This window comes from Hylobates moloch, unplaced genomic scaffold (assembly GCF_009828535.3).
Source record: "Hylobates moloch isolate HMO894 unplaced genomic scaffold, HMol_V3 SCAFFOLD_10, whole genome shotgun sequence".
Classification (NCBI taxonomy): domain Eukaryota; kingdom Metazoa; phylum Chordata; class Mammalia; order Primates; family Hylobatidae; genus Hylobates; species Hylobates moloch.
In genome coordinates, this window is record NW_026652285.1 from 19,168,513 (window position 1) to 19,239,016 (window position 70,504).

At 51.9% G+C, this 70,504-nt stretch overlaps 1 protein-coding gene across 2 annotated transcripts; it reads right to left on the minus strand.

The window, feature by feature from the left end:
* Nucleotides 1-1,244: 1,244 nt before the first annotated feature.
* On the minus strand, nt 1,245-35,007 carry ITGA3 (integrin subunit alpha 3). 2 transcript variants are annotated; one of them, XM_032163287.2, is made up of 26 exons: nt 34,346-34,665; nt 26,812-26,939; nt 26,409-26,488; nt 22,689-22,938; nt 20,131-20,217; nt 19,532-19,739; nt 18,866-19,062; nt 17,123-17,211; nt 16,847-16,983; nt 16,593-16,679; nt 15,601-15,668; nt 15,392-15,528; nt 14,653-14,802; nt 14,450-14,547; nt 14,009-14,156; nt 13,683-13,751; nt 13,012-13,091; nt 12,853-12,930; nt 12,205-12,307; nt 11,873-12,055; nt 11,574-11,696; nt 10,758-10,871; nt 9,732-9,830; nt 3,853-3,978; nt 3,356-3,497; nt 2,474-2,617 (listed from the first exon to the last, which is right to left on the minus strand). In XM_032163287.2, exons 1-25 carry the CDS (start codon nt 34,549-34,551, stop codon nt 3,387-3,389), a joined length of 3,156 nt encoding a protein of 1,051 aa, XP_032019178.1. In that variant the 5' UTR covers nt 34,552-34,665; the 3' UTR covers nt 2,474-2,617; nt 3,356-3,386. The 2 variants fall into 2 exon arrangements, with proteins under 2 accessions (XP_032019177.1, XP_032019178.1); XM_032163286.2 differs by lacking the exon at nt 3,356-3,497 and having other exon boundaries at nt 1,245-2,617; nt 34,346-35,007.
* Nucleotides 35,008-70,504: the final 35,497 nt, after the last annotated feature.

The following is a 70,504-nucleotide window of genomic DNA, read 5'->3' on the forward strand; positions in this document are numbered from 1 at the left end:
ATGTAAGCCAGGCGCTCAAACACTCCCAAGGAGCTTCTGAAAGACCAGAGCTCTCAGCTCCTGGAGGCTGGACCTTGTGACAGTTCAGTCTCTGCAGCCTTGGATCAGTGGTTTACCTTCTGATCTCTTATCGGCACCTGGTGGTGGTTGTGGGGAAACCAAGGCAGAAAAGCAGGCTCTTACCTGAATTCAGCCTGACTAAGGGCTCTCCTCTCTCCACCCTTGCACCCAGCCTATCTCCACAGCCTGCCAGGACTGCCTGTTCCTACAGCTGAGTAGCTTTTGCCTCTTCTCGACCCTGCACACCGCCACCTCTGCCTGCTTGTCCCTCCCCAGGGTCAGCGCACTGTCCTCTAAGAAGGCGTTCTGGGTTTCATCCAGGTCCCCCAAGGCTCACCCCTCATCTTCTGTTCTGGATCTCTATGACTGACTCTTAGATGGGAGGATTCCCGAGAGCAGGGGCCAGTGTCACCTCCATCAATCTTATTATTTTTCTTTGAGACAGAGTCTTGCTCTGTCGTTCAGGCTGGAGTGCAATGGCACGATCTCGGCTCACTGCAACCTCTGCCTCCTGGGTTCAAGTGATTTTCCTACACAGTTTTATTTATTTTTTATTTTTTTATTCTTTTGAGACGGAGTCTTGCTCTGTCGCCCAGGCTGGAGTGCAGTGGCGCGATCTCGGCTCACTGCAAGCTCTGCCTCCAGGGTTCACGCCATTCTCCTGCCTCAGCCTCTCTGAGTAGCTGGGACTACAGGCGCCCGCCACCACGCCCGGCTCATTTTTTGTATTTTTAGTAGAGACGGGGTTTTCACTGTGGTCTCGATCTCCTGACCTCGTGATCCACCCGCCTCGGACTCCCAAAGTGCTGGGATTACAAGCGTGAGCCACCGCGCCCGGCCCTCAAGTGATTTTCCTACTTCAGCCTCCCAAGTAGCTGGGATTATAGGCATGTGCCACTGCGCCCAGCTAACTTTTGTATTTTTAGTAGACACAGGGTTTCGCCATGTTGGCCAGGCTGGTTTCGAACTCCTGAGCTCAGGTGATCCGCATGCCTTGGCCTCCCAAAGGGCTGGGATTACAGGTGTGAGCCACTGCACCCGGCCACCTCCCTCCATCTTTACCCTCAAACCCCCAAGTCCCCAGACCTGTCTTCATCTACCTAGGTGTTGGCTGGATGATATCATCATCCATTGACCCGGGGTTGGTAAAGGCTGGGGAGTGGGTGGAAGCAAATGTAGCTGCATACAAACTAGGAGCTGTTTATTGGTCGCCGTGAGAAGCCTATATACAAAGAAGGCACGAGGAGGGGGAGGGCATTCCCCTGCTACAGTACCATGGAAGGGGCTGGGGCTGGGGAGTGGGCCTGCCAACAGGCAGGGGTCGGGAGAGGTTTTCTGGAACTAGCCTCAGCTTCTCAAATGGGCCTTAGGAGACAGCCCATAGGGGAGGGGGCAGAGCCAGGCTGGCTCTGAAAGCCAAGGATAGCTAAGAAATCCACCTCTAGGCCCCTGATACATGGTCAGCGTGGGGTCTGGCTGGATGGGGCCGGGCAGGGCCCCCTGCCTGTTCTACATTCAAGTGTCGCTCCCTCCGTGGTCTTGTAGGGTCTCTCTGGGGCCTTCTGAGGCTGGCTGGTAGTGGTGAGTCAGAAGTGGCATCTCCTCTGTATCCTCCCAACATCTGTCTGTCCAGAATTGGCCCCCTCCTCTCTGTGGAGGATCCCGCCGTGCCCCAGCACAGTGAGCCCAGGCTACCTTGCCGTTTGCCTGTCTTTGTTCCTTCCCGCTGCACTCCCTGTGAGTTCAGTCTGTGGCCAAGGAGAGAGGCTTCACAGAGATGCAGGAAAGAAAGCCGTTCTGGGACCTTCTTTCTAGTTCCTTTGCTGTTGGGTCTGAGCACGCCAGGTCCTCCAAGTGCCCCCATGGACAACCTTAGGCAGGACCCCCAGCTCTCTGGCATGGGTGTCAATGGCGGCCCACCAGCCAGGGGCCCAGGGGGCTGCTCCCTGTCAGTAGTTTTGACAGCAAAGTCAATCCAGTGACTGTGGCTCAAGATGGATCCAGTGTGAAAGGGGGAGGTGTCACCACATTGCGGGGGCCTTTTTCTCCCGGCTCTAGTGGGAGGCTCTTTGGCTTGTTTTGGCGCAGGCAGAGGCTGAGACACGGCGAACCCATGCACCATCCATGATGCGCCAGCACAGTCCATGAGCAGTGGGCCCCACGTGCGTCTAGGGCACAGGACCGCAGTGCGCTCAGCGTTGTAAGGTCCACAGCGCTGGCCCTCCTGTGGGAAGATCCCCAGGGCCAGACAGCATGTGCATGCTCTTGACGAGGTGTATGTGCCTGAGCCTGCTGCTGCCAGCCAAAGGCGGTGGCCCCTGTGGACTGTCAGAGGCATAACTTATGATAAATAGGAAGAAAGGGGACACTGGGGGAGGAGGGGGTGGGATCAGGAAGGACGTCAGTAGTATCGGTCCCGAGTCTGCCAGCTGGTCACCCAGTGCTTCTTGGTGGGCAGGGTGCTCCCTGGAGGTGGGTAGCGCTCCTCCTCCCGGATCCGCACCGCGTGGTACTTCGGCATGATCTGATAATAGCGGGTCCGCTTAAAGAAGTCACACTGGAGTTGGAGGGGGAAGAGAAAGAACATTAGCATCGAGTTTGAGCTGCCAGGAAGGAGTGCCAGGCCTCTCCCTCTCCCACCCAGAACTCCTCAAAGCCAGAACTCTTGACCGAAACCCATCCCATCTCCCTGCACTGAGATACAGAGGATGAGTTTCTCCACCCCAGGCCCCAGAGGAAGAAGGAGTTGAAGAAGGCAGAGAGCAGAGGAAGAGGCAGATGGAGAGTGAGGGCAGCTGCAGAGAGAGTGGATGGAACGGCCAGGAAGCCTGGGCAGTCTACCCTGACCACAATGTTGGGAGGGGGTCCATTTGTTATCCTGGAAGGGTTGCTCAGGAAGAAACAGGCTAGTTCCCAGGAAGAGGGTCTCTACTGCTCCCCTCCTTCCCTAGGGGTGGAAATGGGAGTGTAGAATTATTCTGGACATGCCTGTGGTCTACAGAGATGGGGCCTGGCCTTGCCCTTGACCTTGTTCCAATCCCCAGAAATCAAGGTCATCACAGAGAGGGTTTATGGCTCCCTCATGGGGTCCCAAGTCACCAAGGGGCTCAGGGGGAGGCTGATGAAAGCCAGACCAGGGGGCTGGAGGGACAGTCAGAGTGACCTGATCTTTGAGGTGGTGGTGGGGACAGAATGAGATCAGAGCAGGCCCATAAGGGAAGAGGAGCAGATAGGACAGAGTCAGAGGCCCGGCCAGCTGTGGGGCTCGGGGAAGGGGGCCCGGAGGCCGTGTTACCCAGGTGGGCCGGGGGCGGGGGGCTGCCCCCTCAGTAGTCGTCGGTCAGCCTCTCTGTCTCTGACGGCTGGCTCTTCATCTCCGCCTTCTGCCTCTTAGCTTCATACAGGGCGCGAGTGCGGGCTCGCTTGAAGAAGCCGCACTGCGGAGGGGAGGAGGCGGGGACGGGCCATCAGGGGGACGCTGGGCTATCCTCACCAGCAGCACTCATGGACCAGGGCTTTAGGGCTGGGGAGCCTGGGGGCTGGGGCTCAGTCCCAGCTTGGTGGTGTGGTCAGAAGCCAGAGCTCCTGGGTCCCCCTTTCCAGCTTGCAGCTCCCCGCACTAACCCAGGCCAGGGGTGAACCTGTAAGCTGGTGGGAGAAGGTGGAGAGGACAGGGAGGAAGGGTGGGGGTGAGATGGAAGGCAGGACCGGGATAGGGAGACGTGGGTTGGAGGAAGGGCTGGTGAGTGTGCTGGTGGAGGTCCCAGAGCAGGAGTGGGCTGGGCTACTAACCTTCCACAGCAGGAGGATGATCAGGCCCAGCAGCAGCAGCCCCGCACCCACGGCCACCAGCACCAGCCACAGCTCGATCTCGGCTGGCAGCTCCTCCACCAGCTCCGAGTCAATGTCCACAGAGAACTGGAGCGGGGAGAGGAGGACTCAGCCCTGTGTCAGCCTGCTTAGGGCCATCCTCACCCTTCCTATCCTAGCTGGGCCCAGGCACCTGCTGTTTGTCCTACTGCCAGTAGGGGGCAGGCTGGGACTGGAAAAAGCCTGTGCCTGCCCCACTGACAGCAGGTCCAGTGGTCCTTCCTGCTTCTCCCAGGCACAGACTTGACTCCAGAGGAGCAGCCTCAGATTTGGGAGGTGGCCTGGAGTCTGGGTGTGTGACCCACACATCTGGGCCTGGGTACCAGCTCCTTCCCTGATGAGCTGTGTGACCTTGGACAAGTAATTGCACCCCTCTGAATCTCATGCTTTCTGCTTTCTGATGGGGGGATCATAATGACTACCTCATAGAATAGCAGAATGGCCAAAAGCAGGGGTTCTGGAGCCACATTACCTGGGTTCTAGCCCAGCTTTGCTATTCACGAGCTGTGTAACCTTGGCAAGTTACTTAACCTCTCTGTTGTTCATCTGTAAAATGGGAATATTACCTATCTCATAGGTTGCTGGGGAGAATTAAGTGTGTTTGATATAAGAAAACTGCTTAGAGCAACACCTGCTACACAGCAAGCACTCCTCCATAAATATTCACCAAAAAAACCCCACAAAGAATTCATAGCATATAGTCCCATTCTTTTTATTTTATTTTATTTTTTGGAGACAGAGTCTTGCTCTATTGCCCAGGCTGGAGTGCAATGGTGGAATCTTGGCTCACCACCAGCTCCGCCTCCCAGGTTCAAGCGATTCTCCTGCCTCAGCCTCCCGAGTAGCTGGGATTACAGGCACGCACCATCACGCCTGGCTAATTTTGTATTTTTAGTAGAGATGAGGTTTCACCATATTGGTCAGGCTGGTCTCGAACTCCTGACCTCAGGTGATCCGCCCACCTTGGCCTCCCAAAGTGCTGGGATTACAGGCGTGAGCCACCATGCCCAGCTGATAGTCCCATTCTTTTTCTTCCCCTACAATGGAGATAAGTATGGATGTGTGTGTATATGAGGGTTTTTTTTGTTTTTGTTTTTGTTTTTGAGACGGAGTTTTGCTCTGTTGCTGAGGGTGGAGTGCAGGGGCACAATCTCGGCTCACTGCAACCACTGCCTCCCAGGTTCAAACAATTCTCCTGCCACAGCCTCCCAAGTAGCTGGAATTACAGGCGTGCACCACCGTGCCCAATTAATTTTTGTATTTTTAGTAGAGACAGGGTTTCACTATGTTGGCCAGGCTGGTCTCAAACTCCTGACCTCAGGTGATCCACCTGCCTTGGCCTCCCAAAGTGCTGGGATTACAGGTGTGAGCCACTGCGCCCAGCCGTGTTTGTTCTGACTATACATGATTTTCACTTCTTTTAAAATTATTCTGATGATTTTTTAAAAAATACAGATGATATAAAGAAAACTAAAGGTTCCCAGTTATATATATATAATGTAATATATATATTATAAATATGTAATATATATACATATTATAAATATATAATATATGTATATTTTTTGAGACAAGAGTTCCACTCTGTTGCCCAGGCTGGAGTGCAGGGGCACAGTCTTGGCTCACTGCAACCTCTGCCTCCTGGGCTCAAGCAATTATCCTGTCTCAGCCTCCTGAGTTGCTGAGATTACAGGTGCCCACCACAACGAGCTAATTTTTGTATTTTTACTAGAGACGGGTTTCACCATGTTGGCCAGGCTGGTCTTGAACTCCTGACCTCAAGTGGTCCACCTGCCTCGACCTCCCAAAGTGCTGGGATTACAGGCATGAGCCACCATGCCCAGCTGGTTCCCAGTAATTTTAATATCTAGAAATTACTATCTCAGTAATCTCTGGTGAATCTCTTTCCATAGTTTTAAATATGGAATATTAATATGATCTACATAAATGGGATCATGTCACATACACCCTTCAGCAACCTCCCTTCCTCCCTCCCTTCCTTCCTTCCTTTTCTTTTTTTTTTTTTAAGACAGTCTCACTCTGTTGCCCAGGTTGGAGTGCAGTGGCGCGATCTTGGCTCACTGCAACCTCTGTCTCCTGGGTCCAAGCAATTCTCCTACCTCAGCCTCCTGAGTAGCTGGGATTACAGGCACCCGCCACCACCCCAGCATTTTTAGTAGAGCCGGGGTTTCACCATGTTGGCCAGGCTGGTCTCGAACTCCTGACCTCAGGTGATCTGCCCGCCTTGGCCTCCCAAAGTGCTGGGATTACAGGCATGAGCCACCGCACCCGGTCTTTCTTTTCTTTTTAAGACAGGGTCTCACTGTGTTGCTCAGGTTGGAGTGCAATAACACAAACATGACTCACTGGAGACTCCACCTCCTGGGCTCAAGTGATTCTCCTGCCTCAGCCTCCAATGTAGCTGGGACCACGTGCCACCACATCCAGATAATTTCTCGATTTTTTTTGTAGAGATGGGTCTCACTTTGTTACCCAGGATAGCCTCAAACTCCTAGGCTCAAGCGATCCTCCTACCTTTGCCTCCCAAAGTGTTAGGATTACAGGCATGAGCCACCATGCCCAGCCAGCAACCTGTTTTTTTTTCACTTAATATCATCATCTTTTCATGTCAATTGATAAAGATCAGCCTAATCTCTTCTGAGGACTGCACAGTCATTGAAGGAAATGTACCATAATTTATTGAACCAATCTCCTACTGAAAGACATTTAGATTGTTTCCAGCTTTCTGCCATTATAAATAATTCTCGAAAATATCCCCATATATTTATCTTCGTATACTTGTCCTATTAGCTCCTTACAATATATTCTCATGTACTAGATCTAAGGAAATGGGCACTTTAAATTTTAATAGATACTGAAAACTTCATCTCCTAAAAGAATCTACCAATTTATCATCCAAATCAATAGCATTTCTCTCCACCTCATCAGCATTAGACAGCATTATTCTTTTTTTTTTTTTTTTGAGACAGAGTCTCACTCAGTCGTCCAGGCTGGAGTGCAGTGGAGTGATCTTGGCTCACTACATTTATCTCTTAGGTTCAAGCGATTCTTCTGCCTCAGCCTCCTGGGTAGCTAGAATTATAGGCATGCACCACCACGCCCAGTTAATTTTTGTATTTTTAATAGAGATGGGGTTTCACCATGTTGCCCAGGCTAGTCTCAAACTGAACTCAAATGATCCACCCACCTTGGCCTCCTAACGTGCTGGGATTACAGGTGTGAGCCACAGCACCTGGCCAGCATTATTTTTTTAAATATTTCCCAATCTGATAGGCAAGAAAAATCTTATTACTATGATTTATATTTCTTTATGAGCAAGATGAACATTTGTATTTCACCCTATGTATGCTGCCTATTGATATCCTTTATATATTAAAAAATACATATCAATATTTTGTCATATATGCTGTAAACATTTTTAAAAAGCAGTATATCATTTGCCCATTTAGTTTCTTTTTTTTTTTTTTTTTTAGGCAAGGTGTCACTCTGTCACCCAGGCTGGAGTACAGTGGCATGATCCGGCTCACTGCAGCCTCAACCTGCTGAGCTCAAGCGATTCTCCTGTCTCAGCCTCCCAAGTAGCTGGGATTACAGGTGTGCACCACCACACCCAGCTAATTTTTGTTTTTATTTGTAGAGATAAGGTCTCACCATGTTGCCCAGGGTGGTGTGGAACTCCTGGGCTCAGGCAATCTGCCTGCCTCAGTCTCCAAAGTGCTGGGATTACAAGTGTGAGCCACCGTGCTCAGCCTCTTTTAGTTTCTTTACTATCTCTTTTGCTGTATACAGATTTAAATTTTCATAGAGTCTAATTTATCAAATTTTTCCTGTGACTTCTGGGTTTATAACTCACTCTTCCCATAATTAAAGGTTGCCATTAAAGTGTTCTCTATATTGTATCCTGGCATATTAGGTTTTAATTGCTACATGTAGATATTTAATCTAACTCTATTTTTGTTTATGGTGTGAGGCAGAGGTTTGTCTTTAGTTTCCAAATGTGTTCTCCCAACACTACTTAATAATCTACCTTTCTCCACGGATTAAAAATGCCATCTGTATCATAAAGTTCTATTTTGTTCCACTGATCTTTCTGGCCCTTCTTCTACCTCTTCTATACTACATTAATTGATCTTAGGAAATGTACAGCAATGTACATAACCAACCCTGCTTTCATCTCCCTATAAGTGTCTCCCACGTATCTTCACTTATATCCTTTTCACAACAAATTATTAGCAATTCTATATTTATTCTTCTAGATGCAACTCAGATTCAAGATTGGGAACTTCTTTTTCAAGTTTCCTGAATCCTACTGAGACTGGAATAATTTGGGTGGGAAGATCTGACAACCTGATAATACAATATTGACTTTTTTCTAATCATTACTCAAGTTTTTGTTGCATATTTGTTATATTTATTTCCAGATGCTCTATCACTTTTCCAATGAATTTGAATGGGATCTTTTCAACTATACTTTTCATTGGTTATTGCTAGCATGTAGGAAACCTAGGGGGTTTGGGTATTTTGATCTTGTTTTGACCTCTTGGACTTCCTGAATTATCTCATTGGGTCTAATAGCTTTTTGGGCCGGGTGTGGTAGCTAATACCTGTAATCTCAGTGTTTTGGGAGGCCGAGGTGGGAGGACTACTTGAGACCAGGAGTTCAAGACCAGCCTGGGCAGCACAGTGAGACCTCATCTCTACTAAAAATAAAAAATTAGGCTGGGCACGGTGGCTCATGCCTGTAATCTCAGCACTTTGGTCAGCCGAAGCAGGTGGATCACGAGGTCAGGAGATCGAGACCATCCTGGCTAACAAGGTAAAACCGTCTGTACTAAAAATACAAAAATTAGCCGGGCGTGGTGGCGGGCACCTGTAGTCCCAGCTACTTGGGAGGCCAAGGCAGGAGAATGGCATGAACCAGGGAGGCGGAGCTTGCAGTGATCGCGCCACTGCATTCCAGCCTGGCCACAGAGCGAGGCTCCGTCTCAAAAATAAATAAATAAATAAATAAATAAATAAATAAATAAATAAATATAGCTGGGCATCGTGGTACATGGCTGTAGTCTCAGCTACTCAGGAGGCTGAGGTGGGAGGATTTCTTGATCCCAGGAGTTCAGGACTACACTGCATTCCAGCTGGGGCAACAGAGTGACACTGTCTCTGAAGCAAAATAAAATAAAATACTAGCTTTTCCATTGCTTCTCTTTTCTGCCACGTAGATGATGACATCATCTGTCAATACTGACCAGGTTCTCATGGCTGAACCTCCCTCCGTTCTGCCTTGATATCCTGCCTTTCTCTATATATACACATATTGCCTGTGGCCAGAAGCTCACAGGTCCATAGTGGATGTGACAATGGGTGAGATAATCAGGAGACCCACGTTCCAGCCCCCGACAAACTGTGCCACTTTGGGGAGGCCACTCAAGTCTCTCTAGGCCTCAGCCTCTCAGCCATAAAATAGAGAGGCAATCCCAGCCCTACCCTTCATAGAGATGTTGTGCAGAGCAAAGAAGCTAATGCAGTGGTTCTCAGCCCTGGCTGCACATTAGCATCACTTGGGGGACCTTTAAACACGGCAATCCCGGAATCCACTCCCAGGGACTCGGGGTTAATTGCTCTGGGTGCAGTCCAGACACCAGAACTCCTCCAGATAACTCTTACCGCGCAGCCAAGATTGAGAACCATACGGCTGAAGTGCGTCAATGTGCTCTTAAAAGATGCCCTGTACTCCCAAGCTCTGGCTGGAGACTGCTATCCTAGTGAACACGCGCACTCACCCACGTGGTCTTGTTCTCCATGTTGATGGCGGGGATGCTGGTTCGGAGGAATAGGGTAGCCCAGCCATTTACCCGGACTCGGTCAAAGTCTCCGTAATCCTGGATGGGGAGTGGGGTGGGTCAAGAGGAACACTTGATACTTCTCTGAGCCTCCCTCTGACCCTAAGCATCCCCACCCCATCACCCTGCCACCAGGTAGCATCCTTAAACAGCACCCCAAAGGATCTGTCAGCCAGGCCTCCCCTCCACACACAAATGCACATCATTCATTTATTTGTTCATTCATTTGTGCATCAGGTCCTGTGCTGGATGCTGGGGACAACCGAAACAATGAACGTCACAGTCTAGGTCAGGCCTGTGGGCTAAATCTGGCCTGGCACCTGCTGTTGTAAATGGAGTATTTTTGGCGCACGGCCACACCCATTCATTTGTCTATGGCTGTTTGCGTGGTGTACTGGCAGGACTGAGTAGTTGCAACAGAAACTCTATGGCCCGTTAAGTTGAAAAGATTTCTAATCTAGTCCTGTACAGAAAAAGTTTGGTCTAGATGGCATGAGAAAGTGGGCACGTGAGGCATTGCAACCCAGAGTTGAGCGTGATAAATGGCATGTGCGGCTTCTGAGAAAGTTAGGTGGGTGGCCATTGGAAGAGAGGTCATTTTCAGCTGGAAAAGCCAGAAAAGACCTCATGATGGTGAAGCATCTGACAGGAACCTTGAAAACTAAATAGGGGTTTACACGCAGAGATAAAAGAGGGGAAAAGAGCATTCCAGGGTTAAGGAACACCCTGGGGAAAGGCATGGAGGTGGGAAAGTAATGGACACATAAGAGAATAATGGACACGAGAGAGGTAATTTTGGCTGGGGACAAACACGTACATATCCATGCAGAGACACGCAAATAACACACACACACACACACACACACACACACACGGAGCCCTGCTATGACCCTGGCCTCGCCCTCTCCCTGTGGTTCTCCCCCTCAGGGTGGATGGTAGGAGAGACCTTCAGACCCAGGCACTGACCTCGATGAAGGTGCTGTTCCACACTCGTGCCTTCACAGTCACGTTGGTGACAATGGGGGCATCAGGGATGGGGCACTCCAGCCACACACAGTGGGCGCGCCCAGTGGCACAGGTCTGAGGTGGGCAGGGAACACAAGATGTGACATAGTCTGGGTCTCCAGATTCTTCATGCCTTGCTCCTTACCTCCCGCCCCTTCCAGGCTTTGTCTCACCCCTGGGTGACCCAAAGGGGTCTGACATCCTTTCACTCATGCACACGTCCCCCAACCTCACAGTTATGCATTTCAGACACACTCTTTGGGCCAAGCTCATATAATGCCAGGCACACGAATAACATGGAATCTGGCCCCTGCTCGTGTAAACAGGGCCCAACCGCCTACACCTGCTTCCCAGACAGCTCCCTGCCCCTGGGACACCACCTCCCACTCTCCACCCAGCTAGGCTTCAACCGGCTTGCCAGGCCCGCTGTCTTCTCCTTTCCTGCAGAGGGCACACGCACCACCCACCATGCCCTGCCCGACACTGCCTCCTGCCGGCCAAAGCTCTGAGCAGCTCTGTCACCCCCAACAGGCTGGGGCTCCTTAGAGCAGAGCCAGTGCCTCCTCCTTTGGTCCCTTGTCTTCGATGCTCCCCCATCAGAGTGGGGAACCCTCTGAGGGCAGGAGTTGAGGCTCCCTGCTCTGTCTGGAGGCTCCAAGAGCAGGGGCCTCATCACCTCATCACACTGAGGTCTCCCTTGCTTTGTGTGCCCCTGGTGCCCAGGCACCCTGTGATGGGGTGGGTGCAATCCCCTCCAACCTCGCCCTGGCCACTCACCAGCACAGTCTCAGACTTGGCTTTTTTGGCAGCAGCCAGAGTGACAGGTGGGGGGCCCTGGCCTCCCCCTGGATCCAGCTGTCGCCGCCTGCGCTGTGGGGATGACGGCCTGTCCCCAGAGTCCTGGAGAGGAAATAGGAGATTTGCTGGCAGGGCAGAGGAAGAATTGGGAGCAGGGTTGCAGGAGGGGAAAGGGTAGGAGAGACAGGTTGCCAAAGGGGTATGAGGGGAGGGAGGGGAAGACACTGGCCCTTCTGCCCTGTAGCATGCAAATGAAATATCCCTGATAGTGTCCTTACAGAAAGAGTGAGGTTGAGAGGGTTGATAAGGTCTCCAGGTGGTCGGCAGGGCCAGGACCCATTGCCATGGACGGTGATCTCCGTGGGATACAGCAGCCACTTGCCATTGCTGACTTCGTAGGGCCACTCCAGACCTAGGACCAGGGTCCCCAGGCCCACCAGCCCCTCCCCCATTGGGCCCACCTGTGGGCACAAGATGTGTCATAGTCATTATCTCCTGGAAAACCACCTCCATCTTACCAACCCCCAACCCTCCCACCTTCAGACCCCAGAGAAAATAAAAATAATCCTTCCTAGAAGTCCCCAGCCCAGGACTCCGGCGAGCCCCTTACCTGGAATTCATACTTGAGGGAGCTTCCTACATCCTGCACAGTTTTCATGCCAGACTCGCCCATCACTGTCCCCCCAAAGAAGCTTTGTAGCCGGTGATTTACCCTAAGGGTAAGAAGGATGCTGGAGTCACAGGGGACAGGAGACCAGGGCCCTGGCGGACGGGGGTGGGCACCAAAGCTGGTTAATTATAGCCCCTCCGACATCAGGCACCTCAATAGAAACCTCAGCTCTGCATTTACCAGCTTTATGGACTCAAGCAAGCTATTTATCCTCTCTGAGCCTCAGTCTCCTCATCTGTAAAATGGACTTAATCATAGCTGTCGTGTCACAGGGCTGCTGTGAGAAGTCATTGAGATGATGTATATAAAATCCTTAGCACAATGAGCTCATATAAAATGGCAGGGACAACACCTTAGCCCTGGGGTTGCCGATTCCTCCATTTCTGCCTGCTTTACAGGGGGAATAGTAATGGTAACAATAATGATAGTGATTGCTGTTGTTAAGAAAAGGATGATCCAGGGAAAGTGGAGGCCTGAGGACACTGGGCCAAGAGAGGGGTCAGAGGAGCTTGGGAGATATCCTGGGGATAGGGAACCCCAGCTTAGGCACAGCAGGCTGGGGTGGGGGTGGTAGACAGCGGTACCCACATGCTAAGCGAGGTCTGGAGTGTATAGTCCACCAGCAGAGTGAGGGTCATGGGCCACAGGTTGTCCTGGTGACTCGACCTTGGGAGGAAATGCAGGGGGTAGGAAGGTGATCCAGGATACCTCAGCCCTGACCCAGACTGGCTTTTTGAGGTCACTCACGTGGAGAGCTGCAGCTGCACCTGAAGTTCCCTTGTGTGCAGGGTCACCCCGATGACCTCGAAGGCGATGAGCAACTCCATCTGCCACAAGGGTCAGGGAGGCAGAGAGTGGCATATGGGGCCTGGCGGTGGTGATGTCATGGGGAAGGAGGGGATGCACACTATTCTAGTTGGCTTTCTGGCCTTCTCTTCCTCCTCCTGTTCTGGGTGAGGGGTCTCTACCTCCCCACCCCACCTCTGTCTCCCTTTCCCCCTTTTACTCCATCGGGTCACATCTCTGCTACTTTTGAGCTACATAACCTTGAGCAGGTAACTGAAACTTTCTAAGTGTGTGTTTCCTCTTCTGTAAAAGAGCATCTACCGCCTCAGAAGGCTGTGAGAATTATATCAAAGGAGCACAGTGTTGGGCTCAGGGGCTGGCACACAGTTGGTGCTTGGTCAAACTGGTTTCCTCCCCTCCACCTGCTCTAGCTTTGTGCACAGCTCCCTAGCAGCCCCATTTGTCTTAGTTTCTGGGCCTCTTCTCACCCTCTACTGAGTCTCTCCTCCCGCACTGTGGCTCTCCGCTTCGAGGGAGCCCAGAAAGCAGGCAGGCAGAGACTAGAAGGACAAGGAGCTCATCAGAGGAGCAGACTAACCCAGGAGGACTGGGAGGATGTGGCCAGTGCTCACCCTCTGGTTCTGTTTGAAGGGGTTCCCCAGCTCGCAAAAGATGGTCTCATTAGCTTGGCAGGCCCCAGGCTGAAGAAAGAAGGCGAATAAGGTCAGGGTCGGGTCAAAGTAGGGCTTGTCCTCCCTCCTCTGTGGTGCAAGGTCAGAAGCCCTAGAGCTTGAGAGCCGGATTCTCCAAGCAGCAGAGACGCTAAGGCCCCCAAGGAGGCCCAGACCAGAGGAGGGGGGCACGTGGCAGACGACAACACCTGCACAGGACACGCATATGGGGATGCAAAGACGCGGGGAGCCCTGCTTGGGCTCTGAGCCGGCCGGCGGGCACTCACGGGGCGCACTGAGGAGAGCAGCAGGGCGGGAGGCACCACCAGGGTGAGCAGCGCCTCGTGGGCGTCCTCCCCGGAGCGCTCCGAGGTCCGGGTGTTCGTCACGTTGATGCTCAGGAGCAGTTTCCGGACGTCTCTGCTGTACTGGAGCCTGAGAGCAGGAGCCCAGGACTCAGCCAAGAGCCCCGCCCCCAGGGCCCTCCCGGATCAACTAGGCCCCGCCCCTGGGGCCTCCTAGGTGAGAAAAGCCCATCTTGGCACAGCCAGGCGCCGCCCTCTAGTCGCACCTGGAGGAGAAAGCCCCGTTTCTGACCATCCCACCTGTTCCCGCTAAAGCCCTGTCCCTCGGGCTCGCCTTGCCATGAGGTCCCGCCCCCACCGTGCCAGTTAATGAGGCCCCGTCCCACCCTTGGCCGATTAACGCAGCCGGCGGCCCACAGCCACCTGCTCAGCTTCTGCTGCTGCTCTGACACGAAGGCTGCCCGCATCTGCAAGTTGCTCTCACACTTGTTGTCAGGCCCGCATTCCTTCTGGAACTGGACCTGCGGGGTGGCGGGAGGTGTGAGGGCCGCACCACCCCCAGTGCTCTCTCGCCCCGCCGCCCTCCTGGCCCCTGGTCTTCAAGTCCAGGCGCCAGCCCCACCCACCTCAGTGTGGTTCTCCAGAGCCTGTGCCTGGTTGAGGATCGGGTAGGCGTCCAGGGACCGAAGCCCCAGCCGGGGGCGATCGGGCATCCGCAAAGGTAAAGAGTAGTTCATGGAGATGATGATGGGGCGGAGTTTGTCACGGAGGTTGTCCTGGGGAGAGAGGGTGAGCTGAGCCCGGCCCTGCACTGCTCCCTGCCCCATCTGAATCCTCACACCACCCTGAACCCCAGAGAAGAGCTGGACCCCCCTCCACCTTGAAAACCTGACAGTGAGGCTGAACTCCCTCCAGTCCGGTCGCCAAATTGCGACTTCCTACTATCCTGACCCTCCAAGAGGGAAGACAGGGCTTCTCCTCCTCAAAAGTCTCTTCACCTCCCCATCCACAGGGTCCCCAGGTTGAACCCTCCCCTTCCACCCTGATGTCCCAGAGAGGGACTGAGCTTGCTCCCTACTCAGGGACCCCTTTTCCCAGAGGTGGGCTGAGCCAAGAGCTCCCACACTCCTCACTTTCCTTGGAGGTAATAAGCCCTTTGGCCCCATCCCCACCCCAAGGATCTCCATCTCTCCTCATGTGTGGGTGCCGTACACTGTACTCTTACAGACCAATAGCCTTCCAAACCGATGTCCCCAACCTCTGTCTCTGGGGAGACCCCCGTCCCTCACCCTTGATCTAGGGGGACACTGGCCACCTCCTCCAGGGACCTGGGAGCCCTCATCCTGCCCCTTGCTCCTCCCTCACCATCAGGAGCAGCTCCAGCTTCTGGCAGCGCATCTCGGGCATGGAGAAGAAGCCGTGGAAGACAGCGGACTCACTGCCGGCAAAGCGGAGCCGGGGCGGGCGGCGGTCCCTGTCGGCCTCCAGAGTGTAGGCCAGGGCTACAGGTAGACAGGGTGGTCAGCAAGGGGACAGGGGAGCGTACCCCTTTTATGCTGCACCCCAGCACTCACTGATGTTTCGCCTGTAGTTGGGGTTCCCGGCACTCTGGTTGTAAGCAAAGCACAGCTCCACTTGCACACTGTTGGAGGGATGTACAGGAGGGCGGGTCACAGTGGGACACACACGTCCAGGCCCTAGCTCTCGCCTCTGTACTGGGCAAAAGGAAACCGAGGCCCTTCTGGAGAGAGGCAGGGACAAAACTGGGGAGTCCACAAAGCAGGTCTGTGGTGTCCCTGACCCCTTCCCTTCCATTCCCCTTAGAGCCAAAGAAAACAGGGTTAGAGGTCACTAATGGGGAAACTGAGGCCCAGGGCCCAGAAGGACTTGTCTGAAGTCCTCAGTCAGTTGGTGGCCCAGCCCAGTCTTGAACCTAGGTCGGCCAATCCCCAGTCCAGGTCTCCTTGCACCAACCACCCCATTTCCCTGCTCTGTCTGCCTTTGTCTTCTGATCCAAAATCCTCATTCACTTAAAGACCTCGGGGTCATCGCCATCATTACTGTCACTTTCTTAGCAACTAACATTTTTTGAGCACTTAGGGTATACACAGTGCTGTGCTAAGGACTTTTTGTATATTATCTCATTTAATTATCACAACAACCCTGTGAATCAGTTATTATCAATTCTGTTCTACAAGCAAGAAATCTGAGCCTAAGAGGGATTAATAATTCACCTGAGGAGACTCTCCTCCATATCCATCCACTTAAATGCATCCCCTTTCCCAGAGCCCATCCCCGCCACTGCACTGGCATAGCTGGGATTTGAACCAGGCCGTCCAGAGCTCCCACCTTGAACCACTATACTCTACTGCCCCCGACTTCATCCATTACCTCTTACAAGGAATTTTGCTTTTTAATGAGGTTGGGTAGAGAGGGCAAACGCTGGCCCCAAGAATCAAATTTCTAAAGGTGGGATGTCAGGAGGCCAGGGGAGGGGTTTGGGAGCTGCAGCCCCTCCTGGCCTGCCTATAAATAAATGAGGAGTAGGTGGGCAGAGCAATCTCACCAAGAGGTGGCCGTGCAAAGTGCAGGGTCCAGCACAGCTGGCCTGGCCACCAAGGTCTTGTGGACGATGTTAATGACGGGCCGGGCCCTGCAGAGACAACAGAGCCAGACAGATATCAGTGCCTCCTGCCTGCCCCCGGCCAGAGTTGGGGTCCAGGCTTCCAATGAGCTAGTGCAAACATGGACACAGATGGGAATCTGTGCAGACAAAGATGAAGAAGAGAAAGACCCTTATTCACTGGCCTCCTGGCTCACCGCAGCAGCACAATGTGGTCTGACAGGCTTCCCACTAGAAGGTCTGGGTAGAAGTTGTCATCCACATCCATCTGCCCACTGAGGGAATAGCCGAAGGTGGCCAAGCCAGGCAGTCCCAGCTTCTCTCCGTGGATTACCTGGGGGCAGAGGAAAGTGGTGGGGGCAGGCTCTGGGGAGCAAGGCCCAGGGGGCTACAGGGAAGGGGTGGGTGAAGGAAAGCAAGGAAGGCCCATCTCGGCTGGTGGGGGCAGCTGACCCATGCCCGTCTCTCTGTACCTGCTGGGGCTGTCTGAGGAGCCCCTTAGAGCTACTGTGATAGATGTACACTTTGCCCAAGCCTTCAAACGGAGCTCCCACGGCAATATCTGCAGAAGAAAAGGCAAGACAGGGTCACCCAGGTACTCTGGGCCCCACGTCTCCCCAACTCTTTGCTCCAGGCCATAGAGCCCAGCACAGAATTGATCTTGGCCTGACTGATGGGCAGTGCTCAGAGCATCAGGGACAGAGCAGAGCTCTGCAGCTCAGGATGAACACTCAGACCATCTGGAGCCCAGCTTCCTCCTATCATGGGTGGGAAAGTAGGTTCGGGAGATGAGAGGTGACTCTGCCAGATAGTTGTCAAGCATTCAGTGTGTGTGTGTTTAAAGACAGTGTCTCACTCTGTGACCCAGGCTGGAGTGCAGTGGTGCAGTCATAGCTCACTGCAGCCTCAACCTCCTGGAATCAAGTGATCCTCCCACCTCAGCCTCCCGAGTAGCTGGGACAGGCACACACCACCACACCCAGCTATTCATTTAATTTTCACGAGAATGCTGTGGGGTGGGTACTACTGTCCCCCCACTTTATAGATGAGGAGACACTCCAAAAACCCAGAGTTGCACAACTAATGAGTGTAGAGAAGAGAAAATCTGAGCCCAGGGCTGTCTCACAGCAGGGGCTGGGATTTTAACCACACTACAGTGAACTTCACTGAAAGTGTCAAGGCTTTTAACGTGCTAATCATTATCTCCACAAATAACCCCCAAGTATTAGGTTATCTTCTTAAACTGAACTCTTTCCAGTTTGCAGCTTTGGATCAGATAAGGCCTAGGGAATCAGCAAGCCAAGCTTGTTAGTAAGCCCTGTAAAGGGAGCGGAAGCAGGTCCCAGGCCGAAACCAAATTACTTCCACAGTGCACACTTGGCCTCTGGTGACTGAACTTTCTGGTACCTATTTTGGGTCTTCAGAGGCTCCTTTGCCTGCCTCTTGGTTCTCAGCTATGTCCTGGGAAACTGAGGTTATCAGAGAAGTGACTTTCAGATAAGCCAGGTGCCCCTATGGCACTGACTCCAGCCCTGGGTCTGCCCCTGTCCCTGATACCCCAGCTCCGATTGGTCCCCAAGTCCTACAGAACATTTATGAGGACCCCTATATCCAGGGCTCCCACCTTGTCCCATTCCTTATCATCTCCCACCTGAGATATTACATTCTTGATCTTAACTCCCCTGGCCTTTCTCCACCCCTGCACTCACTCATTCCATACCCCTTCCAGAATCATCCTTCAGGGTACGAAGTTATTATATCACATCCCTGCTCTAAAGCTTTCTCTGGATGCCCCACCACCCCACCATCACCATTACCCAAATATAAATCCCTAACATACTCTGCCTGGCTTTCAAAGCATCCACCCTCACCCCACCCCACCCCACTCCCCCTCCAGCCTCCTCTCTGATGTGAACACTCCACACCCGCTAGATTTGGGCACACCAGGCCAGTTTCCACACCCGTGTTGTGCCCCATCAGTTCTCTACTGTGCACTCAGCCCAGCCTTGGCTGCACAGCAGCATGCAAGCTCCTCCAGGAGGCCCACTGAGCTTGCCTCTGTTGCTTCCTCTGCACATCTGTGCATCCTCTCTCTAGTACTGCTGCGAGCTCCCCAGGTCCGGCCCCATCCTGTCTCATCTGTGGACCCTGTCAAGCCTGGTGTGCAGCTGGCGCTCAGTCAGTAGAGGTGCTGGGGGAGGGGTGCTGGCTCATACCCTGAAATCCATCCTGGTTGATGTCACCAATGCTGGCCACAGATAAGCCAAAGGCGGAGCCACTGGGGCCATGAAGAAGGAGCGAGGGGTGAGCAGGGAAGGAGGTTCCCGCCTGGTTCATGAAGACATAGACGGCACCCCCTACTTCCTCTTTCCTCTCAAAGTAGTAGGGGGCACCCACCAGGAGGTCCTGCCACCTACACAGGAGAGGAGAAGGAAATGGGAGTGTGAGGTCAGCCTCCAATATGCAGCATAGTTCTTGTTTGACAGGCGTGACTGTGCCAGGGCACAGGGCTCTGCAAATGGCTCTTCCGGCCATGGGTCATGGGTGGGAAGGACATGTGCATGGGAAGGACATGGAGATGCCAATATGACCCACCAAATAGAAGACATATGTCATGGAGACGCCATGCAGGCACAAATCAAACCCAAACAACCTACATCCACTGGAGCATGCAAATCCCAAGCAGAAACAAGCAAATGCAGGGGTCCCACAAATGCCATGTGCAGGTGCTCAGACTCCCATAAAGCCTGACTGCAAACCTCTGCAAACAACATGCAGACAGCCGCACAACTGCAAATCCTCTGCTCCCCTCGCCTAGCTTAGGTAAGCCTTCCCCCGCCCATTGCTCTCCCTGGCCCCAGAGGATGTCCCTAGATTCTCACCCATCGTTGTTCAGGTCTGCCAGGGCAATGGCGCTGCCAAAATAGGCGCCCACCTGCGAGCCCTCCAGCACCTGCCTCCTCCGCAGGTCTCCACCTGCCTCCTGGCTCAGCAAGAACACTGCGCCCATATGTCGGTGCCGTGGGGCACCTGTCACGATGGTAATGTTTTTGGGGTGCAGGATGGCGATGCCTACCTGCACCGTGTACCCTGGAATAGAGGGAAGATGTTCAACCAAGGTCCCAGTCAACTTTGTCTCTTTCTACTCTGGACCCGTCTCCCTATCCCCTCCCTTGTCCCCCACCATGATGTTCTATCCCACTATTCCAAGTAGGGCAAGAAAGTAGACTCCAGATGGCCAGCAGCCATGGCCCGTCCCAGCCCCGGTTCTGCCTGGTCACTGGACTGTGAGCATCCTGAAGGCAAGAACTTTGCATCTTGGGAGGTTGGAACAGGGCCTGGCATACAGGTGCTGGTCAATCCATGTGTGCTAGTTTAACTAAATGCCAGTAGTCACAACTGCACTCTGGCCTCACCTTTCCACCAGGGACTAAGCCCCCTTCCCCTCTATCACTCGACGGGCTACCACTACTGTACTCACCAATATAGAGGTTTCCTTGGTCCTCTGGGTCCTTGTAACTATACTCAGATAAGTCCCACTCCTTGCGCTGAATCATGTAGCTGTTTCCTTCATAGGGATTGAGGGAGGGAGAGTAGGGAGTATAAGTCACCACTGGTTTCTGGTTTCCTCTACCACGTCCAGCCCACTCCCACCCCCACCCAACAAGGATAATAATAACCCCTTTTATTGGTGAGCACTTTGCCATTTATAAATCACATCCTCTGTAACAATTCTTTTTTCCCTTTTTTTTTTGAGACAGAGTCTCGCTCTTGTTGCCCAGGCTGGAGTGCAATGGCGTGATCTTGGCTCACTGCAACCTCCGCTTCCTGGATTCATGTAATTCTCCTGCCTCAGCCTCCCGAGTAGCTGGGATTACAGGCATGTGCCAGCATGCCTGGCTAATTTTTGTATTTTCAGTAGAGACAAGGTTTCACCATGTTGGCCAGGCTGGTCTCGAACTCCTGGCCTCAAGTGATCCATCTGTCTTGGCCTCCCAAAGTGCTGGGATTACAGGTGTCAGCCACTGTGCCTGGCCTATTTTAACAATTCTTTGAGGTGAAATTATGACCCTCATTTTGCAGATAAGAAAAGCGAGGCTCGGGAGGGGAGTTGACTTGCTTATAGTCCCTTGGGGAGCTGGATGTACAGCCATGGCTAGAACTTAATCACTCGGGCTCCTGGATATTAGACGCTAGATGGCTTTCCCCACTCTCTAGACACTGAGGTCAGACTCCACACCATTATCTCTTTCTGGTCCTGACCCCAAACTCTGGCTGCCTAGCTGGACCCTGCACCCAGGGCTGCTGCTGGAGAGTATCTGTGACCAGCGGGTGGGAGGCAGGACCAGAAGAGGGGGCAGAGGCCTCAGCCTTCGGTGAGCCCAGAGCTGTGACTATGCCTGGGGCTACCTGTTGGTCAAGAGGAGATTCAAGGCTCCTCTGCCTGCTGATTCTGCAGTAAGGTTCAGTAAGGGAAAAGGGGTCACTATTGCTACAACCTGTGTGATGGAGGGAGGCAAAGAGATGGAGGGAGTATAAGCTGTCAGACACCCCCTGTGAGACCATGTGTAATGTGGTCTTTTACAAGCATGGTCTTTTACAAGAAAATACCCTGCATCCTCTAAAATGATGGTCATATATATGTCAACATGAAAAAGTGCCCATGACTTTTGATAAGAGAAAGACAGAAAGTAGCAATATTTATTTATTTAGTTTTTTGAGATAAGGTCTTGCTCTGCTGCTCAGGCTGGAGGACAGTGGCACAATCGCAGCTCACTGCAGCCTCAACCTCCTGGGCCCAAGCGATCCTCCCACCTCAGCCTCCTGAGTAGCTGGGACCATAGGTGTGTGCCACCACACCCGGCTAATTTTTAAATTTTTTGTAGAGACAGGGTCTCCCTACGTTGCCCAGGTTAGTCTTGAACTCCTGGGCTCAAGTGATCCTCCCACCTCAGTTTTCCAAAGTGTTGGGATTACAGGCATGAGCCACTGCACCTGGCGATAACTATTATTATAGTACATTGCCTACTGTACTATGTAGTGGTTGTACCAGGAGCATGTTTTATTTTTAGAATTAGTTTGTAAATGGTTAAACTGAAGTCAGATGGACCTGTATTCCAATCCAGGTTTCATAACTTTGTTGGCCTTGGGCAATTTACTTCTCTAAGTCTTAGTTTTTGTTTTTGTAAAATGGATATAATAATACTTGCCTCATAAGAGTATTTTAAGAATGATTAGGCCGGGCGCGGTGGCTCACGCCTGTAATCCCAGTACTTTGGGAGACCGAGGTGGGCGTATCATGAGGTCAGATCGAGACCATCCTGGCTAACGTGGTGAAACCTCGTCTCTACTAAAAATACAAAAAAATTAGCCGGGCATGGTGGCGGGCACCTGTAGTCCCAGCTACTTGAGAGGCTGAGGCAGGAGAATGGCGTGAACCCTGGAGGTGGAGCTTGCAGTGAGCCGAGATTGCACCACTGCACTCCAGCCTGGGTGACAGAGTGAGACTCTGTCTCAAAATAAATAAATAAATAATAAAGAATGATTGAGGCTGGGCGTGGTGACTTATGCCCATAATCCCAGCACTTTGGGAGGCCGAGGAGTGTGGATTGCTTCAGCCCAGGAGTTCAAGACTAGCCTGAGCAACATGGTGAAACTCCATCTCTACAAAAAATACAGAAATTAGCCAGGTGTAGTGGCACATGCCTGTGGTCATAGCTACTCAAGAAGCTGAGGTTGGAGGATCACCTGGGGAAGTCGAGGCTGCAGTGAGCCATGAATGTGCCACTGCACTCCAGCCTGGGTGACATAGTGAGACCCTATGTCAAAAAAACAACAAAAAAGATTGATTGACATAATATGCGTAAGGCCCCTGGCACATAGTAAGTGCTTTAAAACAGTAGAAGTCATGGTGGTTGCTGATACTGGCATGAGGTCCTGTTTCTAGTGTGGACGGTCTAGGCCAGCTGTCCCAGTGGCTAACTAGGGGTGGGTGGTCTCTGCTCTTCCTTTCTTCCCCCATGGCCCCATGGTCCCCACCTTTCCAATTGTAGGCACCGGGGGCGCCGAAGTACACAGTGTTCTGGGTGAAGCCACCGCTGGTGCCCAGCTGGCACATGCCCGTCTCCAGGTAGTCTGTGTTGCTGTTGCACATCTCGTTGTGGTAGGTCTGCCAGTCATCACTGGAGTCCAGCTCTAGGTCATTGCCTCGCACGTAGCACTTGCCCACCATGCGCCGCTGGTCTTCTGACCCCGACCACAGCACCTGGGTGTAGCGGTGGGCACAGACCTGGGGACCCCCAAAACACAGGCAGCCTTAGTCAGGCACAGGGACCTGGGTCAGCTGTCTCTTTTACCCTGTAAGCCTCTGGCTTTGCCAAACAGGAGTCAAAGGAGATCTCCTGGCTTCTCTTTCTTCTCCCAGTGATACTTAAACCTGCATCTCCTTTCCAGAATTCAGAAATCTGCTCTGAGGGTCAGGAACACTTTTTGGAAAGCTGTAAAGTGTGGATCTGAGAGTGGCTTAGAGATCTCAGCAAAGGAAAAGCAGGGAAGGATGAGAGACTGTGGGGTTCAGGCTCTTGGTCTAGAAGGGGTTAGTAACAGAGAGATTAAGGAACTTGCTGCTCTGCCGTCTCCAGATGACCCTGTCCTCTTAATGAAAGGACCATTATTAAAATAATAATTACAATGACGGTAATAATAATAGCAGCAGCTAACACTTCATGAGTGCTTCCTATATGCCAGGCACAATTCTGAGCTCCTCACATATTAAGTGTTAAGCCTGCTACTGACCCTATGGTATAGGAATGATTATTTTCCCCATTTTAGATAAACTGAGGCATGGAGAGCTCAGTAACCTGCCTAAGATCTCATATCTAGAGAGAGGCAGAGAATATTGAAACCAAGCCTGTCTCCTTCCAAAATCTGAGCTCTTAAGCACATACTGTGCTGCTTCACAGAGGGGAGAATCTATGCACAGCCTCTCTGGGTGCACTTTAGCTGCTCAGTATATATTTATTGGGCAAACTGATGGGCCAGAATAGGGTGACTTAAAACAGCCTGGAGGCAGGCAAAGTCCAGAAGTAGGCCCTAGTTCTTGTTTACTTGCTTTCTGTGGTCCCTTCTAGCTGCGTGCTCCACCAGCATGGTGCCTGAGCCTGTCTTAGTCACTGCTAAGCTTCTAGGAATAGCACAGCGTTTGGTACACGGTAGGGGCTCACCAAATATTTGTTGAATGAACAGTGAGTAAATAACTGCTAAAGGATCCAGGGTGCAGAATCACTTTAAATGGGCTCCTAGACCACAGCCATCCATAACAGGGGTCTCGAAAAGGCATTTCAGTGAACTGATGCCAACCTGGAGCTTAAAGCAGTGTTCAAAGGTGACAGAAATCACAGCAGTGATGGCTTATGGGGTGGCAAATGATTAGAAGGGGTTACAAGGGCACCTTCTGGAGTGATTTTAAGATATATCTTTGGTTATACAGGTATATACATTTGTTAAAATTCATTGAAGTTTAAAATCTGTACATTTTACTGTATGTAAACATTACATCAATTTTTTCTTCTTTTTTTTTTTTTGAGACAGGATCTGACTCTGTCACCCAGGCTGGAGTGCAGTGGCATGATCTCAGCTCACTCCAACCTCTCTCTCCAGGGTTCAAATGATGCTCCCACCTCAGCCTCCCAGGTAGCTGGGATTACAGGCGTATACCACCATGCCGGGCTAATTTATATATTTTTTGTAGAGATGGAATTTTGCCATGTTGCCCAGGTTGGTCTCAAACTCCTAGGCTCAAACGATCCTCCTGCCTCATCCCAAAGGAATGAGCCACTGAGCCCGGCCACACCAATTTTTAAAATGAGAAAAAAGCCAGGCATTGTTGCTCCTGCCTATAATCCTTGCTACTTGGGAGGCCGAGGCAGGAGGATCACTTGAGCCCAGGAGTTCAAGGCTACAGTGAGCTATGATCGTGCCACTGCACTCCAGCCTGGGTGACAGAGCCAGACCTCATCTCTAAGAGGAAAAAAAAAAAAAAAAGAAACAAAGAAACAAAAAGAAAAATGGGGCCACATATGGTGGCTCACACCTGAAATCCTAGCACTAGCACTTGGGAGGCCAAGGCGGGAGGATCACTTGAGCCCAGGAGTTTGAGACCAGCCTGGGCAACACAGTCAGACCCTGTCTCTATAAAAACTTAAAAAATTAGCTTGGGAGGCTAAGGCTGGAGGGTCGCTTGAGTCTGGGAAGTCAAGGCTGCAGTGAGCTGAGATGGCACCACTACACTCCAGCCTGGTTGAGAGATGGAGTCTTTTTTTTTTTTTTTTTTTAACATGGAGTCTCGCTCTGTCACCCAGGCTGGAATGCAGTGGTGCGATCTTGGCTCACTGCAACCTCCACCTCCCAGGTTCAAGCGATTCTCCTGCCTCAGCCTCCCAAGTAACTGGGACAACAGATGGGCACCACTGCACCTGGCTTATTTTTTATATTTTTAGTAGAGACAGGGTTTCACCATATTGGCCAGGCTGGTCTCAAACTCCTGACCTCATGATCCACCGGCCTCGGCCTCCCAAAGTGCTGGGATTACAGGCGTGAACCACCACACCCAGCTGGGAGTCTTCTATCTTGAAAGAAAGAAGAAAGAAGAGAAAGAAAAGAAAAGAGAGAGAGAGAGAGAGAGAGACAGCCTCATTCTCTCTTTGCCTGCTGCCATCAGCGTAAGATGGGACTTGCTCCTCCTTGCCTTCAACCATGATTGTGAGGCTTCCCCTGCCATGTGGAACTATCAAGGCAAGAGAAAAACCTGACATCAAAGCAACACATTCTAAGACTGAGTTTATGTGCCTATCTGGATACTGATAATTCATGTCTGAAGAAAGTATAAGTATTGCATTCTCTTGGTCACAGTAATTGTTTCAGAGAGGAGTACCTGAAACAGTCAGAGCTAACGAGTTGTAGTCAGATATCTACTGGGACTATAGAACTTGAAGGTCAAAGAAGATAAAGCTGAAGTTGTTGCATTCATCTTGGCACCACGAAAAGAATGCCTATCAAAGAATGGAGGCAACACGAAGAACACAGAGTTAAGTGCTTCAGATAAATCACATCCTGGTGGCATCCTGTGAGCACCAGGTGCAAGGCAAGCCTTAACCAGAACTCTTCTGTGTGTGAAGCAATAAAATCAAAATCCTTTTGGAATATAACAACAACAAAAAGAGACAGAGAGAGAAAAAAATGCGGGCGAAATGTCTATCTGGTACTCAGAAATGGAGAACTCAGTGGCTGGCACTAACTATAGAATGTGGGCAGGAGGTGACACATTTGATTAGCCCCCAGACCAGCGCTGGGTGAGCCGGGGTCAGCAGGGCTGGGCCTCTTCCGACAGTCAGCCTCCCAGGAAGGATTGCCAGCCAGCGCTGAGCCGCCTGGGGCCCTCTCTGCCCTTTCTCCTCGTTGCAGTTCCCTCGGCTCCCTCGGCTTGTTCCCACGAAGGCTGAGCACCCAGTGTAGGCATGGGGAGGAAGTGGATGAATCAGAGAACTCAGGCCGTGCGGGGCTTTGGGAGAGCACAGGATACTCACCCCCTCCCCAGGAGTGCAGGGAGCGAGGGACACACAGCCACAGGAAGGGACATGTGTGCAGGCCCCAGCACACACGCGCCGTGGACCCCCTGCTGCCTTCTTCTTTCCTCCCAGCTCTGGAGATGAGGGGAGAGCCGGGTAGAGGTGGAGGAGCCGACGCTGAGCACCCACTTACCAGAACTCTGCCTGCAGGGCCCTGGCTGGCCACAGTCACTCCAAGCCACATGTCCTCAATAATGTGATGGCCAGGGTCACCTGTGGGCACCGGAAGGATCATGAATCAGAGCACCTCACTCATACTTCAGTGCCCAAAGCCTCCAGAGGGCAGGGGTGGGTCCCACTTGGGCCCTCCACCCACAGGGCAGCCCTCCCAACTCCCCTTCTCCAGTTCGTCATTATTCTGAGCTCTACCAATCCCATCCAGCCCCACTCTCCTCTAGGGCACTCTCTTCCCAGCTGGACAAGAAGCAACTAGAAGCCATGTGAGCAAGCCTTCTATCTCCTCCAGGCCATTCTCTCTGCGGTACCCCCCTGCTAGACCTCTGACCCGGCACCCCTCCCCAGCCCCTTCCCCTCACTTTTCACTGTGATGTTCATCCGCTCACAGTCGTCCTTGTGGGCAGTGAGTGGGCACAGGTACACAGCACCAGTCCGGTTGGTGTAGCCATCGGGCACAGCGAGCTCCCGGGGGGCACCAGCCAGGAGCCTGGGGATAGGGAGGGAGGTGGGTCCGGGTTCAGACTCCCCAAGCCCCACTTCCAACAACTTGTTATTTATTCAACATACATTTACAGATTCTTGGTGCCAGGAGGCCCCCAGCTCCTGCCCTCCAGAAGTGCCTAGCATAGGGGAAGGCAGGCAAGGAAAAAAGACACTAGAAGGAAGTGCCCCGGGAGTAGGAAGCAGGGAGCACAGCAGCCCAGGCTCAGGGCTGAGGAGGCAGTGACGGAGGCCAGCAGAAGAGGTGACCTAATCTGAGTCTGAGAACAATGACCAGGGTTCTCCAGGTGAAGAAGGGGAGGAAGAGCACTTGGACAAAGGCACGCATGTGCAGGGCCAGGAAGCAAGAGCCAGCAGGGTGATTCAGAGACCTGCAAGGCCCTCAGCATAGCTGGAGTCCAGGAGCCTCCGGGGAGGCACACAAAGGCAGGCTGGGAAGGGCCTTAGGGGAACCACAGAGGGATTTTAGGCAGGGGCATGACATGGCCAGATCTCGGTTTTGGAAGGAATGGTTTGGCCTTTGAAATGAAGGTAGACCAGAAGAGAGCAAGATGAGGAATCCTGGCAGAAAGTTCAAATTCTGGGGGGTCAGAGGGGAGAACTTTGGGGACTGGGTTGTCAGAATGCTGGGTTTTTCCTCCTGAAGCCATCTGGGGACTCAGATCTTGGAGACCTGGGCCCCTAAGTGACCTGGGTGATGTCCAACATCCTTCCCCTGTGACCTTAAGACAGGCACACAGGTAGGGGTTGGGATGAGTACCTGACACTTTGGACAATGTGGCCCCAGAGCAGAGTTCCCGGTGAGTGGGCGGCAGGTGGGGAGGGAAAGGGCTCTTGCCTTGCCCCCAGCCTGCCCAGAATCCATCTTTGGGGATGCCGACAGCAAGTTCCTACAAGGATGCTTAGGACCCTGGCAACCCGTCCCATACCAGAGGGGTGGCTGGAGCAGGGAGAGGCAGGGGTTGGCCCTGAAATACCATCTTAGAGGACAAGCCTTGGGCCATCAGAAACCCCGGGGATCTTTGTTAAAAAGATAGATTCCTCTGCCCACAACACACCATCTGGTGGAATCTGGTGCACCCCAGTTTGAGAACTCAGTTTTGCCAGACTTTCTTCTCCCCGCATCACCTCCCTGCTGCCTCTTAATGTTCTGCCAGGAGCCCCAGCTCAATCCTGATGGCCCTGGCCTTCTCGGGTGGCAGGCACCTCCCAGGTGCCCCACCATCTGGCCCCAGCAACTCTATCACTCTACAGCTCCCAGCTCAGAACTTGGGCTCTGGGCCTCCTGCCAGTCTGGAAGTGCCAAGCAACAGCCACGCCTGTAGCTCCTGCCTGGGACCTGTGAATGTGGGCTGCAGGGAGTGGGCAGGGCAGGGCCTGGGCATGCCGGGGCCTGGGGTGTCTCCACCCACTGGGAGTCAGGAATGTACTGCCTGCGGGTGCTGGGAAGGGGGTGGGACCTTGCCTATACTTCAAGACTACAGCTCAGACCTCACCCTGGGGAAGTGTTCCTGGGAGAAGGGGTGAAGCTTCCTGGCCACGGAGGCTGGCAGGGGGCCAGGGTGGCAGCCAGGCCTGGAGAGTCACTTCTGTCTGGGCTGGGAAGGCCTCGATGAGTCCACTGCCTGACCACCCATGGACGTCCGCTCTCTGGCGTGCCTGACAGATTAGAGAACGGAGCCACAGCCTGCGGGAAAGGAGCATCTCAGCCTGAGAACCCACGGACCTGGGTCTAGGGTTTGTTCTGCCTGAAGGGGCAATTTCCTTTCCTTCTCTGAGCCCTGAGTGCCTCATCTGTAAAATGGGGGCAGCCCCTCTCCTGCTGACCTCCAGGGTTGCTGGAGGAACAAATAGGTCTATTCTACAAAAAGGTGTTCTGATATGAAGCCATAGCTAATGTGAGCATTGTTGTTCTGATTTGTTGTGGCATCAGGACTGGCCTAGCATGACCCCAGCCCTCCCTCCAGGGACCCAGGAATTTCTTTTTTTCTTTTTTTTTGAGACAGGGTCTTGCTCTCTCACCCAGGCTGGAGTGCAGTGGCACAATCTCGGCTCACTGCAACCTCCACCTCCTGGGGTCAAGTGATTCTCCTGACTCAGCCTCCCAAGTAGCTGGGATTACAGGCACGCACCACCACGCCCAGCTGATTTTTGTATTTTTACTAGAGATGGGGTTTCGCCATGCTGGCCAGGCTGATGTCAAACTCCTGACCTCAGGTGATCCACACGCCTTGGCCTCCCAAAGTACTGGGATTACAAGCGTGAGCCACCGTGCCTGGCTGGACCCAGGAATTTCTGCCCTGGCATGTTAGGGAACCTGGAGCAGGGAGAAAAGAAGAGACTCCTTTGGTGGTTTAGAGAGAACAGGGGGGAGACATAGGAACAGTTCTATAGCTTGAGGATACCAGGTGATCACTGGGGTCGGGATGGGAGTGCTGGCAGCTAGAGTCACTCTACAGCAGGGGCTCAGATCTGGCTGGAGGTGGAGGTTGGGAATTTTCTACAGTGACACTAAGGGGTCTGGGCCTCAGTGGGAGGCGGGGCCTTGGGCACGCCTGTAATGGAAGTGTTGCCCCCTTGTTGCTGCTGCTGCCCTGCCCATGTTGTCATACAGGAGGCAGCTGAGCAGAAGGGTCTCCATGCCCTCCCAGCCCCCTCAACTCAGCCAGGAAGGGGCTAAGGGACCCCCTCCTCTGAACTTCCCGAGGTACTGAGTAGGCAGAGCTGGGCACGCCTCTCAATTAGATTGAAATACTTCCGCTTACCACCAATACCCTCTTGCCTGTTGCCTGGAACCAGCCTTATACCTACTGATAGAGGGCAGGGCAGGGCCAGTGCCCTAATCCCAGCCCTACATCCCAGGCCCCTCCCTCCTCAGAGATTCCAGAGTGAGCCCCCCTTCCCCCCCCCAGAGTATTTTTAGCTTCCACTTGGCCCACTCAGAGGCCCTTTAAGGCCCTCTGGCTCCCAGCCCAGGATCCAATGGGTCTACAGCCAGAGGCCTGCACATGGATGGGGGAAGGCGGGTGTGCAGAGGGTGGTTCCAGCTTCCTCCAGTCACACACACCCAGGTGTGTGCGGAGGGGGTTGGAGAATCCTGAAGGTGAGAGGGACCTTACTGGTATGCAAATGAAATGCAAATTAGTATGCAAATGAGCGATTCTGCTAGCCACCTGCTTTTGGGTCTGGTCCAGATCGCAAAATCCAAAAGCTGACCCCTTCCAGAGCAGTACTGAACCCATCCCCTCAGCTGCAGCCAGAAGGAGGAAGACTGGGTGGAGGGAGGCCTAGATGGAGCTCTTAGAGCAAGGAAGATAGGAGATGGGACTGCCCCTCTCCTGGAGTCAGGCTGGACTGGGGGGAGCAGAGACCCCCAGCCCCCCAGATGGAGTGGGATGGGTGAAGTGACTACTCAAGGGCTTTCCAACAGCTGCCTCCTCACCCTCCCATTGGCTCCAGCCAAACAGCCCCTCTTGGCCTCTGTGGAGCCCCTTGAGCTCCAAGTTCCAAAAAAGCCCTTCCTTATCCCTGCCCTATCACTCCCCTTGGGGCAGTTCAAAGCTAATGGAACAGCCAAGGAGAAAGCAGAAGAATGAAAGAAGGGCGCAGCACAGTACCCAGGAGAATTTAGGGTACCAGGTTGGCTCACCTCAAACAGGAGAAGGCCCCTGGGGACACTGGGGTGGGTAATGCTCAGAGAAGCAGCCTGTAAGATTCACCTTCCCAGATTCTGTCACCTCAGGGAGGCACTTGGTGGCTCCACGGGAGGATTCCAGAGGGGGCCAAAGGATCTAGTACTCAGGCCAACATGGCAGGGCCTCACTCCTTGGGTACCTAGCCTCCTGTGTTCCCCTCCTACCCCCGGCCAGGAGGCAGGTGGGGAGGGTGCCTGCTCCACCTCTGAGCCCCAGAGAAGGGGTGGGGGCAGCTCCGGGATGCCTGGATCCCAGCTCTATGCCAGCCTTGCTGCCCGAATTAGCCATCTCCCCAGAGGCTGCTCCTGCGGTAGCTGAAACTGCAGCCCTGCACATCTTTCCCTACTCTTCCTTTGCTGCCCACCCAGCCCCCTCTCCCCACTGGTGACTCAGCCCTAGAACCAGAGCAACAAGCTAAAGGGAGAGAGAGAATGAGAAAGCACAGGAAAAAGAGCGCTGGCTAAGCCTCAGATAAAAAAAAGAACAAAGCTATTTTTCTCAGTTCTTCTCCCTTTCCTTGGCTCTTCAGTATTTTTCCTATATTTGACCCCCGAGGGCATTCTAAGTGTCATCTAACCTCAATCTCTCTCACTGCAAAGGGGATCATCTTCCTTCTTTGTTTACTTCTGACCAAGCCCCCTTCACTGCTGCTTTTTCTACAAGATCAGGCTTCCCCTACTCCTGCCCAGCTGAAAGCGTCTTGGCCTAGAATGGTCACTGGGTAGAGCCAGAGAAAAAAGATACTACACGAGCAGGCCTTCTGCCTCCAGCCATAGCTGCTGTGCCCATTTCTGCTGGTACGAGCCTTGGAGCCTAGGTACCCGCTCTGCCCAGGGAAACATGATGTTAGGAGAGCATGGCAGGTGAGCCTGGCTCCTGCGTACCTCAGGCATGACCTCATTTCTAGGAGCCACCCTGCCTTGGGCTTCCCAGATACCCTCATTTCCAAGCAAAAGTGAAAGAGAGAGAAGGACCGGCAGTATCCCCGTAGGCCCACAGGGTCAGGCCAGACCCGAATGCCTGGATTCCCAGGAGGGAATGTCAGTGCAGGTGCTGGAGCAGAGAGGGTGTCAGTAACCACCTCCCAGAGAACAGTCCCTGTCCCTCCAAGGAACCCCTCATGCATCTTGCCAAGAAGCCCAGAGCACCTTGGTCCTCTGCCTGCTCCTTACCCCTCATTTCCACAGACTAGGAGACTGGGCCCTGGGTTAGGGCAAGTCCCCTATGTTGTGGGCCAGGAACCCCAGTCCAGAGATGAAGGTGATGGGGCAGCAAAGAGGGTCCCACCTCTGGGTTTCTAACCGTTTCTGAGGGCTTCTGAATGGAGAACATGAAAACTGCGCTCTCCCCTCCTCCCACCCCCAGGGCAGTGGACAAATACTATGATTTGGGGTACACTTTCAGGGAGTCCCTGCATTCCTTGAAAACCTTCTACGAACCCCAGTTTAAGAGCCTGTCCAAGACCATGAACCATCCCACTTTTCCAAAGAGACTTTCAGGCTAACAGAATATGAGGCTGCAGCTCGTCTTACTAGTTAGTTCCTCTGAGTTGTGCACTCAGGCAGCTGTTTGCATCTGGCTACACAGCTGGCTGCAGCTAAGCCCAGCTGGTTCTCCCAAATGGCCAAGGGGTCGAATTTAGTGAGATGAAGAGAAGGGCCAAGACACAGAACCACCCTTAGGAAAGACTGAGGATACTCAAGGGAGAGAACTGCCCCTCAGAGGTTCATTAGCTTTAGAACCTTCTGGGCTCTTGGCAGGCTGAATGTCAGCTTCAGCTTCCCAGATAGAAAAGTAGAACCCTTTTGCTCAGCCACCCTGGGCGGGGCCCATGGGTAATGAGGGTGCATCCAGGTTCTGGTCTCAGCGCAAGAGCCTTCAGGTGCTCCTTGGAGAAAGGCACATGTGCAGAGGATTGTACGCACTTTATCTTGTTACAGCCCCACTAACATCCCAGAAGGCATGCTGTTCCCCTCCCTCCAACATGTGCGGAAATTCAGGTTCAGGTATTGGTAACAGATCTGAGACAGGACACTGGCCATGGGACCTCCAAGCCTCTTCTCCCTCTACTATATCAAGTTGCCTCTCACAGGCCAGCAGCAGTGGGAAAGAGCACTAGATCTAGGTACAACCCCTTTTGGGGGAAACCTGGCCCAGGGAGGGGAAATATCTTGCTCAAGGTCACCAGGCAAAAAGGAGAGGGGTTGCGGAATCATTATTGACTCTTTCTTTCCAGTCTGATCCCTTTACCTATGTTATCTTCTATCATGCAGATTTGGCATTGAAAGTCTGACAATCTTTTTCTCGGTTAAGGCAGAAAGAGCTGATGTAGAAACTTGTGCTCATGGTGGCTCGGGATCTCCAAAAGATAGAGGGTTGGCTAAGGCCAGGTGGCAGCTGCTGGGGCCAGGCTGGGAAGGGTGTGGTAGCCCTAGCCTCTGCAAGAGCAAGATGGAGTTGAGGTTAAGTGCAGGTAGGTAGGCTGGGTCAGGAGGGCAGAACCAAGGCCGGGGCAGAGTTTGGACTTTGGACATTCTAAACTTCCTCAAGCTCTGCAGGCCCCAGCCAGAGCAGGGAGAGATTCCAGTGTACCCTGGATGTGACCATGTCTTCTTGTTCAGTGGGGTCAGAGGCCAGGTGGGGGCAGAGGCTAGGTGGGGGCAGATGCCTGGCAGATCACCCAGCCCAAAGAGGTGGATGGTACCTGCTTAACCTGTCCTAACCACCGTCCCTCTTTGGACAGCTTCACCTCCCCCAACCGCCAACCTCGGCACGCTCTGAGGCCACGACAGAGAGACCTCTGAAGCCTGGACATGCTCCTGGGCATGAGGGCATCTGGTGGAGTGAGGGGGACCGAGGTTGCTGGGTGCAACCTCCTCCTCCTTCCTCCCCTGTGCATAGCTCTTCCCCTCCTCCTTGCAGCTGTTGGGGAAGGAGAACAGAAGAAAGAGAAAAACACTGTTTCCCTCTTCAAACCAAAACAAACACACTCAGGGTTGAAGATCCAACACGAATCTGTGGAATGCAGGGAAGATGTCTGCGGGGAGAGTGCCACTGCTTGCGGGTGGGCAGGAGGAAACCCAGCCAGAGTTGGGACAAGTCCTCCTCTCTCTTTCACTGCCCTTATCCTCAAGGCGTCAGAGGGAGCGTATGGACAGCTCCAAACGCCCAGACTCACCCATCACCTCACCCTCCATCCGCCAAGCCAGCGGTTGAGAAGGCCATCCAGTCTGGCTCTGCAGAGGGTGTGGCTGGCGTGGCCGCAGACTACCAGCGAGGTGCTTAAATGTACATGCTCATTTTTCCCCCAAGCGTAGGGGAAGGGGGGAGTCAGCTGGGTGTTTATCTTGCAGTTTACCCCAGCTCCTAGCCCTGGAGAGAAGAGGCTAGTGCTGGGTACTCGGTTCACAGAATGGGAGAGGACTCAGCCACCAGGACCCCACTTCCGCTCTCATGAGAGATCTAAAGGGCGGAGGGGTGGCGTCCAGACAGGTTCTGGCCCCGTCAGCACTTGCCAATGATTACTGCCCGACCCCACACCCAATCCTCCACTTCCCGCCAACCCCCAGCAGCCAGAGGGCCGCCCCTTAATCCTGGCTCCCAAGGGCCAGCTGCCCTGGGCTCCGACTCCGCTCCGGACCCGCATCCCGCGCACGCACACTCTCGCTCCCACCCCACACCCTCCAGCTTCACTTACAGGTAGCGCTGCTGCCGCTCTGTCTGCCGATGGAGGGCGACCGAGTAGCCGAAGAGGCTGCCCGGGTTCCCGGCCTCCTTCACTACCAGGAATCGGGTATCCAGGTTGAAGGCGGAGACGACGCAGTCGCCGGCCGCCACCATCAAGGCGAGCGCACAGAGCATCAGGCGTGGGGCGCGGGGCGCGCGGCTGGGGCGGGGGCCCATGGCTGCGAGCGGGAGCGGGGTCCCGGCGAGAGCGCGTGAGGGCGCGGAGCTGGGCGTGAGGACCTGTTCACCTGCTCCCGGCGCCGCCGGAGGACACTGGAACCCGCCGGCCGCTGCGCTCCGTAGTGCTGATCGGTTTCGTGCCCCCAGCCCCAGCCAGTTTCTCAGCTGCGCTCTCGGATCCCCTCCTAAAATCCGTGGGTCTATCTTCCCGCCTCCCCAGCGGCCGGGTCGCCGCCGTCCCTGCCCCGGGCAACCGGCCCCCAGCTTGTCCCGGCCGCGCCCCCTTGGCCGCGCTGTGGCCTTCGATCCCGGCTCCGCGGCGGATCTGGCAAGCGCACCGGTCGACCGCAAGGAGGACAGGAGGGAGGGGTCCCCCGGCGCGCGCCCCGCCTCCCCACGCCCAGTCCCGCACCTCCCCACCTTGCGCGCCCAGCCCGGACTGCGCTTTCCTTCCGGGGAAAGAGAAAAAGGTCCCGGCTCGGCCGCCGCCTCTTAAAGGGGCAGCACCGCCCCTCCCTCCTCATCCTCCCTACCCCAGCTCCGCCTTCTCCCCCAAACACCTGTCGGCAACCCCCAAAGGCTTAGATTTCCCCTCCCCGTCCCTCGCTTCTCCGAGAAAGCGTCGCCTCGGGAGCAAGGTGGATGTGACGGGCGGGGCCGAGGGTGGGATTTGTCTGGCCGCTTTCCTGCGGCTGCTGCTGCTGCTGAAAAGGCCAGCCCGGCTGGAGAGACCTGGCATTGGCGCATCTGGGAACCGACGTCCGCGCGCGGCTGGCTGGAATGCTGGTCTCGCCTCCGCAGCGCTGTGAGTCCCCAAGAAGTGGCTGGCGGTCTCTGGGAGTTCTTCCTCGCACCCAGGCCCCTCGCTGTCTTTGCCGAGATTTATTTCTCCTATCCACTCACCCTGATCCGAGCTGAGATTTACTCCTCAGCAAAGACAGACATATTTAGCAGTGGTAACAACCAAATGTCGCTAATTATAATTACCAAAAAGCATTTTTCCCCCTAAGGGCTGCGACTTCTGGTATCAAAGGATGACTGTCAAGGTAGAAATGAGTCCCTCCTTCATAGAACGCACTGCGAAGCCAGGAAGCTGAGCCTAGACCGTATCCATTTCTCGTCCACTCCTGCCTTCAAGGCCCAGCCCAGCCCAGCAGAATCCCAGAGGCTCCCTCTTCCCACCCAAGCTCGAACAGTGTTTGGAGACTGGGCTCGGACGTCAGCCCCTATCAGGTGTTTGGTGGATAGGGCCAGGTGGTGGTAGGTGGGCGGAGACTAAAGGTCTCCTCCACCAAGGAATCAAATTGAAAGGGAACTTCAAGAGGTTACTCTGGCCAGGTGCGGTGGTTCACGCCTGTAATCCCAGCACTTTGGGAAGCCAAGGAGGGTGGATCACGAGGTCAGGAGTTCGAGACCAGCCTGGCCAATGTGGGGAAACCTTGTCTCTACTAAAAAAATGCAAAAATTAGCCGGTCGTGGTGGCGGGCACCTGTAGTCCCAGCTATTTGGGAGGCTGGGGCAGGAGAATCGCTTGAACCCGGGAGGCGCAGGTTGCAGTGAGCCGAGATCGCGCCACTGCACTCCAGCCTGGGTGACAGAGTGAGACGTCGTCTCAAAAAAAAAGAGAGGTTACTGTGTACTTTCTTGGATCTAACTCACATTTCTCTTATTGCAGCTCAGAGACCCATTTTCCCCAGAGCATTGTTTTTGGTTTTTTTATTTTGTTTCGTTTTTGAGACGATGGAGTCTCTCTCTGTCTCCCAGGCTGGAGTGCAGAGTGCGATCTCTGCTCACTGCAACCTCTGCCTCCCGGGTTCAAGCGATTCTCCTGCCTCAGCCTCCTGAGTAGCTGGGATTACAGGCGCCCGCCACCATGCCCGGCTAATTTTTGTATTTTTAGTAGAGATGGGGGTTTCACCATGTTGGTCAGGCTGGTCTCGAACTCCTGACCTCGTGATCCACCCCCACCCCCACCCCCCGCCTCAGCCTCCCGAAGTGCTGGGATTACAGGCGTGAGCCACCCTGCCTGGCCTCCCCGAGCATTCTTTTCTCCATCTATTCTTAAAATAATAAGAAAAAAACACCATGTATTAAGCACATACGCAGCAGGAACTATGCTAAATGCTTCACAAATGTTAAATCCTCACAACAATCTTTGGAGTGTTATCTCTGTTTTAAAATGAGAAAAATGAGGCTCGGGGGGTTAGGCAATTTGGCAGAGGTCACACAACTAGGATTTTCATCCTATGTTATCTGACCCTGGAGCCCTTAACTACTTATGCTAATAATTAACATTTGTACACTACTTTGGGCACATCCAAGTTTGGTGGGGCCTGAAGCTTGTGCAATTTGGGGCACTCTTTAAGAATAAAATTATTTTGTACTCATAAGAATTATGAGTACAAAATTAGATTCAGAGCCTGGGAAAGGGTCCCAGCCTAGCTTTACAGTTTACGATTTCACAGGCAGGCTCATTTTATCCTCTCGGCCTCCCTGTGAGATGGGGATTATGATATTCATTTGACTTAGGAGAAAACAGAGCCTCAGGAGGTTGCCTGCCTGTCCAAGATCTGAATTTTATGGGAGGCAGAGCTAGGACTGGAAGCCGCTGACCACAGCTGTGTCTTTAAGAGACAAACTCCAGGCAGATGGTTGTCAGACAGCTAGACATGCCTAAACAAAAGCAGCTGCGATAACAGCTTTCTCTGTGGTGTTTGGGGAGAAGACACTTGTCTCTGACGGCCCTTAGAACAGGATTTGTTCCTGACCTCTGACTTCCAGAGCCACCCAGCCTCTCTCACGGTCTGCTTTGTGGCCCAAGGCCTGCAGGGATTAGAAGACACGTGGGGTCAAGGAACAGGAAGCTGACCTGGATGGAAGTTGAACAGTGATCTTTGCTCTCTGCCTGGCTCCTGAGTCCTCTACCATGTTCCTGGAGAAGGGGAGCCAGCCAGGGTAAGAAGGGCAGGGGCTTAGGGTGGAAACCCCATGTGGGTGAGGATCCTGCCTGAAACAGCTTTGAGAGTCCTGCGATGATGGATTGGCCCCATGCCAGGCCTTATCTCTTTGGACATCCCAAACAGGAATGACCAGCATGTCCGATCCTGGGACTGGGAGCCGGAAAGGGATGAGGGATGGTTTTTCCACTCCAGGGGAGTGTCCAGAGGGAATGTGGAGCAGAGCAGAGGCAACTGGTAGGGGGAGGGCCTGAGCTAAAGAATGTAGGGGAGTGTCAGACCAGTCTGGGGAGATGGAGTGGGAGTGGAGGGAGACATGGAGACTAGAAGGATCTCAGCTGGAGAGATGGAGAAAGAGAAATCTCAAGGTCCTTTGGTTTCAGTGGCACCGTCGTCTGTAGGATCATCTCATCCCTCAGTTGACTTTATCATGTCAACTCTTTATCTGTCAACCCTTCCCCATGGAGAAGAGACCCACCTAGAAACATAGACAGACAGAGAAACAAGGGCACAGGAATAGTATGTGTAATGAGGAGTCTAAGTCCATTTGTTGATGTTTGCTGACAGCTTTTAAGCCTCACCCTTCCCTTTTCTCTGTGCCCTACACCTGGACAAGCTGATAAGAAAGTCTGGGTGCACCCTCCTTTGGTGTTTGAGGGGGAATATTCACAAGCCCCTTCCTGAGGGAACCCTCACTCCTTAACCACAATAAAAACCCAGGGCAGTCTCCTTCCTGGCTCTCCCAACACATTTGGGACCTGCTTGAAAGGCTGGCCCTGCTCCCCCTGGAGACCTCAATTCTGTAAATAATAAACCTTTTCATACTCTCTTGGTGTTTGGGTGGCGTTCGTCAGTCTTCATTCAAACCAAACCTTGGATGGGATCCATCTGCCTCTGCAGGTGACCGTAACAACATGCAAACGGGGAGTTCTGCTGGGGGGTCAAGGAAGCTCCTTGGAGGAGGTGTATCTGGACAACAGGGAAAGAAAGGAGCTGGAGAAGAAAGGCAGAAGAATTGGGTCCTGGTTCAGGTGAAGTTTTCCCAGCTGGAACAATGACAATGTCAATATTCCACAAAGGCGGCTTCTGTTTATTTAGCGCTTGCTGTGTTCCCACAAGTCTTCCTCTACCTGCCCTCTCCCCAGCCCTCTCATCTCACTCTCCCAGAGCCCCAGAGCACACCAATGGACACCATCACCTCTCAGGGGCAGATCAGCACAGAGACGTGAAGCACACAGGCAGCTGCTGGAAAAATAACGAGGAATTGCAATGGTGTGCCCCTCAGTTGGGTGCAAGCTCTCTTCTGCCTTCTCACCTTGGGCAAGTTACCTTCCTGTTCCAGGCCTTGGTTTCCCCATGTGTGCAATGAAAGGGCTGGAGAGGAATCTCTCACTGTTCCCCGATCTACATTCATTGTGTCCCAAGCCTTCTAATATCTGTTCAACAAAGTGTACCAAATCTCAGCTATTGGACTGAGACTCAGGGGTCTATCTGACTTGAATTGAAAATGCAAATTACTGAAGAGGGAGGGAGGGAAGAGTGCTGAAGCTTGAATGGGCTTATCAGATTTCCTTCTCCTATGGCCCATATGCAGGCCTAGTCCAGGTGATTCCCCTGGCTCAGAGTCTGCCAGGTGATTCCCCTGGCTCAGAATCTGCCAGGCTCAAGCATTCATTGACAGCCTACTGTGTACCAATCCTGGGCTGAGTCCCAACCCGGGGATGTCTTAGAGGAGGCCAGGATGTGGCCTCATGTTCTGGATGCTCTCAAATTTAAACAGGGTAAACCCACTTTGCATTGTATGTTAGGGGTGGTGCTTGTGGGACAAAGGGGGCTGTCAGAACATTCTGGCTGCCACATGAAGTTGACTTTGCCAGGAGAGACTGGGTTGTGGGGGAAGGCAGCTACTGGAATAATTTGGCCAAGGAGTGGGCTGAGCAGGAGCAGGGGCCGAGGGAGGAAGAGAGGGAATGAGTAAGAAAGGCCCAGGGTACTGATTTGACTGGGACTTCAGGGACAGGTGTGGGGCGAGAGGGATGCTGGAAGTGAAGGAGGGAAAGCGCAGAGGCTTTCTGGGGATTAATGGGCAATGATCTCTATGAGGGCGTGGTGAGTAGGCCCCAAACATGTGGGGACTTCCCTGCCTGCCATCCCTCTGTCTCTCTCTTCCTTTCCTACTGCCCAAGGCCTGGCCCTGCTGCACATGCCCTGCCCTGGCCCCCAGAGTCCCCTTCTCTCCTGGCTGGGAGATTAGGACTCTGCCATGCCTACAGCATTCTCAACCTCAAGTCAAGGTGGCCCTTTGGAGCCCAGGAGGCGTCAGGGCTGAGTCACCACCCCCCAAGGGCCTTGCCATTTCCTGTGGGGAAGCCTCTTTACTGGTAGGGTTCTGTGCTCAGGTGGGAAATCTGGAGAGGTCGGGGGCAGGGCTTCATCTACTTTTACCCACTAACTCCCTAGACACTCCACTGGGGGTAGAGGGTTCCTACATGTATGATGATCAAAACATGTGTCTGTGCACATGGGCCATTATGCATTCACAGGTGTTTGCCTATGCGACTGCATGTCTGAATGTTTTATGTATATTTGAATATAGATAGGGAACAAATATTTATTGAGCACATATTATGTGTGCAGGCTTTTATATGTTACTTTCTAATAACCCTAGGAGGTGTAGATGCCTCCCAGGCTATGGTTGAAAATACTGACATGCCCAAGGTGCAGGAGGTATGAATACCTCCCCAGTGTGGCTGGTAACACCCCAGGTTTCTCCAACTCCACAATGATGGGCTTTCCTCCAGAGCTGGTTCCTCAGGGGCAGGAGTAAGAAGTGTGCGTGTCTGTATTTACCCTTCCACCAGTGGCTGTGATTGGTCCTGTGGTTGGAAACGGGTCAAGTAAGGCCCTTGGGAGTAGCTGGGTGAATGGACGATGGTGGCGTCCACCTTGGACATGGCGCATACTTCTGGTCGGGTCAATCCATGTGGCTGGCCAACCCCGACCTGCCCTATTGGGGCCATCGTCCTCGTGGCCCATCAGTGCTGAGTTTGGTTGCCTTCTTCGTAGTGCAATACTAATGGATGCAGGAATGTATCTGCCGTGCACTAGATGAAACGTGGTTATTTGCTCAGGTAGAAATAAAGACTAAAATACCGAAGTGGGAAATCCTCTCCATTGTGCCTTTCTGATATTTAGGTAAAAATTATCTTATTGGCTCTTTTTTTTTTTTTTTTGAGAGGGAGTCTCACTCTGTTGCCCAGGCTGAAGTGCAATGGCACAGTCTTGGCTTACTGCGAACTCTGCTGCCCGGTTTCAAGCAATTCTCCTGCTTCAGCCTCCCAGGTAGCTGGGGTTACAGGCGCACACAACCACACCCGGCTTATTTTTGTATTTTTAGTAGAGACAGGGTTTCACCATGTTGGCCAGGCTGGTCTCGAACTCACTCCTCAGCCTCCCAAAGTGCTGGGATTACAGGTGTGAGCCACCATGCCCAGCCCATCTTATTGGCTCTTAATAACTCAGACCATATGGTGATAACTCCCATATCAGCACCCTCCCAAGTTCTGGCCCCATGGATTCAGTTGCTGAATCCATGTTCCTGATTGGAAGTTCCTCACGCACCATCACTTGGGGCACCCGAGTGCTCTGCTCCAGGGGCTCATCCCCGCTGGAAGCTTGAATGTCTGCTCCTCCTTCTCTTCACCCAGATCAGCCAATCACTGTGTGCCTGATTCTGCCTTCTTGCTGTCTTGCCAGTGTGTCTGCTCCTTTCTGCCCCTTCTCCCTGGATGACTGCCAGTGCTTCCTGTTGCCTTCCCTGCCTCCAACTCTCCCTACCACCTGCTTGGCAGCCAGAGTGGGGTTCCTACAAATCTACCCGAGTCTGTTTCCTACTTGGTACGTCTGATGGTTCCCTGCTGCCCTCAGGATACAATGCCATCCCTTAGATGGCCCTGCTCATCTTTCCACCCCCCACCCCTGCTGCCCCTCGCCCCTTCTAATTCTTCACCCAGGCCACAGAGCACCTTGCAGTTCCTCGATGGAGCCAGTATTCCTCTTGCCTCCAGCCTTTTGCTGTTTCTCCACCCCTAGTCATCTGGGCTACCCTGTATTCTTCCAGGAGGTCACAGCCTAGAAGTCACATCCTCTGAGTTGAGTCACCTGTCCACCCTTCCCTGGAGTAGGGATCCTGCCCTTAGGTTTATGGTGCCCTTTCCACCTCCCCAATCTGCCTTCAGCCCCCTCCATCTCACTGGAGCCTCCTTCTCTCCTCGGGCACCAGGCTCTTCTGATGGGCAAACACTATGGTCAACTTTGGCCCCTTGCCCTCTGACCTTTCTAGAGTGGCAGCAGCGACCTGTTGACCTCTCCATCTGTATTTTATTTAAACTCCTCTCTACCCTCTCCTTCCTAGAACTCTCTCCCTCTTGCAAGATTCCTCAGTCCACTTTGGGCCTCTGTTTGTGATTCTCATCTCTTATGTCTCCCCAGTTGACCCCTTGTTCGTTAACATTCTCCTCCATGCTGATGACACCCGCCAGGCTCCAGCCTTGGTGTTTAACTCTTGCCAGCCACCTCTGGCTGGCCGCAGGCTCCTTGGACTCCATGTATCCAGAAGTACTTAGCATCTTCCCTTCTTCCTCAACAAGGGGCTCCTCCTGTAATAGCCTCTGTCTCAGTGCCTGGTCCCCACTCCCAGCAGGATTCCACGAACACGCCTGCATGGCAGATACACCTGACAGCAATAACTTAAGAAGAATCTGCATTCGGAATTTGGAGCTAAGGAATCCGAGAGTGGGCAATCCAGAGACTCATTCCTTATCTATGAGGAACATCTAAGCCCCTGGCCCATCTCTTGTGGAATTTGAGCCATGGAGGGGATCGGGGATTGAGGTCTTTTATTTTGGGTTAAATGTGGGTTGCCAGGTAGAGGTTGCTGGGGCAGGGTACTAAGTGAAAATGCCATATAAACGCCATGCATTTTGCAAGTGGTTGTGGTTCTGTCTGGCCCACTGCCACTGGACTGTCCCTGCATGTAAGCTCCCCACAAACCCTATATCTCATTCACGGACTCTGGGTCTCTTCTTCGGCCTCTTGAACCTGGTGCCATCCCCACTGAAGTTCAGTAGAGGCCCGGCACAACAGCACCAGGCCAGCCCATGCCACCCAACCTCTGCACATGCCGGTGCCTCTGGTTGGAATGCCCTTTCCCCACTTGTTCAGTTGGAAAATCTCCACTTGTTCCTCAAAATCTTTCATGAGCTTCTACTTCCTCAGTAAAGCCTTTGCCCACCCCCATGCCAACCCCCATCCCTAGTCACTCTTGAGTTGTCCAGGACTCGCACTGACTTCTCGCTCGGGCTTGCAGTATGATTAGACCAGTGGGACTGTGACCTTGGACAAGTCCCTTCACCTGCTTCTTCATCTATAAATTCCACATAAAGATGCCAAATTCATGGGTTTGTTGAAATGGAACTGGGGCCCAGAAGTCAGCCACTCTCCCCCTAAGTGGTGGTGATTATGCTCAGTGTTGACCCCTGTGTTTCCCAGCCCCCATGGCAGCTTCTCCATCACATGGCAGGTCTTCAACCACGGTGTGTCCATCTGAGTTCGATCACCACGTACTCTGTGGCACTAAAACAGGAGCCCAGTGCAGGCGAATAAGAGGCCAGCCCTGTCTCTTTAATATCCCTTGCCTCCTGTCCCCTCCCCCACTCTAGGATCCTCTTGGGACAAACGTCTTGGCTCAGTGGGTTGAAAAAGAAAGTCAGAATTCTGAGGCATGAATCGCTGTGCCCACTGACTCACTTCCTCCTCCCTGCCTGCTCTGAATGGACCGAGGCCCTCAGTAACTCAGGCTGAAGCCTCCTCCCAGCCCTCACCCCTCATCGCAGCTCCCACAAGCCCCTCACTGCTGACCTCACCCCGTGGGACTAATTACTGCTGGTTTGAAACCTGCTTGCAAGCGCCAGCCAAACTAAGGAGTTAGCTCTCCTAGAGCAGACTGAGGGAAGGCACACGCCCTGTTCTTGGGACCCCAAGTCTGATGTCCGGGGCAAGGCGCCCTTAGGGAGCTTGATCTGGGAGGCAGCAAAAGTTCCCCATCCCCACAATGGCTCTCTCCTTTCCTGCCAGGATCACAGACATGTTCACTATTAGGCAGCCCTCCTATGGGTTTGGCCCTTGCCCCCTGAAGGCTCCTGTTTAAATGCAGGAGCCCTACCTGGCAGAGTACCGCGGGGTGCTCCCAGGCAGGAAGGGGTGGGATGTGACGGCATTGCCCACAGAGATTCTGGCCCCGAGGTACAAACGAGTCAGGCAACTATTAAGGCAGTCGGGGGTCAGGAGGGCCAGAGCATGGGGAAGAGCTGGGATAAAGAATGATTTAGTGGGGGCAGGTGGGGTGGGTAGGGGTTCCAGCCGGGCCCATGGCACCTGCTTCTCTGGCTGTTAGCAGGATGAGGGCAATGATGAAGGGGCTTTCACGTCCTCAGAAAACAATCCCCCAAGATCTTGGCCTTCTCCCTGTGGAGGACCCCTTACCCACCTTGTCATGGACGTCAGGGACCCCCCTGAGTGGAGGAGTCAGATAGGGCTTGGGGGGTGTCAGGGCCACACCCTCAATGGCAGAACCACCCTGGGCAGCATCTCTGGCAGGTGTGACCCAGAGGCAGAGTGAGAGCCCAGCCCACCACACAGCAGAGAGAAGGGAGGGGAGCCAGATGCAACAGGAGCAGGGCAATGGGGCAGAAACCATGGCAGAGCAACATGAGGGACATAGGGACATGCTCAGGGAAACACTGGTGCCTGTCCCAGTTTAGGCTTTGGCTTGCTGGCCTTGGAACTGAGGGGAGCTGATGGATTCACGCAAGAGAATGAGCCGACAGCCTTTGTGGGTCCAAAGCTCCCTCTGATCGGGAGTTAATGAGATCCACCTGGGAGTTAATGTGGGGGTGAAAATGGGAAGGGGCAAGGGTCTGTGGAAATGTAGACAGGCTCGAGGGACATTTAGCGGAGGAGCTAAGCAGGAGCTGGTGGCAGGTGGGATGCAGGGGACATGGGAAGAGGGCAGCAGCAAGGACAGCCAGGAAGTCTTTACCACCTCTAGGGCCTGCTAGGTGGAGCTGGCGATTTGCCAAAGACCCTGGGATAGGGTTGGAGCTAGACAAGAGGACTGAAGCCCAGAGGGACAACAAGGTGGTCCATGCCAAACCCGTGAACAGAGGAAAATTCTTAGAGGCCTTTCTCTGGGGCCTTGGCTTTGATGTTGACCAGGCTGTGCCAGCCTGGCTTTGTGTGGTCAGGCTGGGCCCACAGGAAGCTCACCCAAGATAACCCTCCTAATCCCCAATTTCTTCTCTTCCCCTTCCCCTTCCCCTTCCCCTTCCTCTTCCCCTTCCCCTCCCCTTCCCTTTCCCCTCCCCTTCCCTTCCCTTCTCTTTCGTTTTCTTCCTTTTTTGAGACAGACACTCTGTCACCCAGGCTAGAGTGCAGTGGCATGATCTCGGCTCACTGCAACCTCCACTTCCTGGGTTGAAGTGATTCTCCTGCCTCAGCCTCCAGAGTAGCTAGGATTACAGGTGCCCACCACCACACCCAGCTAATTTTTGTATTTTTTTTAAGTAGAGATGAGGTTTCACCATGTTGGCCAGGCTAGTCTCAAACTGCTCACCTCAATTGATCCACCCACCCCAGCTTCCCAAAGTGCTGGGATAACAGACGTGAGCCTGTTTGGCCCTAATCCCCAATTTCTATAGGCCTTTCACCACCTGCACCCTGGGCTCTAGCTCCTCAGCTCTGCTCTTCCTTCCAGCCCTCTTCTCATTCTAGCTTCTTGGTGACCCTGTCTGCAGCTCCAGGGGTCCCTACTTCATTCATTCTCTGAAAGTCCCTCCTTCCTTTCTACACCTGAAGGTGAGCAGGGTGGTTTGCAAAGGACCTCAAACTCTGGGCTGGGGAGCTGGGCTTTGGGTTTGGTTCTGTAAGATATCCAGGGTTGGGTTTTGAGTGGGGTCAGATCAGGGAATACGATGGCCTCCTGGAGCCAGGAGACGATTGACTTGAAGGGAAGGGAAGGGCACTGTGTGCTGGGCCCAACGCCAGGTGCTTCCCATGGATGGCTCAGTTAACCCTCCCCACGGCCCTGAGAGTTGGGCATGGCTATTATTACCTCTTTGCAAATAAAGAAACTATGGCTCAGAGATGACCAGAGGCCAGTTAGAGGCTAATGTGCATTGGGGTGGGGGGGACCCCATGGCCTGAGAGTGGGGCCAGGACGCAGGCCATGATTGCACACTGGCAGGGACGGTGGGTGTGCCGTGCCATGAGGCCTTCTCAAGGCTCACCTTCAGCCCCTGTCCTCCACTCTCTGCACAACCCCAGCCTGTGAGGCAGGTCTTCACGCCCCAAACACCTGCCTGCCACTTTCTCCAGGCCTTTGCTTGGTGGGCCCTCTCCCTGCAACACTCTAGCTTCCTCTTGCTTGTTGAAAGCTCCCCTTCCTTCAAGGCCAGCTGAAATCCACCATCTTCCAGGCTTCCCAAGTCTTGGCAGATGCTTTCCAGTTCAGCATAGCTCTGTTTCTCCCTCTGATGAAGCATGTGCCTCATTAGGTCACCTATTAGCTTGGGTGAAGTTGCTTCAGCTCTCCATGATTCGGTTCCTCTATCTGTAAAATGGAGTTAATAATTGCACCCCAATCATAGAACCCTTGTGGAGAGTAAATGAAGACTCAGACAGTGCCCAGCACATAGTAAAATAAATAGAAAATAAACCCCCTTCCCTGGAGGAGGGAGACAGGGCAGGGTCCCAGGGCTCTTGTCCTGTTTGCCTATTTTCTACTGGGATGATGGCGGCCATGGTGGCAGGGCATGGCAGCAGCTCTCTCTCCACCAGGAGCTCTGACCTCTAGGAAAGCCAGCTCAGACCCTCTTTCTCCACCCTGCCAATGGCTGCTACTACAGTGTTCTGCTTCGATGGAGATTAATGATGTGGTCAAATTGAACTTCCTCTGGTCCATTGAAACACGACGTCCCCATGGGTCCTCTCAGGTCCCATCACTGTGAGGCATGTGTGTTTCTATGGGTACCCAAGAGTTGGCAGAGGGATCAGCACCTGGGGAAGGTGTTCCCATCACAGAGGACCCCAGAAAAGGCTCTACCTAGGGCTCAGACTGAGACTCCAACACAGGTGGGGAGGCAGGGGGAAGTGGGCATCCTGGAAGAGTGAGGGAAATTGGGAGAGGTAGGCAGAGAAAAAGGGATAGTCGTTTTCATTGGAAATCTCACTGTGCCAGGCCTTCATGTATATTATCCTTGATTCTTCATGACAAGCCTGTGAGATCAGTCATGTTTTCCCCTTTTCCAGAAGAGGGAACAAAGGCCCAGACTGGCAAAGTGACATGCCCAAGGTCATGCGCAGTGCGAGGAGCAGAATTCTCCCCCAAATCTGCTGGGCTCCGAGAGTGGGCCCCAGTGGAGAGACGACGGAGGCTAAGGATATGGGAGAATTCCAGCCCAGGCCAGCTGCCCACTCAGCCAGGGAGGGACACTGTGGGCGTGGTGGAAACAGCCACCAGAAGCCAGGGGCATGCAGCAAACAACGGTGCCAGGAAATGAACCGGACCTGGGGCCCTTCCTCCCGCCCCACCCTGTGCCCCTGGCTGCCTGCCGCCTTTCATTCCCGATGCTCCCTCCAAGGAAACAGAGAAAGCTAGGTTGAGACCCCAGGGATGGCCCTGCATGAGGGAGGAACCAGGAGGGTCTTGAAGCCCAGGAGCAGCTCTGCCAGGCCTAACTCTCCTTCCCTGGAGGAGGGATACAGGGCAGGGTCCCAGGGGTCTTGTCCTGTTTGCCTCAGACTGAGTTCAGATTGGAGTCTGAAACAAAGGAGATACTCAAGTCATACGCTGCATGGAGGTGCAGCCAGCATGGTGTCAACACTGCCCAGCAGGAGGGGCAGAGACCTGGGCCCTGATGTGGCCTCTGTCCCTACCTTGTGACCCTGGAGGAGTTGCAGAGACCTCGCCATCCATCAAGTTGGGTCATTTCGCTGGAATGCATACCACTACTTGGGTCCCTTCCAACTCTGACAATCCAGTTCTATTCATTCTTTTACTAACTCACTAACTTGTTATTTCAGTGAAATACAGGGTGAAGCTCAGTAAACACACTTTAGTACAAATAAAGTGGTGGACAGGGTTGCAGGGATAAGCAAAGACTGGTAGGAGAGTAGTGATTTGTTAAAAGCAGGGACTCTCAAGTCAGATTGCCTGGGTTCAAATTCTTCCCCCATCACTTGCTAACTGCATAACAATGGGCAAGTTACCTGACCACCTTGAACACTGATTTCCTCATCTGTAAAATGGGTATAATAGAAGTGTATGCCTCATAGAGTCACTGCAAGAATTAAATTAGATAACACAAATAATGTTCTTAGAAAAAAATGTCAGGTACGTCTTGAACACTTGATAAATGTTAGCTATTATTTTTCCTTGGAGGATGAATGAATTTCAGCAGGCAAAGATGTGTGCGTGGGGCTGACCTACAGAACAGCACACACTAAGGCACAGAGACAGGAAAACCCCAGTGCAAGTCTAGAGAATAGCAAGAGGCCAGTGCAGAGAAATTGGGAAAAGACAAGTTGGGGGCAGATGGTGAGATGCTTTGTGTCAGACTAAGAAACTTGGACCTCATCAACATTTTCCAGTTAGTGTTTCCTGGACCACCAGAGTCCCGTAAGATGCTATTGGGTGTTTTATAAAGATACAAGGAGGATATCAACAAGCAAAAGAATGAAGTGGACCCTTACCTCAGGCCATATACAAAAGTTAACTCAAAATGGATCAAAGCCCTAAATATAAGTGCTAAATCTATTAAATTATTTTTTTTTCTTTTTGAGATGCAGTCTCGCTCTATTGCCCAGTCTGGAGCGCAGTGACACCATCTCAGCTCACCACAACCTCCGTCTCCCAGGTTCATGCGATTCTCCTGCCTCAGCCTCCCGAGTAGCTGGTATTACAGGCATGCACCAACATACTCAGCTAATTTTTGTATTTTTAGTGGAGACAGGGTTTCCCCAAGTTGGCCAGGCTGGTCTTGAACTACTGACCTCAGGTGATCTGCCCACCTAAGCCTCCCAAAGTGCTGAGATTACAGGCGTGAGCCACCGTGCTGGGCCCTAAACCTATAAAATTCTTAGAAGAAAACATTGGAGTAAATCTTTGTGATCTTGGATTTGGCAATGGCTTCTTAGATATAAAACCAAAAGTACAAGCAACAAAGGAAAAAAATAGATAAACTGAACTTTATCAAAATAGACAACCCACAGAATGGAGGAATATATTTGCAAGATAAATATCTGATCAGGGATTTGTATCTAGCATATATAAAGAACTCCTATAACTCAGTAGTAAAAAGATGACCCAATTTAAAAATGGGCAAAGGATCTGAATAGACCAACCTTTCTCCAGAGATGATATAGAAATGGCCAAAAAGCACGTTAAAAAATGCTCAATACCGTTAGCCATCAGGGAAATGCAAGACAAAACTATAATAAGATGCAAACTCATACTCACAAGGACAGCTAGAACCAAAAAGTTAGATAAAAGTTGTTAGCAATGGCCAGGTGCAGTGGCTCATGCCTGTAATCCCAGCAATTAGGGAGGCTGAGGTGGATAGATCACCTAGGGCCAGGAGTTCAAGACCAGCCTGGTCAACATGGCAAAACCTCGTCTCCACTAAAAATACAAAAATTAGCCAGATGTGGTGGCTCATGCCTGTAGTCCCAGCTACTCAGAAGGCTGAGGCAGGAGAATTGCTTGAACCGGGAGGCGGAGGTTGCAGTGAGCCAATATCGTGCCACTGCACTCCAGCCTGGGTGACAGAGTGAGACTCCATCTCAGAAAAAAAGAAAAAGAAAAAGAAAAAAAAAGTGTTAGCGAAGATGTGGAGAAATTGGAGCCCTAAACGGTGCTGGGGAAAGGTAGAATGGTGCAATCAATTCAAAACATAGTCTGGCATTTCCTGAAATGGTTAAACATAGGGTTGCCATGTGACCCAGCAATTTCACTCATAGGTATATACACATGAAAAATGAAAACATGTGTTCACACAAAAACCTGTACATGAGGGCCAGGTGTGGTGGCTCACGCCTATAATCCCAGCACTTCGGGAGGCCAGGGCAGGCGGATCACCTGAGATCAGGAGTTCGAGACCAGCCTGGCCCTGTCCCGTCTCTACTAAAAATACAAAAATTAGCTGGATGTGGTGGCACACACCTGTAATTCCAGCTATTCAGGAGGCTGAGGCAGGAGAATTACCTGAACCCAGAACCCGGGAGGCTAAAGTTACTGTGAGCTGAGATTGCACCACTGCACTCCAGCCTGGGTGATAGAGTGAGACTACATCTCAAAAAACAAACAAACAAACAAAAATCCTGTACATGAATGTCCACAGCAACATTATTTATAATAGCACCCAAGTGGAAACAATCTAAGTACCCAACAGCTGGTGAACGGATAAACAGCATGTGGCACAGTCACACGACGGACTATTATTTGGCTGTAAGGAATGAAGTGCTGACACATATCGTAGCGTATTGACACATATTACAATATGAATGAATCTTGAAAACATGATCCTGAGTTTGAGAAGCCAGGTCCAAAAGGCCATATATAGTATGGCCTCATTTATATAAACTATTCAGAACAGGCAAATACAGAGACAGAAAGCAGCTTAGTAGTTGCCTAGGGTTGAGAGCAGGGAAAGGAGGGTGGTGATTTGGGGGTGATAGCTAAAGTATGTAGGGTTTCTTTTCAGGGTGATGAAAATGTTCTAAAATTGATTGTAATGATAGTTGCACATATCTGTGAATATTCTAAAAAACCATGAAATTGGCTGGACGTGGTGGCTCACACCTGTAATCCTAGCACTTTAGGAGGCTGAGGCCGGCGGATCACGAGGTCAGGAGTTTGAGACCAGCCTGGCCAACATAGTGAAACCCTGTCTCTACTAAAAATACAAAAAAATTAGCTGAGTGTGGTGGCAGGCGCCTGTAATCCCAGCTACTTGGGAGGTTGAGGCAGGAGAATCAGAACCACTTGAACCTGGGAGGCAGAGGTTGCAGTGAGCCAAGATCATGCCACTGCATTCCAGCCGAGTGACAGTGTGAGACACCATCTCAAAAAACAAAACAAAAACAAAAACAAAACAAAACAAAAACAAACAAATATTAAATTGTACACTTTATTTTTTTGAGACAGGGTCTCACTCTGTTGCCCAGGCTGGAGTGCAATGGTGTGATCATAACTCACTGCAGCCTCCAACTCCCAGGCTCAAGCGATTCTCCTGCCTCCTGAGTAGCTGGGACTACAGGTCTGTGCCACCAAGCTCACTCAAGGAAATCAAAGAGGGCGCAAACAAATGGAAAAACACTCCATGCTCATGGATAGGAAGAATGAATATCATGAAAATGGCCATACTGACCAAAGTAACTTATAGATTCAATGCTAGTCCCATCAAACTACCATTGACATTCTTCACAGAATTAGAAAAAAATATTTTAAAATTCATAGGGAACCAAAAAAGAGCCCATATAGCCAAGACAATCTTAAGCAAAAAGAACAAAGCTGGAGGTAACATGCTACCCGACTTCAAACTGTACTACAAGGCTACAATAACCAAAACAGCATGGTACTGGTACAAAAACAGACACATAGACCAATGGAACAGAATAGAGAACTCAGAAATAAGACCATACATTTACAACCATCTGATCTTCAACAAACCTGACAAAAACAAGCAATGAGGAAGGATTCCCTATTTAATGAATGGTTCTGGGAGAACTGGCTAGCCATATGCAGAAAATTGAAACCGGACCCCTTCCTTACACCTTATACAAAAAATTAACTCAAGATGCGTTAAGGCCTTTTTTCCTAGACATGAGCCACTGCACCCAACCAGATGGGTTAAAGACTTAAACGTAAAACCCAAAACTATAAAAACCCTAGAAGAAAATCTAGACAATGCCATTCAGGACACAGTCACGGGTGAAGATTTCATGACGAAAACATCAAAAGCAATTGCAACAAAAGCAAAAATGGACAAATGAGATCTAATAAACTTAAGAGCTCTGCACAGCAAAGGAAACTATCATCAGAGTGAACAGACAACCTACAGAATGGGAGAAAATTTTTGCAACCTTTCCATTGGACAGAGGTCTAATACCAGAGTCTACAAGGAACTTAAACAAATTTACAGGCAAAAAACAACCCCATTAAAAAGTAGGCAAAGTACATGAACAGACACTTCTCAAAAGAAGTCATTTATGCGGCCAACAAACATGAAATAAAGCTCAGCTGGACGCGGTGGCTCACGCCTGTAATCCCAACACTTTGGGAGGCCGAGGCGGGCAGATCACCTGAGATCAGGAGTTTGAGACCAGCCTGACCAACATGGAGAAACTCCATCTCTACTAAAAATACAAAATTAGCCGGGCATGGTGGTGCATGCCTGTAATCCCAGGTACTCCAGAGGCTGAAGCAGGAGAATTGTTTGAACCCAGGAAGTGGAGGTTGTGGGGAGGCGGAGGTTGAGGTTAGCCGAGATCGTGCCATTGCACTCCAGCCTGGCCAACAAGAGCGAAACTCCATCTCAAAAAAAAAAAAAAAAAAAACTTAACACCACTGACATTAGAGAAATGCAAAACAAAACCACAACAAGATACTATCTCATGCCAGTCAGAATGGCAATTATTAAAAAGTCAAGAAACAACAGATGCTGGTGAGGCCCCAGAGAGATAGGAATGCTTTTACACTGTTGGTGGGAATGTCAATTAGTTCAACCACTGGAAGTGGAAGACAGTGTGGCGATTCTTCAAAGACCTAGAATCAGAAATACCATTTGACCCCATAATCCCATTATTGGGTATATACCCAAAGGAATATAAACCATTATATTATAAAGATACATGCACACGTATGCTCACTGAAGCACTATTCACAATAGCAAAAACATGGAACCAGCCCAAATACCCATCAGTGATAGACTGGATAAAGAAAATGTGGTACATATACACCATGGAATACTATGCAGCCATGAAAAGGAATGAGATCATGTCCTTTGCAGGGTCATGAATGGAGCTGGAAGTCATTATCCTCAGCAAACTAATGCAGGAACAGGAAACCTAACATGTTCTCACTCATAAGTGGGAGATGAACAATGAGAATACATGGACACAGGGAGGGAGACAACACTGGGGCTTGGCAGGGGAGAGGGCGAGGGGAGGGAGAGCATCAGGAAAAACAGCTAATGCAGGGCTTAATACTTAGGTGATAGGTGCAGTAAACCACCATGGCACATGTTTACGTGTGTAACAAACCTGGACATGTACCTCGGAACTTAAAATAAAATTAAATACTTTTTTTAGGTAGAGACAGCATCTCATTATTTTGCCCAGGCTGGACTCCAACTCCTGGTCTCAAGTGATCCTCCTGCCTTGGCCTCTCAAAATGCTAGGCTTACAGGTGTGAACCACCATGCCTGGCCAAACTGTACACTTTAAGTGAATGAGTTCTATGACATGTGAATTATATTTCCATAAAGCTGTAAAAAATAAATACAAGTAGGGGGTGTGAATCTATCATCAAACCAGTTTGGGAAATGCTGGGTTAAGCAGAGGATTGTTGCTAGGCATGGTGGTCCATGCCTGTAGTCCCAGCTGCTCAGGAGGCTGAGGCAGGAGGATCCCTTGAGCCTAGGAGTTTGAATCCAGCGTCATCTTAGCAACATAGCAAGACTCTGTCTCTAAACAAGAAATTTAGAGGGGATTGTTTGCTTTGGGACTTCTCCGAGCCTTTTATATGCTAATATGCATTGGCAAAGTCCTGGAGTGGGTTAGAGTATGTATCATTTTCCAAACCTTTGACCATGGTTCAACCATGGAATCATCTTCAGAAGAACCTCTTCTAACCTCTCACAAAACACTTTTCACACTTTTTAGCAAGTTTGGCTGCAAGCAGTGGGGAGCCATTGAAGGTTCAAGCAGGGAAAGGACCTGGTAGAGCTGTACCTAGAGGGAAGCCAGGCTGTGGTGGGGACATGAAAGCAGGAGGACAGCCTAGTGGCTTCGTGCCAGTGAAATGGTTAAAAAGGATCTGAATAGAGATTTCTCTAAAGAAGATATATACAAATGGTCAATAGACATGCAAAAAGATGTTCAATATCATTAGTCATCAAGGAAATGCAATTCAAACCATAATGAGATACCACTTCACACCCACCAGATGTGGAGGCAGAGGTGGTAGGAATCCAAACACAGTGTTCAGAGGGGACTACCCTGCCACTTCTCTCCTCAGCTCTAGGAAGGGGAGCTTCTCCTCTCCCTGGACTCCCTGACCTGAGTCCTAGGAATTCCCAGATTCTCCCTGATCCATCCTGGAGCCCCCGACTGCTTCATTGCTTCCGGAGAGGATGCTGGGGGCCCTCGTCCACCCCAGCTGTGTTTATGTCCCTCTTCCTGGAAGTGGGATAGGCACCAGCCTGGCCAGGCTGGTGGGTGTGGGAGGAAGGCACCGGATCTGGGGGCCTATGTAATCCTGGCAATGGGGGCAACAGTGGGTGAAGCAGGTTGGCCTGATCAGGGCCAGTCAGGCTGGAGCAGAGTGTCTTGTCCCATCCCAAGGTGCCTTCTTCCAGAACAGCTCTCTTTCTCCCAGGCCATGAGAAACACACCTGGAGCTTGGAGCTGAGGGAACTTGGCGAAGGAAAATTGGTCTTTAAGTCTTAAAAGTCTTAGTCATACTGGTTACCATTTGTTGAGTGCTTACTACGTATTCTACCTTATGCTAAGTGCTTTGCATGCATATCTCATCTGATGCTCAGAAAAATCCTCAATTCCCCATTTGACAGATGAGGAAACTGAGCCTTAGAGGATTTCAATAACTTGCTCAATATTATCCAAGGAAGTGGGTCAAAGGAGTCTCATGAAACTAGATTTGAAATCAAGTTCTGGACAAGGGAGTAAGATTGGAGAAGCACATACAACTGCCTTCTTCCAGCTTTCCCGCTCCACAGCCCAACCCAGTGCAGCCCCGCATCCACAGCCTCTCTCAGGGCCATAGGAGTGGGGACAGGGAGCACCCTCAGACGACCTCAAAATTCCCAGCTGCCTGGTATGGTGAGTGTTCAGAGACTTCTTTCAAACAACATCCTTGTCTCGATCTGAGGCCACAGGAGAGGAGGAAATGCCAGGAAAGGTAGAGAGGCCGTGCCTGCTCCAGGCTTCTACTAAGGCAGGGAAGGCGACCCCAAGAAGTTTAGGGGTATCCACCAGGGTTGGGCCCTTGGACAGGGTGACAGCAGGCAGAAGCTCTCCAGGAGGGGATGCAGCAGAGCAGGGTGAGGAGCACCATTAACTACCCAAAGGGCAGACCCATTCATTGCCATCCCAGAACCATGGAAGGGGGTCCTGGAAGGGCAGAAGCTAGATTTCAGAAAGAACATCCATTAACAAGGGATTCTGTGCCTGAGAGAGAAGGCTTGGGGTCTCCAGGCTGGAGGAGATGCTGGCCGGCCTGGAGGCCTTGGGGGATGGCTGAGATGGTGCAGCCACATTACAAATATGGTTCTCCTGTCTGTGGCCAAATCCAGTCAAGGACCCAACAGTCTGGACCCCTATATCCTTAATGTTGTCTCAGCTCGGAGGCAGAGGGATGGACACCGTGGCCTCCTCCCATAAGCCTTCTGGGTTGCAGGAGAGAGTTGGCTGGGGAGAAGGAGCATCATTAATTCCCCCAAATATTTACAGTGTTCCTAGTGCTGGGCCTGCAGCCAAGGCCCTTGGGTCAGTCCCTGTGCTGTGTCCATTACTCATGTCTCACTCAGGCGAGCAGGCCTTCGACACAGGGAGGGGTGGCCAGGGGAAGCAGGAGCCTGGGAGGCAGTGCAGGAGAACAGTAGCCCGCTGCCTGCCGCAATCCCTCCCCCAGCCCACCCGCCTGGCAGGAATCTGGCTGCACCCCAGATGCTTATGGCCTGCTCTCCAAGGAGAGGTAGAGAAGCAAGGGGCGGGGAGCAGTCTCTCTTGCCTTGCTCTTCCAGGCTCCTGAGATGGGGGTGGGAGCAGTCTCTCTTGTCTCCCTGGCTCAGATTATCCAGCCACCAAGAATGGGGGCTCCCCCAGGGCCAGGCTGGGTCAGACAAGCTGCTGCCTGCTTTACATCCTGGGCGGGAAGCAGTCCCTAGAGGCAGAACCGACAGGAAAAAATACTCAAGGAGCTTGACAGGAGTGGGGACACAGCCCTGGGCCCGCCGGCCACCTCCCAGGGCACACAGCCACATCCCACACCCAAACTACTGGAGGGTTCGGGGAGGCTGCAGTGGCCCCTGGACAATCAGCCTTGTGCTGCCCCTCCCAAGCTGGGCAGCTGGGCCCCACTCCCAGGACCCTGCCCAAGTCCCTCTTGGAGTCTTCTCCCCTGCTCTACCAGCTCTGCCTCCATGACCCACCTCCTTCTCCTATTCCTGTCTCCCTCTGTCTCTCTGTCCCCCTCTCTCTTCATCTCTCATGTCTGCACAGACAGGCTTGGACAGGAATCCAGGTGCCACTCACTGAAAAGAGGTTTGGTGGGAGGAAGGGAACCAGGCCAGGTGAAGCAGTGGCTGACGTCCTTGGAGTGTCAAGGGCCCAGGCCCTCAGCCTTCCCTGCCCTTTGCAGGCCCCTACCCCTGCCCTGGGAAGTTTGGGGTGGAAACAGGAACAAACAGCCTCCCTCTCCCCCTCGATGTGGTTTAAGCAGATAAACCTGGATTTCAACCAAGCCTCTCCTGAGTGGGTAAACACCTGCTCCCTTGCCCCATACGGCCCCTGAGGACAATGAGGGACACTATCTCATCTGCCCCCTGGGGAGCTCTCATTCTGCCTCCAGGCAAGCCCGGGAGGGGCCGTCAGCCTGAGAGACTCTAGGCCCCTTGGGACAAAGGGCTCTTGTAAAGGATGGGACCCCTACTCACTCACCACCTCTCCTCCCCTGGACAGGGCTTTCCAGGCTGGGACTGGACCACAGGGGAGGGTGGGAGCTGAGAGGCAGAGAGGGGTCCCGAATTCCTGCCCATCCAGGATGGGGCAACCAGCTGGTCCTTCCACACCTTTTGCAAGTCCTGAGCCAGGGCAGGGAGGGCAGATCCACCCTGGCATCAGGGTTTTGGAGGCCAGTACGGCCATCACGGGAGAGCTAAACACCTCCTGCGCAGCCCCAAGCTCTCCTTTTCCTCTCCCAGCTTCTGGAAGATCCTCTGTCTGTCCCTGGCTCCTACTCTCTGCCACCCTCTTTCCCTCCCTCAGGAAGTCTTCTAGGAGGCAGCAGGCTGCAGGGAGCCAATACTGCGGGCCAGGGAGATGAGCAGGGAGAAAAGTTTACCCACATGATCTCATTTGCCTCTCACCATTTGGAGACTGCAGAGATTCTGAAGCCTTGGATTGGGCTGGACTTCACCTGTCATGGAGCTTTCCCAAGGAGAGCTTGGGGCTGGGCAGAGGTGCACGGAGCTCTTCTCTGGTTGGCCTAAGTGCGGGTGAGCAGCTACCCTGCTCAAAGTCCATGTGAGGCTCCCTGAGGAGGACAGCCCGCGGAGCCCATCCACCCTGCTACTCAGATGCCAGTCAGTGCTCGGAGGAGACAGGCAGGGCAAGGCCCCACTCAGGCTGGGAGACAGGACTCAGTATGGTCTCTGTGCTAGGGGGTTGGGGATGGGGATGAGGAAGGAGACAGCCTCTTTGATGAGGACATCTGGAAAGGCTGGCTGGAGGAGGTGGCATTTGGAGATAAGCCTTGATGAGGAGGGTTCCATCAAAGCAGTCTCCCATCTCTCTTAGGGGCAATGTTCACCACTGCTCCTCCCCCGGCCTGGAGCCTCCCTCACCACCAGGGGCAAAACAGCTCCTAGCATTCCTGCCAGCTCCCCTAGAGTGCTGGCCTCTTCTCCTCCCAGCCCATGACCTCCCAGCTGTGCAGCTTTGGGTATGTGGTGGAGCCTCTCCAGGCCTCAGCTGTGCACTACAGTCTAAAGTGCCACCTCCTGCAGTTTTCCTGCTGGTGGACTGCGGTCATGCTGGCGACAGCTCAGTCAGAGGTGAGGCCCAGCCCGATCAAAGCCTTCAGAATCTTTGCAGCCTCCAAATGGTGAGAGGCAGATGATATTATGGGTAAACCTCTTTCTCCCCCCTCACCTCCCTGGCCTTCAGTATCAGCTGCTCTTTGATGGGTTGCAATCAGCAGGCCACTAGTTCCTGGCTGCTCAGGGCCAGATGATTCTATCCTTGGGGACTGGGACCTGCGTGGAATCCCTTGCCTCTTTGGGGGTCAGAATCTTCCATCCAAGGACAGGTCTGGGTGGGGAATGGGTGGGGTGGGGAGAGCTCTCCTTCAAGCCTCCAGATGTCAGTGAGGAAAATTGCCATGGCTTTTTCTAGCCACTTCGGCCTTTGGTCTCCAACATTCTCCATGAGTCTGTGTTCATGTCTGGCCAGCAGGGCTGACCTTCTGCAGCCCTGAGCTAGTGTGGGCAGGGGCTTGGAGAAAGTTCGCTGGGCTGGGTTGGCCCTAAACCACGTCTAATTTCCCTTGCTGCTTTTATGTGAAAACCAAGGCTCCGTCACCTGGGCACCTGAGTCCTCCAAACTTCTAGGTTCTCCTTCCACTCTCACGTTTAGAAGACACCCCCCGGGGCCAGGTGCAGTGGGAATCCCAGCATTTTGGGAGGCCAAGGTGGGCAGATCACTTGAGGTCAGGAGTTCGAAGTCAGGAGTTCGAGATCAGCCTGGCCAACATGGTGAAACTTTGTCTCTACTAACAATACAAAAATTAGCCGGGCATGGTGGTGGGGGTGGCTGTAGTCTCAGCTACTCGGGAGGCTGAGGCAGAAGAATCGCTTGAACAAGGGAGGTGGAGGTTGCAGTGAGCTGAGATCATGCCACTGCACTCCAACCTCGGTGACAGAGTGAGAGTCTGGCTCAAAAAAAAAAAAAAACACCACATACTCGAGTGGCGTGAGTGTTGCCCTCACCCTGGCCTCACTGACCTGTCCTTGCTGCATTCCCACTGCCCTCTGCCTCTCACCTGTGGGCTGTTTGCTCTGAACTGTGTCAGCCCAGGTGTGGAATGCAGCCCCCCTTCCCTTTAATTCCTCCCTAAATACTCTTCACCCAAGGCAGTGAGGGTGGGGGATCATTCCTGAGGGATGGGGGTGATGGAGAAGAAGGGGCTACTTTTCCACCCATCACTGAATATCCAGCTCCCAAGCCCATGTTGCCACCTCCCTCTGGTTGCCTACCACCTTATTTTCTTGGTTTTCAATCTCTCTCCGTCTCTATCTCTATCTGTCTGTCTGTCTCTCTCTCTCCACATCTATCCCAGGAATTCTCTCCTGAGTGGTCTCCTGAAACCGAGAGTTCTCCCAAGCTATTAGCTAGATCCTTTCTCTCTCTCTCTGTCTCTCTCTCTCTGTTTCACATCCCAAGAGAGCCCAGCAAGGTATTTCCTAGTTCTGCTGCCAGCTTTTGCAATAACGTACGTGTGTGTGTGTGTGTGTGTGTGTGTGTGTTTTCTATTCCACACAACTGGGGAAAGTGAACCCCAGAAAGAGAAGATCACTTGCCCAGAACCTTACAGAGTGAGGAACGAAGAAGGAATAGGAACCTAAGACTTTTAACTTCCTGTGTAAGAACTGCGTGACTCTGGGCAAGTTAATGAGTCTCTCTGGGCCACCATTTTATTTTATTTTAATGGAAATGTTTAATTGAAGTGTAACGCATAGACAGAAAAGTGGATGGACTTTCACCAAATGGACACACCTGTGTAACCAGAACCCAGGTTGGGAAATACAATATTTCCAGCATCCCCCAAGCCCTTTTATATCTCCTCCCAATTTCTTCCTTCTTAGAAGGTAGCAATCATCTTGACTTCTACCACCATAGTTTCGTTTTGCTGGTTTTTGAACTTTTGATCAGCAGAATCATAGAATCTGTGTTCTTCTGCGTCTGGCAGTTTTTGCCCAACATTAAGCCTATGACATTCACCCATCTTGTTTCTTGTACTTACACTTTGTTTCTTTGCATTGCTGGACACCCTCGTATGAATACACCACCATTTATTTATTCATTCTACTGCTGATGGACATCTGGATTTTTTCAGTTTAGGACTGTTGACAATAGTGCTGTGGTGAACATTCTTTTGCATGTTTTTTGGGGCACAATGAATACTTTTCTGTTGGATACATGCCCAGATATGGACTTGCTAGTCACAGGGGCTGCATATGCTCAGCTTTAGTTGGTGCTGTCATAAAGTTTTCCAAAGTGGTTGTGCCAACCCATGCTCCCGCCAGCTGGTACAAGAGCCCTATTTGCTGCACACCCCTGCCGATCTTCAGAAGTCAGTCTTTTTCATTTTAGTTCATTGTAGCTTTTGCATTTCCCTAGTGACTTATGATATTGAGCATCTTTCCATATGACTACAGGGCATTTGGAAAGCCTTATTGTGGCAGGCTTGTTCATGTTGCCTGCCCATTTCTATTGAGTTATCTGTCTCTTTCCTATTGATCTATTAGTGTTCTTTATATGCTCTGGATACAAGCCTTTTGTGGTGCAAATTTCTCCTGCAACTCTGCAGCTTTCCTTTTCACTTTTTATTTATTTATTTATTATTATTTTTTTTAATTTTAATTTTTATTTTTTTTGAGAAAGAGTTTCGCTTTTGTTGCCCAGGCTGGAGTGCAATGGCGCGATCTCGGCTAACTGCAACCTTTGCCTCCCAGGTTCAAGGAGGTCCTGCCTCAGCCTCCCAAGTAGCTGGGATTATAGGCATGCACCACCACGGCCAGCTAATTTTGTATTTTTAGTAGAGACGGGGTTTCACCATGTTGGTCAGGCTGGTCTCGAACTCCTGACCTCAGGTGATCCACCTGCCTTGCTCCCAAAGTGCTGAGATTACAGGCGTGAGCCACCAGGTCCGGCCCCTTTTCACTTTCTTAGTGGTGACTTTTGATCAACAGAAGTTCTAATTTTATTTTATTTTAATTATAAAGATAGGGTCTTGCTCTCTCACCCAGGCTGGAGTGCTGCAGCACAATCATAGCTCACTGCAGCCTTGAACTCCTGGCCTCAGGTAATCCTCCCACCTCAATCTCCCAAGTAGCTGGGACTATAGGCACACACCACAGTGCCTGGCTTAGAAGTTCTAAATTTTATGGAGAATAATTTATCAAGTTTTTTTTTCTTTATGGCTAGAACTTTTTGTGTCCTGTTTAGGAAATTTAGCTACCCAGGAGGCTGAGGCAGGAGGATCACTTGAGCCCAGAAGTTTGAGACCAGCCTGAGCAATGTGGTGAAATCCGGTCTCTACAAAAAAAAATACAAAAATTAGCCTGGGTGGTGGCATCTGCCTATAGTCCCAGCTACTCAGGAGGCTGAGGTGGAGGTGGAAGGATTGCTTGAGCCTGGGAGGTTGATGCTGCAGAGAGCTAGGATTGCACTAATGCACTCCAGCCTGGGTGACAGAGCAAGACTCTCTCTCAAAAAACAAGCAAACAAACAAACAACAACAAAATTTTGCCTATCCAAGGTCATGAATATATTCTGTTTTTTTTTCTAGTGGTTTTACCTTTTATATTTAGATCTATATTCCATCTAGAATTTTATGTTTGTGTATGATGTGACATAGGGATCAAGATACCTTTTTTCCACATGAATATCCAATTGCCCAGCACCATTTATTGAAAAGACTATCCTTTCCCCAGTATAGCTGAGCAGTATCATCTTTGTCAGAAATCAAATCCCCACATTTGGGTGGATTCACTTCAAGGCTTTCTATTCTGTACCGCAGGCCCTCTATTCTGTCCTTGCACTAATACCATGTTGTCTTAATATCTAGTACTGGAAGTCTCACAGCTGTGCTCTTCTTGAAGAATGTCTTGGCTATTCTTGGTCCTTTCCATTTCCATACAAATTTTAGAATCAACTTATCGATTTCTGCATACACACACACACACACACACACGCACACACACACACACACACATTCCTGCCAGGATTTTGATTGGAATTGCATTGTATCTACAGATTGATTTGGGGAGGATTTACAAGGTGGAGCCTTCCAATCAATGAACATTAATTTAGATTATCTTTAAATTTTTTTATTTTTTGAGGCAAGGTCTTACTCTGTCACCCAGGCTGGACTGTAGTGGCACAGTCATGGCTCACTGCAGCCTCTACCTCCCGTGCTCAAGTGATTCTCCCACCTCAGCCTCTTACAGGCACATGCCACCACACCAGACTAATTTTTCTATTTTTTGTAGAGATGGGGTTTCGCTATGTTGCACAGGCTGGTCACAAACTCCTGGGCTCAAGTGATCTGCTCGCCTCTGCCTCCCAAAGTGTTAGGATTACAGGCATGAGCCACCACACCTGGCCTAGATATTTTTAAGTATTTATCAAAGATGTTTTGAAGTTTTCTGTGTAGTGAGGGAGCTTTCACTGTTTGGGTTAGATTTATTTTTAGGTATTTGATATTTTTATGGTGTATAAATGATGTTGTCCTTTTAATTCCTTTCCCTAATTGTGCATGGGTAGAAAAACATTTGATTGGTTCCTTTTTTTTTTTTTTTCACTTTTAGAGACAGGGTCTCACTATGTTGCCCAGGCTGGACTCAAACTCTTAGGCTCAAGGAATCCTTCTGCCTCAGCCTCTCTACTAGCTGGGACCACAGACGTGGCCTACCACATCTGGCTTAGTAATTCTAATTTCAATGGAGAAAAATTTATCAAGTTTTCTCCTTATGGTTAGTACTTTCTGTGTCCTGTTTAGGAAAACTTGTTAGTCAGGAGGCTGAGGCAGGAGGATTGCTTGAGCCCAGGAGTCCAAGGCCAGCCTGGGCAACATAGTGAGACCTCATCTCTATTTAAAGGAAAAAAAAAAAAAGAAATCTTTGCCTACCGCAGCAACATTTGATTTTTTGTACTGATTTTGTATCCAGTGAGCTTATTCAATTTACTTATTTATTCTAATAGCTTATCTGTATATTTTGGGGGATTTTGTCTATGGACCATTATGTCATCTAAATATTGGCAGTTTTCTTTCTCCCTTTACAATTCTCACCATGTTTTTTGTGCCTTATTCCCTCGCCTGAGGCCTCCCTTGTAGGGTAATGCCGAATGGAGTGGTAACAGTGGGCTCCTCAGCTGCCTCCTGATGGTAGTAGAAAGCTTTGAATATGTCACCACTCAACCTAATGGAGTGTGTGTGTGTATTTCAGATACTCTTCATAGTACTACTGTTTCAGACATACCTTGCCGATAAGAGAAGGGTCTGAGGGGCTGGGGTAGGGAGCACTGGTTTGAGGTTGGGGAACCCCTATGAGTGGCCTGCCCCTTGCTCAATTAAAAAGCAAAACAGGGCCGGGTGTGGTGGCTCACGCCTGTAATCTCAGCACTTTGTGAGGCTGAGAATGGCAAATCACTTGAGGCCAGAAGTTCGAGACCAGCCTGGCCAACGTAGCGAATCCCCGTCTCTACTAAAAATACAAAAATTAGCTGGGCGTCATGGTGTACTTTGTAGTCCCAGCTACTCCGGAGGCTGAGAGGCACAAGAATCGCTTGAGCCCAGGAGGCAGAGGTTGCAGTGAGCTGAGATCGTGTCACTGGCTTCCTACCTGGGCAACAGAGCGAGACTCCATCTCAAAAAAAAAAAAAAAGCAAAGCAGAAGCTGGACCCTGCCTGTAATCCCAGCACTTTGGGAGGCCAAGGTGGGAGGATCACTTGAGCCCAGTAGTTCAGGGCTGCAGTCAGCTATGATGGCACCACTGCATTCCAGCCTGGGTAACAGAGCGAGACTCCATCTCTTAAAAATAAATATAGAAATAAATAGGCCAAGGGCGGTGGCTCACGCCTGTAATCCCAGCACTTTGGGAGGCCAAGGCAGGTGGATCACAAGGTCAGGAGTTCTAGACCAGCCTAGCCAACATAGTGAAACCCCATCTCTACTAAAAATGCAAAAAATTAGCTGGGCATGGTGGCAGGTGCCTGTAATCCCAGCTACTGGGGAGGCTGAGGCAGGAGAATTCCTTGAACCCGGGAGGCAGAGGTTGCAGTGAGCCAAGATTGCGCCACTACACTCCAGCCTGGGTGACAGAGTGAGACTCCGTCTCAAAAAAAAAAAAAAAAAAAAAAGAAAAGAAAAGAAAAAGAAAATAAACAAACAAAACAGAGTTGTCTCCAAAGGGGAACACCTCTCTGGCGACTCCATCTATGTCCTCCATCAAAACCTGGTCAGAACATCTGTCTGGTCTGGGGCTGCTGGGTGTCCCCTTTGGCTCTGGAGCATGAGGCTACCGGTCCATTCCTGTCATTCCCCCCAGAGCTGAGGCTCAGAGCAGGGTGGTGACTAGCTTAGGTCCCACAGCAAGTGAGTGGCAGAGCCAGGACTGGAACTCGAGGTTCCTGGAGCCCAAGCTCCACTTCGGCCACCGCACTGTGGTCAGGAGCTGGGAGGTGACCAGAGGGCAGAGGGAGGGGTACGTAGGTATTTCAGGAATGGGACAACTTTGTCCAGGTACTGGTCCCAATGCCCACAGATGTGCATAAAGAAGAGATGAGCAGGGTCCAGGTGGGGGTGGGAGACAGGTGAGCAGCTGACCCTCAAATCTAGTCCTGCGCCATTTGGAAGGAGGATTTGGGGAGAAATCTCCCCAGGGCAGCATGGAGACCTAGACCATCGGGGTTTGCTCCGTCCCCACTAAGGCCTTTGGGAGGAGCTTAGAGATCAAGACTGGGACCCTGGGAGCCCAGTGCTCCCAGGAGGAGCCCATGGCCAGAGAGGGCAAGTCCTGGATGCACAAGGAGATGGCGCAGAGCTGCAGCCATACAAAACCCAGTGTGCTTGGCTGTCTAGGACAGGGACAGTGGCCTGTGTAGAACTCAGCCTGGCCTCCCCACTTCTCACCACAGACTCCAGGATAACAGAGAGGAGAGGGCTGAGCGAGGGAGGAGAAAATGGAGGGGAAGGATAGGTCAGAAAAGGGAAGACAGCCCTGAGAGGTGGGAGCTAGACAGGAGTCCAAGGTGTGAGGGCCCAGGAGGTACATGGAGGGGAGCTGAGCCCAGGCGGGGAGGGTAGGGATGAAGCAAACCCAGACACAGGATGTCAGAGGCAAGCGGCATTCTTCCTCCCTGGCCAGCCCCTCCTCCACCCTGCCCACTGGGAATGTGCGGAATGTGATGAGCCGGTAGGATCAGGACTCCCACTCCACCTGGCACGGTGCGCGGCGGGGCGCTATGCCATCCCCACGTATCACAGGGGGGTTTCTTGGGGGTGGGGTGGGAGAGATTTCAATGGACATTACCCTAATATAGAAACTGTGTGAAAGGTCTTGGGGAGAGGTGCCACTCATGTGGGCCAGATGCCAGGGCTGTGGGCATGACCAGATGTTTTCCTGTTGAGCTGCTGTGAGTCAGAAGGCACGGGGCCTGGGTTAGTAGTTGGGGTGGGGGGCAGTGTTCCCAGTTGCCAAGGAAGCTGGGGCAGCAGGAGAGGGGAGGAGGGAAGCAATACAGAGTGGCAGCTGACACTCTCCTGGAGGACTGGGCACTGCAGCTGCTGGCCAAGGAAGTCCTCTGGGGGCCCCAAAAAATGACTCCACCCCTGCTGGATTTAGAGTCCCATGGAGCAAACGGGGGCTCCTAAGGTCCTCACTGCAGCGGGTCCAGGGGCTCCTCCAATTCAACGCAGGGCAGTCTCGGGGCGCGCAGGCACGCTCTGATGTGTCCTGCAGCATCCACGCCTGCCCCGCCCTCCCATAGATGCTTGTGGCCCTCCTCTTTGCACAGCTGCATTCATTCCCCTTCCTTGAGTGATGCAGCCCACCTTTGTTGAGGCTTGCTCTGTGGCAGGCACTGCGCAAGGTCCTGGGGCTTCAACAGTGAATCAGCTGAGGTCCCTGCCCTCCTGGGACTATGCGTCATGTGGGGACAGAGCCAACAGCCAAGACATGGATGCTTCTGGCTGAATGCTGGCCTCACAGCCGGAAGCAGGGGAGGGGCAGGAGCAAGGCTTGAGGAAAGCAGAAGGGGTCCGGTGACCCTGAGGCCCCGGGACCCAGTCCTGTTCCAGGGATCCACTTTCTGCCTTGGAGAGGTACACGTCTGAGAAACACTGCAGAACAGAGCAGAGGGAAGGGAGAAGGGGGGCAGAGGGGTGGACTCGCGGTTTGAGGTTGAGCCTGGTTGGAGGAAGAACAGAGATGGAGAAAACCTCAGCCCCAGGGACCACTGTGCGGCTGCACCTGAGACCCACTGCGGGCGGCCTGAGCCCAGCACGGGAGGCCAGCCAAACCTCTCTCAGGGCCCACTGCCTGCTGGCTCCGCTGCAGAACGGAGGGCAGGGGGCGCCAGCCCGAGTGGCTGCCGTGGGATCCGATCCAGGCAGCAGGCCCCGCCAGCTGCAGGCCTGACCCACAGGTACCTGGCCGCCATGGCCCACTCTGGTCCGGGCACCCCCGCGGGGCTGCTGAGCAGGGAGGGCCCTCTGAGGTGACCACAACAGCCACCTCTTCTGGGCCAATTTTGGTTCCTCCTCACACTTAGCACAATGCCTGCTGGCACAAATGAGTCAAAAATGCTTGGGGGGAATCAAAACTACGAATGAATGACGATTGAATAAATAAATGATGGATGCATAAACAAATCCATCAACCAACCAGTTATCGGAGTTCCAGCAACCAATCCTTCAGAAATGGGCATGCTTGCCACCTGGTGGCGACTGTGCTAACTGCAGCCATGGTCAGGGCCAGCATCACCGGTCAACACAGCAGAAGCCTGGGCTGCCACCACCAGGGCTGATCCCGGGGTCACCCTGTTCCTCCTCCTGCCTCTCAGCCATGCTGCCTTATTTTCCAGCACACTTAAGCAATTTTCTGTTATGTTTGAAAACCCTCTTAGGTAAGAGATTCCTTCCTCGCCTGTGCCCCTTGGAAACTCCTACCTATGCTCTGCCCTTTGCTTTTGTCTGGTTCTCTTTTGTCCTCCAGGCAGAAAGAGCATGAGCGCCTCCTTCCCCTCACCCGGACAGGAAGGTCAGCCTGGCAGGAGTCAGGTCCTGGACCGGACAGGCAGGAATTCTGTCTGTCCTTCCCTGTCTCTTCCCCGACTTCTAAATATGTTAAGTCGGTTGGTTTGTCTCAGGGTGGGTCCTTTACTCCTGCTTCTCAATTCGTGTGAAGACACTTGGCCTGCCGGCTCCAGGCAGTCCCTGTGGGCACCCAGGGCCCAGAGCCACACTCTGCCATTTAGAGCAGGACAGCAGTGAGGACCCACCACAGCCGGCAATGAACACAACAGCTCTAATACAGGGAAATATCCTGGCCTGGAGACAGGAGACAGCATTATGTGGCTTTGGACAGGTCACAGGCCCCCTCTAGGCCTCAGTTCCCCCATCTGTGTAACCGGGGGTAACTCTGGTTCTGGCATTCCGTGGCTCTGCCTCTCCATGCCTGGCTGACGTCCACAGCGTTTCTTCCTTCCTTTTCACAGGTCCGGGCTGCCCTCACTCCCCCTTGTCCTGCTCTCCAGCCCCAGGGCTAGCTGTAGAACACATGGTGGCTTTCAGGCATCCCCTTACTTTCTGTCCCTGTAAGGGAGCATCCCAGGTGTGGTGAGATCACTGGTTGCCTATCCCTGACATCCATTCCCCCTTCCTTGTTAGTTATAGAACCCCACTTTCATGTGGGGCAGCGGGAGCCTCTGAGTCCTCAAAGGGGAAGCCAATGATTGATCACAGACCCATCTCCATGTGACTCTTTCTCCCCTGCTCTATCTGAGGACCCTGTGGCCCAGTCTGTTTGACATATAAAATTTAAGCATCACAGCTGGGTGTGGTGGCTCACACCTGTAATCCCAGGCACTTTGGGTGGTTGAGGCAGGTGGATCACCTGAGATCACGAGTTTGAGACTAGCCTGGCCAACACAGTGAAATCTCGTTTCTACTAAAATTACAAAAAATTAGCTGGGAGTGGTGGTGCGTGCCTGTAATCCCAGCACTTTGGGAGGTCGAGGAAGGAGGATTGCTTGAGCCCAGGAGTTCAAGACCAGCTTTGGCAACATAGCAAGATCCTGTCCGGAAAAAAATATATATATATATCTATATTTTCTGTCTCTCTATCTCTATATATTTCTTTCTCTATATATATATTCTCTCTCTCTCTCTCTCTCTCTCTCTCTCTCTCTATATATATATATATATATATAGGCATCTATCTACAGCCTTGGTTCCCAGGAAGATGGTGGGTACTTGTCAGAGTTAGTTGCTGTGATGAACTCTCTCTCTCACTCTCTCCCTCTCTCTATATATATGTGTGTGTGTGTGTGTGTGTGTGTGTGTACGTATACATACCTATATGTGTATATATGTGTACACATATATACATATATACATGTATGTGTATACACATATATACGTGTATGTGTATACACATATACACACACGCTCTCTCTATATGTATGTATATATGTGTACATATGTATATATACATATATAACATATAATTGTATATATACGTATATGACATATAATTGTATATATACATATATAACATAATTGTATATATATACATATAACATATATACATATATAACATATACATATATACATACACACACACACATATATACATATATATATAGAGAGAGAGAGAGTTCATCACAGCAACTAACTCTGACAAGTACCCACCATCTTCCTGGGAACCAAGGCTGTAGATAGATGCCCCATGCATTAGCCAGGGAAGGAACCAGGAGGACCGAGTCTCGAGGGGAAAGGCCTCAGGGAACCTAGGGAAAGGCAGAAGAGACAGGGGTTGACAAAGGAATGAAAGCATGCAGAAAAATGTGCCTTCCAACTGTTCAGCTGAGGAAGTGCTATTCATAGTAAATATCTGCCTGTCACTGCCTTGTCCATAGGGCTGGTCATCATGTGAGTGTGGGAGTGATGGAGAATCCAGGTGGCTGGGCTGGAGGAGGTCGGGGAAAAGTGGCTAAATTATTGTCCACAAGGAGCTCTGAGTCTGAAAAGGGAGACAGGACGTGGACAGTCCTCTGGGAATGGGGGGTGGAGGGTGGGCAGGAAGTAAGATTGGAGGGTGGGAGGAAGGGCCATGGGGTCTAGGCTGAGAAGGGGACAGAAGACAGGAGCAAGTCTCACTGGGGAGGAAGGTGGGGGGCGGAAGTTATTCCCAAGTGCTGCAGGAAGTTCATTCCTGTAGCTCAAAGGTCAGCAAACTACAACCCACGAGCTAAATCCAGCTTTTGTAAACAAAATTGTATTTATGTACTGTCTATGGCTGCTTTCTTGTTGAGACAGGGATCACATGGCCTGCAAAGCCTAAAATAATTTCTATCCGGCCTTTTACAAAGTTTGTTAATCTCTGCTGTAGCTGGTCTGTTGATCCATTCATTGAACAATTGATAGCACGTACTAGGTGCCAGGCCCGGAGTAACCTTGGCTGGAGTCACGGAGATAAGGAATGTCACCCCTGCCCTCTTGGCCCTTACACTCCAGAGGGAGAGACTGGTAGGTAGGGGTCATCTGTCTAACCACAGGAGCTTTACCACATAAGTCAAATTATTGTCGAGTATAACAGTGGGCACACAATCCAATGTACCACTGAAAAGATGAATGAATGAATGAGTGAATGAATGAAATGTGGGAAAAGGCAGGGAAGAGAAAAGCACAGAGGGCCGCAGGAGCCCAGAGGCAGGGCTCTCAGTGTGAGGGGATGGGTTGTGTATTATGGGGGGCCTCTTGGTAGTAAGGCTGGTCTCCCAGGACAAAAGGGAATTAGCCACCTGAAGAAAGGGATCAGACAGGGAGGCATGAACTCCTAGGGAAACGCAAGGCTCCTGGAAGGGCTGGAGCCCCAGAGCTGGGCAGAACTATGGGGCTGGAGGCTGCAGGGCTGACGTGCTGCTGGTTTGGGCTTGAGTATGAAGTTAATGGGGGGCAACAAGGGGCTTTAGGCTGGAGCCTTGTATTGCTGCTCTACGGGAGCGCATTCTGGTACAGGATGCCTGCGTACCATCGGGGGAGAGAGGCTGAGGCCTGGGACAGGGCAGTGCAGGGCAGTGGAATGAAGAGGATGGGGGTGGAGGGAAGATTTGAAAGGTATATGGGAGGCAGGACCAATGATACCTGAGCATTGACCAATTGTGGAGGATAAGAGCGTAGTTGGTTGAATGAACAATAGAGCTGTCACTGAGAAAGGGAACAGTGGAGGAGGAGAATAGGGTGAAGACAGCAAGTTCAATTTCCCATGTGTGGAGTTTGAGCCACCTGTGGGACATTGAATTTAGAGTCCTGAAGATGGCAGGACTCACAGCTCTGGACTCAAAGGAAAGTCTGTGCTGAGCTACAGATGTGAAGGCTGTGCACATCTGTAGAGATTGTGCAAGGAACATGTGAACTGGGAGCTGAGAACAAGAGGCAAGAAGAGGAACCCAAGGATATCTTGGGGCACCTGTTAAGCGCCTGGCTGAGGACAGGGTGCTGAGGACACAGCAGGAGCCAGATGCTGTCCCTGTCTTTGAGAGCTCACTGTGCAGTCAGCAAGTGAGGCACATCAATAGATCATTTCCATAGGATACATTAAGTGAGAAGATGGATGTATGTTTGTGTGGCTCCAGGAATTTGGCCAAAAATGGTTTAGCAGAAAGCACTTTGCCTCCCTGCCGAAGGGGAAATGGACAGCCTGTCTTCCCCCTTCTGAGAAGGGTGCCTCAGTTTCCCAGTAGAGAACCACTTCTCCTCTATCTGAAAGGGTATGAGGGGGCTGCCTCCCCCCAGCCACCATCTCATGCTGGAAGCAATGATCCCACATGATCCAGGCTCTGCAACTCCCTTTGGAGACGGCAAGTAGTTTGGGGACATGTGTGTGACTCAAAGGCACCCAATGAGACTCTA

Coding starts and splice junctions, on each gene's coding strand:
- ITGA3 (XM_032163286.2), bottom strand. CDS start 34,551: ATGGGCCCCCGCCCCAGCCGCGCGCCCCGCGCCCCACGCCTGATGCTC. Junction 26,489..26,811: donor GATGAACATCACAGTGAAAA/GTGAGGGGAAGG, acceptor CGGTGCCCACAG/GTGACCCTGGCCATCACATT. Junction 15,669..16,592: donor CTTTGCACGGCCACCTCTTG/GTGAGATTGCTC, acceptor TCCCTCCAACAG/TGTGCAAGTGGAGCTGTGCT.